The sequence below is a fragment of the Gigantopelta aegis genome, chromosome 14 (assembly GCF_016097555.1).
Source record: "Gigantopelta aegis isolate Gae_Host chromosome 14, Gae_host_genome, whole genome shotgun sequence".
Taxonomy (NCBI): domain Eukaryota; kingdom Metazoa; phylum Mollusca; class Gastropoda; order Neomphalida; family Peltospiridae; genus Gigantopelta; species Gigantopelta aegis.
In genome coordinates this window covers 45,508,878-45,580,966 of record NC_054712.1, presented here as the reverse complement: position 1 = coordinate 45,580,966, position 72,089 = coordinate 45,508,878, and the positions used below count along the sequence as shown (strand labels likewise).

Here is a 72,089-nt window from a genome sequence, read left to right as displayed (position 1 = left end):
ATTGAGGAATCTTTGAGTCAGTGAAAACATTTAAGTCACTGAGAAAACTAATTTGAAAGTATAATGTATATGTGATGGTATTTTGACATTGTAAGGTCATGATCTCAAGGCACCCCAACGCAGATATAGCCATATTGCTCTGGAAACAATAATAATAATAATAATAATAATAATTAAAAAAAGAAAAAAAAAGAGTAAAAGTAAATGAAAAAATGTAAATTGCTGATAAAACATTGGAAAAATCTCAGGTATGGTAATTAAGAAATCTTAAATCATTGAGAAATATGAAATCAGTAAAGAAAACTGTAAGCTGTAGGACACCCAGAAAGCTGGCAGAGAAATTGATCAAGATCATCATGTAAATATTTGTTGTGATTTCAGGAGCTGGAGAGTGAGCGAGTGAAGTTGTTGGAGGAAGTGACGGCCAACAACAGGAAGATGAAGGAACTGGAAGATAACCTGCTGTTCAGACTGACCAGCACACAGGTTAGTACAACACACAGTTTATATCGGATACATCACATCACTGAATCATGTCACATTAGAACATATGGTTCATATGCGATATATCACACTAGAACACCTGGTTCATATAGGATATATCACACAGCTGACTGATATTTTACATTAGATAGCACGGTTCATATAGGATATATCACACTAGAGCAAATGGTTCATACATGATATATCAGACGACTAGCTGATATGTCACACCAGAACACATGGTTCATATAGGATATATCACACTAGAACACCTGGTTCATATAGGATATATCACACAGCTGACTGATATTTTACATTAGATAGCACGGTTCATATAGGATATATCACACTAGAGCAAATGGTTCATACATGATATATCAGACCACTAGCTGATATGTCACACCAGAACACATGGTTCATATAGGATATATCACACTAGAACACCTGGTTCATATAGGATATATCACACAGCTGACTGATATTTTACATTAGATAGCACGGTTCATATAGGATATATCACACTAGAGCAAATGGTTCATACATGATATATCAGACCACTAGCTGATATGCCACACCAGAACACATGGTTCATATAGGATATAACACTCTAGAACACATGGTTCATATATGTTATATCAGACCACTAGCTGATATGTCACATTAGAACACATGGTTCATATAGGATATAACACTCTAGAACACATGGTTCATATATGTTATTTGAGACCACTAGCTGATATGTCACGTTAGAACACATGGTTCATATAGGATATATCACACTAGAACACATGGTTCATATAGGATATATCACACAGCTGACTGATATTTTACATTAGATAGCACGGTTCATATAGGATATATCACACTAGAGCAAATGGTTCATATAGGATATATCAGACCACTAGCTGATATGCCACATCAGAACACATGGTTCATATAGAATATAACACTCTAGAACACATGGTTCATATATGTTATATCAGACCACTAGCTGATATGTCACGTTAGAACACATGGTTCATATAGGATATATCACATTAGAACACATGGTTCATACATGATATATAGGATATATAGGATACAGGATATATCAGACCACTAGCTGATATGTCACATTAGAAAGCATATAGAATATATCACACTAGAGCACATGGTTCATATAGGATATATCACACTAGAGAACATGGTTCATATAGGATATATCACACTAGAGAACATGGTTCATATAGGCTATAACACACTAGAGCACATGGTTCATATACAGTAGGATGTATCACACTAGAACACATGGTTCATATACAGTAGGATATATCACACAAGAGCACATGGTTCATATGTGATATATCACACTAGAGCACATGGTTCATATACAGTAGGATATATCACACTAGAGCACATGGTTCATATAAGATATATCACACCACTAGCAGATATGTCACATTAGAATACGGTTCATATATATAAGACCACTAGCTGATATGTCACCTCAGAACCCATGGTTCATATAGGATCTATTGCACTATCAGTTGATATGAATTGTATAAGAGAATAGAAATATTTGTATTGTGTTTTGAGATATTGACTTTTACTATATTATCTTATGACTAGTTTTGATTTGATTTAAAATTGATAATTATTAACTTAATATGTGTTTATTTTTTATCTGATTTTATTGTATTGTTTTAAGACCATTAAGATATTAAGATTCAAGCATGCTGTCCAGGGCACACACCTCAACTATCTGGGCTGTCTGTCCAGGTCAGTGGGTTAGTGGTAGTGAGAGAGAAGAGGGTGCAGTGGCCTTACACCTACCCATTGAGCCCTTAAGAACCCGCTCTGGGTTGGAGCCGGTACTGGGCTGCGAACCCTGTACCTACCAGCCTGTAGTCCGATGACTTAACCAATGCACCACTGAGGCCGATCATTACTTAATTTCTGCTGTGTGTTTTCAGGGATCACTGGTGGATGATGAAGATCTGATCAATGTTTTGAACATCACCAAGGCTACAGCGCAGGATGTGAGACAAAGCTTCAGATTGCCGGGGAGACCGAACTGAAGATAAACACGGCTCGGGAGGAGTTCCGACCAGTGGCGACGCGTGGCAGCATCCTGTACTTCCTGATCACCGAGATGAGTCTCGTGAACGTCATGTACCAAACATCGCTCAGACAGTTCCTCCAGATCTTTGACAGGTCCATGGCAAAGTGAGTTAGCTCTCTGATTGAAAACAGTTTAAAATCCATAGAAAAGTGAGTTACTCTCTGATTGAAAATATAGTTTAAAATCTTTGACAGGTCCATGGAAAAGTGAGTTACTCTTCTGATTGAAAATATAGTTTAAAATCTTTGACAGGACATAGAAAAGTGAGTTACTCTCTGATTGAAAATATAGTGTAAAATGTTCACTGTGAAGTGAGTTACCTTTCTAATTGACAAGGAATTCTTGTATATCGGAAGTTCTTGGTTATCTGTGTAGAATGTATGACACTGGTATTTATATAGATGTACAGAGGTTGTCGATCATTAATTGATCAAAATATTTTTGATATTATTGTTTGCTTTCATAGATCACAAAAGTCGCCAATCACCCAGAAACGTATTATGAACATCATTGAGTACATGACGTTTGAAATATTCAAGTACGCAGTGCGTGGCCTGTACGAAGCTGACAAGTTGACTTTCACCTTGTTGTTAGGACTGAAAATTGATCTCCAAGCTGGAAAAATCAGACACGAAGAGTTTTCCACTCTTATCAAAGGTATTTTAGCTGTTGATATTTTCCTCTTATTGTAGGTAAAACATGAGGACACGTCCATTCTGCTTCTTTCTTTATGTTAAAGGGACATTCCTGAGTTTACTGCATTGTAAGATGTTTCCGACTAATAAAATATTTCTATGATTAAACTTACATATTAAATATATTTTCTTGTTTAGAATATCAATGTCTGTATATTCAATATGTTTCTGGTCGTCTTAATATTTGTAAGAAGCCCAAACTGGATTGTGTTTTTAAATAATTTCGTATGTACAAAAAACAAACATTTTAGGAAATAAAATGAAATTTAACCTAGTACAAATATTAGAACGATTAGAAACATGTTTAATATACAGCCACTAATATTTTATGCAGAAAAATATATTTGATATGTAATTACAATCGCTAAAAAGTCTCTGTTAGTCGATAACATCTTAAAAATTGCAGCAAACTCATGAATGTCCCTTTAATAGACAGTTTTGTCCCTTTTTCCACATGTCTTCCAGAGATTTAGATTGTACCTAAGCTGATGCGATAAAGGGTGTGCCCAAACGAAGTACAAACTTGATCATCTCAAAACATTCGACTTCAAAATCAGTGAAATGTTAATCTGTAATTTCTGAATAAATACAACTCTTACCATCTACTTACTTACGTTACTGCACTAAAAAGATCTTGGTGTGCATAGAACAGACAAAAAGCCTGCATGGTGTGCCCAAATTAGTGTCTTCTTAGTGGCGTAGCGTGGGAAGGGCCACCGAGGTGGTTGCCCTGGGCGCAAAATTCTGGACTGGTGGAAGGGACTCGGGGCGTGCTAACAGTCCACTGGTTAGGGGGTGTAATGCTTGCCTTGCCCCGGTCACTGGCACCCCACGCTACGCCACTGTGTCTTCTACATGTTTTTAAACACTTTTCTAAGTATAATTATTATTAACCATACTCTGGAGAAGTACCTTATAAGAGAAACATTATAGACTTATCTCATTTAGTGGAAACCAAGATAATTAATTTAAATAAATATGTTAATATATGTTCTAGGCACACAAGAAGGGCTTAAGGGGAGGAAAATATTGTATTCTACTATTTCTCAACAGGTGGCGCATCTCTGGATCTGAACGTGGTGGCCCCGAAACCTCACAAGTGGATTGTCGACCTCACCTGGTTGAACCTCGTTGAGTTGAGCAGTCTGCATCAGTTCTCAGGCATTCTTGACCAGGTTCGTACTCAACCAGAGGCACAGCTGTCATATTTATAGGATATTAAACAAGCTTTTATTTCGTATCATGTTTATGTCCCGAGTGAAATAATTTTCAATTGTCATGAGTTTAATGATAGCGAGTTTATTATCCTATTTATTACCCATAATCGATCTTAATTTATATCACTCATCTCATTTCGTTGACGTTCCTGTAAGGTTGTAGTATGCCAATCGATGACGTCATCGTGTGACATCAAAAGTGTTACGTCCCACTTGGCATTCTAGTGGGACGTATCACTTTGATATGTACCAAGATATTTTTGACCATAGGGGCAATAAATTTGTGTATTGAAATCCTTGCACATCAGGTTTCAAAAACAGGAACCCCCCCCCAAAACCCCCACAAAAACAACATGACTGATGTTTTAAAGACCCCCCTCACAGCATATTAGCACATTTATCATGATTACTTTGACACCAGTTTTATATAAACTATGCCTTGCCCCTATCAGCCACCCCATATATTTACTGAACCACACCAAGTATATATACTGAATCACTTTAACCAATTTAGCTTCTATATAAAATAATTTCCTCAAACTAGACGAAATTTAATTTGGAATTCCCCAAAATATACTTTATTTAACAACGATTTAGATTCTTGAGCCTTTTCAATACGATTTCAATGTAGTATTCAGTAACAGCACTAGGTTTTTACTGAGTAATTTACTCAACAACCTGTATATTCATTAAAAAACAGTGTAGTTGGTCAACATCACTATTCACTAAGGAACAGTATAAATACTCAATACTGTATTCACTCAACAACACCATCTATTCACTCCACAACATTTTCAAGCTTTTGACCTGTGACACGGTTATCTTCCCCTCCCCCAAGTATCTCGTAAGAAGCAGTGGCGTCAGTGGTTTGACAAGGATGCTCCAGAGAAAGAGATCATCCCAGACAGCTACGACACTTAACATTGTATTCACTCCACCACAAGATTTAAACCTGTCTCACTGTTACCTTCCCCTCCCCCAGGTATCTCGTAACGAGAAGCAGTGGCGTCAGTGGTTTGACAAGGAGGCTCCGGAGGAGGAGATCATCCCAGATGGCTACAACAACTCGCTAGATGTGTTCCGCCGCCTGCTGCTCATCCGTAGCTGGTGCCCCGACCGCACACTGTCACAGGCCAAGCGGTACATCGCAGACACGCTCGGAGAAAAGTATGCGGAGGGCGTCATCCTTGACGTCGAGAAGATGTGGGAAGAGAGCACGAATAGAACGCCCATGGTCTGTCTCCTGTCCATGGGGTCAGACCCGACAAGCAGCATTGAGGGACTCGCCAAGAAGTTCAGATTAGGTAACTATAGACTCATTCTCTCTCTTGCTCTCTTTCTCTCTCTAACGCCTCCCCTCTCTCTCTCTCTCTCTCTCTCTCTCTCTCTCTCTCTCTCTCTCTCTCTCTCTCTCTCTCTCTCTCTCTCTCTCTCTCTCTCTCTCTCTCTCTCTAACTCTCTCTCTCTCTCTCTCTCTCTCCAATGAAATCTCTCCAGTGAAATCTCTCAAAACTGGACCCTCTGTAAACCAGAATTCCCTCAAAACTGGACGTTTTTCATCTGTGCAGAAGATAACCTCTCTATCAGGATAAATTGTAAAACCAGACATTTTATTTGATCTGAGGGTGTCCGGTTCAGAGGAGTCTCACTGTATATTCATGGACTTACTTTTCTTTGACACCTAAAAGCCGATGTGTAGTTTTGTGCTGGGGTGTCGATAAACATTCATACATTCATTCAACCAAAATGACCTCATATTAAGTACCAAATATCTAGCTGCGTGTTATTAATACTTCATTTCCTCTGCTGTACGCAGACTGTCACCAGATCTCGATGGGTCAAGGCCAGGAGGTGCATGCACGTCGCCTGCTGATCCAGGGAACGCAGAACGGCGGCTGGCTGCTACTACAGAACTGTCATCTCAGTCTGGACTACATCAACGAGATGATGAACAGCATCGTCGAGACGGACACCATCCATGATGAGTTCCGGATCTGGGTGACCACCGAGGTGCATCCCAAGTTCCCCATCAGTTTCCTACAGGTAATGTTAACTATAGAACTTACATCAATTTCCTATAGGTAATGTTAATTACACAACTTACATCAGTTTCCTACAGGTAATGTTGACTACTCGACTTACATCAGTTTCCTACAGGTAATGTTAACTACTCAACTTACATCAGTTTCCTACAGGTAATGTTAACTACATGACTTACATCAGTTTCCTACAGGTAATGTTAACTACACGACTTACGTCAGTTTCCTACAGGTAATGTTAACAAGACAACATCCACCAATTTCTGTACGTACATGTAATGTTAACTACAAAAGCATGCAATGGTAGACTTCCACCAGTTTCTATAGGTAATGACAATAGTGTTATCATAATACAACACTATGAACGTGCACATCTCTTGAGAAGCTGTTCATTGCAGAACTAACCTCCTTTCCTCAACAATACCAACGTTGGATTTTGCCACTCTGCTGGTGGCAGTGCTGCTGTCCTATCAGCACCACCGTTGAATCTTTTTCCTAATCTTGAGGGGCATCGAGACTGGATGGCACAGAGGTTGGACCGGCTGGGGGTGGGGGGGGTGTGTGTTCTGGGTGGGGGGTATTCCACCGGAAGTTAGGGGTAAGGCGCTTAGGCGTAGGCGGTTTCGGCCATAGGGAGTGCTAGGATTGTCCGGGGGCCTGCCTCCCTCCCCCCTCCTTTCCTTTGGTGGGTCACACCAATGTTCCCAATACGATGGATGCCCCTCCATATCCCAACCAATAAGTAACTTCCTGTGGCTGGGACCCAATCTTTCCTACCAACCTCATTTTCCCCCTCCTTAAGGGCTTAAGTAAATTTAATTTTAATGATTATTTTTAATTTAGATAGCACGTTCATATATTGTGACAAAATGTTTGAATAACCTTTTATTATATTTGAAATGCGCACATAAATTATTTAAAGTCCACTATTAATATTTAGGCCATAATAATCTAAATTGACCCGGTAATAATTTCTGTCCCGGGTCGGGCCCCTGGCTATCCATAGCTGGACCTGGGACATACATGCTCAAAACCTGCGTGGTATATGAGCATGGCAAAATATCTGCACCACTCATTGCAAAACTGAAAGCAAGAGACACAGCACTTTAATTGAGGAGTTCCATGTCATGGCCTTCACAAGAAACTCTTCCACTAGAAATCAGCTAGACTGAACTAAACATCACAAATATCTTTTAATTTCAGCCATCTAGGTCTTCTGGTCTGTATAGTAACTTTTGTATAGTAAATTATGTTTTAAAAATAAAATCTCCAAATATGTATGACCATGTCAGGGTTGAACTATCTTAAACCCATGGCCTTATAACCCAGATAGTATTATTTTTCAGTGGGTGAGGACACAGTCTTTAGTGGGGGAAGCAAAGGCCAGATATTTATATTTTTTTATATAAAGTAGAACACAAAAAAACCTTACATTTTTATCCTCTAGTGCGAGAGGCCTGTGCTCCCCCAGCCCCTGGTTCCTATGGGCCTATTTACAGATAAAAAATAAGTTTAAGAACATTAGCAAATAATAAAACATGTTATTGTTCCAGATCTCCATCAAGTTCACGATGGAGCCGCCACAGGGAATCAAGGCCGGCCTGAAGCGGACGTACACAAACATCACGCAGGACTTCCTCGACATTTCCAACATGCCGCAGTGGAAGCCGATGCTGTACGCGGTGTCCTTCCTCCACACCACCGTGCAGGAGCGCCGCAAGTTCGGCCCCCTCGGCTGGAACATCCCCTACGAGTACAACACCTCCGACTTCAACGCCAGCGTCCAGTACGTCCAGAATCACCTCGACGACATGGACATCAAGAAGGTAACCATGGCTGACGTCTGCTAGAAAAATAAAGGAAACGTGGATGGATGAATGGATGGATAATATTTGATATTTGGAAACATGTATGCAAAAGTGGACATAAAAAAAAAGCCTTGATGTTTTTTGGTAGGAATAGCCTGGGGTTAGTGGATGTCCCAGCCCCCCCTCCCCCCGCCCCTCTCTCTCTCTCTCTCTCTCTCTCTCTCTCTCTCTCTCTCTCTCTCTCTCTCTCTCTCTCTCTCTCTCTCCTCTCTCTCTCTCTCTCTCTCTCTCTCTCTCTCTCTCTCTCTCTCTCTCTCTCTCCCCCCTCCTTTCTCCCTTCTCCCAGGGCTCTCTCTCACACATACACACACTACTTGCCCTTTGACATATGAATGCTATTTTATGTATTTATAAACACATTGAAGTGTAAATAAATATCTGAGTAAAAGTTATAAACTTGAATCTCCTCAATATGTTTTCTGTTACAAAATAATCCAGTGGTCAAAAATGATTTAAAAAAAAGACCTCAATACTTGGTAAGTGTTTTTGTGCTGGGTTCATACAAATGTGTACTTTCAGGGTGTGAACTGGACGTGTATCCGCTACATGCTGGGTGAAATCCAGTACGGGGGAAGAGTGACGGACGATTTCGACAAGGTTCTCCTCAATACGTTCTGCCGTGTGTGGTTCAGTGAGAACATGTTCTCCTCAAACTTTGTCTTCTACAAGGGCTACGTGATCCCCAAGTGTAACAAGATCGGGGAATACATCGAGTACATCAATAACCTGCCCAACACAGACACACCCGAGGCTTTCGGTCTTCATCCCAATGCCGACATCACGTGAGTGAAGATGTTTTTCATGTCTTTAGTCCCGGTGTAATAGCCCAAATATACCCCCCACCAAACTATACCCAGGGTATAAACTGGACTAGCCCAGAATATACCCCGCGGTATAAAACAGGCTAGCCCAGAATATACCTCTCTAGTCTGTATTTCAATGTCCAGAGGTTTTTTTCCCATCATAATTTATATATTTTGGGCAAGAGAATATTGAAATATCTTCTAAAATGACTAATCTGTGATAGTTTTATTTTTATGAAAGCAATAGTTGCTTTTCTTTTAAAGTGTTTATTATTATTTATTTATTTTGTATACAAGTTACATGTAGTAATAAAAAATGAGGGTTAGGGTTAGGGGTATAAAATACATGTAGGTGCCTCATCCCATTGCAGATACTCAAGTAAGTGATGTTTGTTTAGGTCTTTAGTTCCAGTAAACTACTATCAAGAATAGCTCATCCCAGTGAAGATATTTGGTTTCATTTCTTGACTTTCACTTGGGCATGTCAAGGTTGGACATAACTTTTCACATTTAATGACACCTTTAGTTAACACATTTTATATATAAGGGAATTTGGTGTCTAAATGTGTGTGTGTGTGTGTGTGTGTGTGTGTGTGTGTGTGTGTGTGTGTGTGTGTGTGTGTATGTATGTGTGTATGTATATTTTTTTGGTTTTTGCAAATAACAGTTAATAACCTCAATCTAAAATCTAAATCTCAGGTGTTATTACTCTATCTTTATTATATCTTGTAAAAATACACCATCAAAGTAAACTTCACGCTAAGTTGTAGGTTTTCACAAGTGATGGCTCATTTATGATTACACTCCATCAACTTTTAGTTACCAGAGCAATACCGCTTCGACCATCCTCAACACGATTCTCAGCATCCAGCCGAAGGACAGCAGCAGCGGCGGCGGCGAGACGCGCGAGTCAATCGTGGCGCATCTCTGCGACGACATGCTCGACAAACTGCCGCCCGACTACGTGCCCTACGATGTGCAGCAGAGGCTCCAGAAGATGGGCATCCTGCAGCCGATGAACATCTTCCTGCGCCAGGAGATCGACCGCATGCAGCGCATCATCACCCTCGTGCGGCTCACGCTCCTCGACCTGAAGCTGGCCATCGACGGAACCATCATCATGAGTGAGAACCTCCGAGACGCGCTCGACTGCATGTTCGACGCCAGGGTGCCAGCAGCATGGCTCAAGGTGGGTAGGATGGGTTCATAGGGTTGTACATAGATAGAGGGAAGGGGGGAGTGGGTTGGATGTGGATGGATATGAAAGGAAAGGAAATTAATATTTTATTAGTCCCCTACTGGTCCAACCGGAGGGGACTATAGGTTTCATCTCCGTCCATATGTCCGTCCGTCCCTCCGTCAGTACTCTAAGGTGGGTAGGATGGGTTCGTAGGGTTGTACGTAGATAGAGGGAAGGGAGAAGTGGGTTGGATGTGGATGGATAGGAAAGGAAAGGAAAGGAATGTTTTATTGGTCCAACTGGAGGGGACTATAGGTTTCATCTCCGTCCATATGTCCGTCCGTCCCTCCGTCAGTACTCTAAGGTGGGTAGGATGGGTTCGTAGGGTTGTACGTAGATAGAGGGAAGGGAGAAGTGGGTTGGATGTGGATGGATAGGAAAGGAAAGGAAAGGAATGTTTTATTGGTCCAACCGGAGGGGACTATAGGTTTCATATCCATCCATATGTCCGTCCGTCCCTCCGTCAGTACTCTAAGGTGGGTAGGATGGGTTCGTAGGGTTGTACGTAGATAGAGGGAAGGGAGAAGGGGGTTGGATGTGGAAGGATATGAAAGGAAAGGAAAGGAATGTTTTATTAGTCCCCTACTGGTCCAACTGAAGGTGACTATAGGTTTCATCTCCGTCCATCTGTCCGTCCGCCTGTCCTTCTGTCAGTACTCTAAGGATGCTTGTTTCATGACACACTCGACACATTATAATTATGGTCATATGGCATCGGAGTGGATGGATATGAAGACTAATATATTGAGCTGACTTATAAATTGAGGTTATGTCAATTAATTGTAATTAAAGAGTTTGGTGATGACATACTCATTTAATATATTTTCACTTTTTGTTCATTTGAAGGAGGAAAATAAGAACAAATTATTGGATTATCTATTTGGAGAAGACCATATTTATATTTATATACAAAAGGATTGGGCACAAGTTATTCATGTACTTATTTTTTTATAAAATAAATGGTATTTAATGGCACTTGAAAAATAGCAGGTAGGCTGTAAGAACTTGGTTTTCCAACTGCAATGGTTTACATTAAGCATGTGATGTTTTACAGGTCTGCAGTCCATTTGTACATACTTTGTGAAATGATCTGTTAGACTTTAAAAAAAACCCAACACCCAAAAAAAACCCACCCCAAATTTATTACCCCAGTTCATTGCCATTGTGAAGGTTGGTGTGTCTTGAATCATTGTCTTGGTCTTGTACAGATACAGGTTTGGAATGTACATCATATCGAGTTTGTGTTTTTCAGATGTCGTGGGACTCGAGCACCCTCGGTTTCTGGTTCACGGAGCTGATCGACCGGAACAGCCAGTTCAACTCGTGGTGTTTCGAGGGCCGGCCAGACACATTCTGGATGACGGGATTCTTCAACCCACAGGGATTCCTCACCGCCATGAGACAGGTAAGTACAACAGCTCGACGCGACTAACACTACAGACCTCGTCGTTTAAGGGAGCCATCACTCTGGCTTCCCATCACACCCTTGAGATTAGTTTAAGGAGAGGTTTTTTTTAGCTCCCCTTATCAGATGGATTTTAAATAAATAGTACTACAAAAGGATTAAATATCAGTGCTGAGTATGGTATTATCTTAAATGGCTGTTTTTAATCTCGAATGTGAATGTTAATATAACTCGAATGTTAATTTGTTTATTTTAGGAGGTAACTCGAGCTCACAAAGGATGGGCTCTTGACACGGTCGTTCTTCACAACGAAGTGATAAAGATGTCGAAGGATGATGTGACTGTCGCTCCACAGGAGGGTGTCTACATCTATGGTCTGTACCTGGAGGGGGCGGGCTGGGACAGACGCCAGAGTAAACTGATCGAGCCGAAACCCAAGATCCTGTTCGAGCCGATGCCGATCATCCACATCTTTGCCATCAACAGCACGAGCGGCCACGACCCACGCCTGTACTACTGTCCCATCTACAAGAAGCCACGCAGGACAGACCTGACATACATCGCTGGGGTTGTCCTCAAGACCAACCAGGCTCCCGACCACTGGACGCTACGCGGAGTCGCGCTACTGTGTGACATCAAATAGACATGTTTTAACAGGGTTAGCAGTTAGTGTCAACAGATGATAATGTCAGCAGTTAATGTCAACAGTTTAACAGTGTCAGCAGTTAATGCTAACAGTTTAACAGTGTCAGCAATATTTGTCAACAGTTTAACAGTGTCAGCAGTTAATGTCAACAGTTTAACAGTGTCAGCAGTTAATGTCAACAGATAATAATGTCAACAGTTTAACAGTGAGCAGTTAATGTCAACAGTTTAACAGTGAGCAGTTAATGTCAACAGTTTAACAGTATCAGCAGTTAATGTCAACAGATAATAATGTCAACAGTTTATCAGTGTCAGCAGTTAATGTCAACAGATAATAATGTCAACAGTTTATCAGTGTCAGCAGTTAATGTCAACAGTTTAACAGTGTCAGCAGTTAATGTCAACAGTTTAACAGTGTGAGCAGTTAATGTCAACAGATAATAATGTCAACAGTTTAACAGTGAGCAGTTAATGTCAACAGTTTAACAGTGAGCAGTTAATGTCAACAGTTTATCAGTGTCAGCAGTTAATGTCAACAGATAATAATGTCAACAGTTTATCAGTGTCAGCAGTTAATGTCAATAGTTTCAGTGTTTGTAGTTTAACAATGTCAGCAATTAACAGTGTCAATAGATGATAAAGTGAACAGTTTTAACAATGTCAACAAATAATAATGTCAACTGAACTGCATTGTGATGAGAAAACCAGAAATGTTTCAACATGTGTGGCATTATGAAAGCATGTTCTGTGATAAAAACAGACTGTGATACTTCAATTAGAAAACAATCATATCATTAAGAATACTTGATGCAATCCGTTGCATTCCTCTATCAGAAACACATTGGTGAAAATTGTGTTGCTAATTCCAAATAATTTGTGCTTTGTAATGTTTTAGTATTTGTATTACTGTTTATTATATATTAGCAGATATTTATGTAGAAAGTTGAAATTAAGATAATAATTACAATGTTTTATTTAATTTATTTTAAAATTTAGTATATTTTTATAACAAAGATGTTTACAAGATAATCATGACAAAGATAAATTATTTTTGTGAATAGGAATAAGGAAGTCTTGACCAGTTGAGAATGATGTGTTAGTGATACAGTGGTTCAGCCAGGATTTTATATTGGTGGGGGCATACAAGCAAATGTTTCACCCTAGGAAGTCCTAAATTAGGTGGAAGAAAAACAAGATGTGGGAGTGGCAGAGTCTGGCCACATACTCTATTCAATTAAATAGCATATTTTGCATACAATTTATAGGAAATGGTTTGGTGTTTCAACAAATGTTGCAGTTAGGCGAAATATTCCATTATGAGGTATACAAATAGCTGGAAACCACTGTATCTCGTACATACACAATATTGCTTTCTGAACAAATCTTTATGTATTTTCTTGAAAACATAAACATTGTTTGAAGGAAAATTGTCCTGTAAACATCTTGCTTGTTCAGATATCATTAGCCTCGTTTCCATTCTGTAGATATATATTTGCTCTTATGTTATATTAATATCTGTGATCAACTAAATCCGTCCTTATTTATATGGGTGTCAGGGGTAGGACAGGGGTCAGCAGTGGGTATTTAGACCTGAAGTACACAAACAAAAGAAAAATTGTTTTAAAAAATCCACACGCCCTGAAAAACCACAGTGAAGTACATGTATTTTAATATCAAACGGGATGTATCAAGTTCATATTGAAGTATACAAATAGACTATTAAACATTGTATAAACATCTCAAATTTGTGTCTTGGCTATCCTGTTGTTGGTTTTTAGAATCCATACCTAACCCACTCCCTAGAAATGCTAATTATTAATGTAAAACGTTTTTGCATACTTTGTACATATTGGCATACTTTTGACAAGGAATTCAGACTGTAAAATGAATTAGTTATTGTCAGATAGTCTTTTCTGTTTACCATAGCAATAAATTATCATAGTCCATCTGTTTGTATAGCAACAAGTTTCATAGTCCATGGCTGAGTTTGGCCAGACCGAGCAGAAAAACATCTGCTAGACCGGTTTAATCTGCTTCACGGGAAAATCAAATGGCCACTTCAGTAACTAATTAAATAGTTCGCAAATGTTAGCTGGCTGTACTTGGGTCATATGTCTGTTTACAACAAATGATTGTCCTCCAGATATTCTTAACAACCACTCCATACAGTAAAATAAGTTTATTTATCCACAACAGAGAACAAATGATTTCAGTTTTAAAAGTAAACACTACATGTACTTCAAAGTCTTTACAATACTGTCTGTAAATCAAATTGATGCATCTTTTAATTGTGATATTTATAGCCTACGTAAGCAGTATTTTTTTTTTTATGTGATTATTTATCTCTAGCCTTACACGCATCTATGTTATCTAAATTTTACTAATAATCTTTAATATATGTATATACTAGATTAATTACTAGTATTTATACTGTATAGTTCTCTATTACTAGTATTTATACTGTATAGTTCTCTACCTTTTATTTTAAATTGTTTTCATTTATAAAATTTATTTTAAACATTGAAGTAATAAATTTTTTATTATATACTCTCATCTTTGGTGATTTCTTCTTGTTGTTGTTGTAAAAGAATATGTCTATTTATGTGATCACATTAAAAAAAAATCATGGGATACACGAGTGGGCGTTAGATACCATTTATCTCACAAGTTGTTTTAAAATGTATCTAAAAAGCGAAAGCGAGTTTGATATGTTTTTAAACGAGTTGTGCAATAAATGGTATCTAACGGACACGAATGTATTATTATATTTCATACATATTCTCAAAAACCAGGTTTTAAGCAAATTTTAACATCTTTTTCGACTAAAAGTTATTTACAACTGTTGCACTTGCAGCTGACTTACAGTTACAGACACATGATTGTCAGGTTAACTGTACATCACAGTGTAATCGATTTCCAGCATGCTGGGGGGGGGGGGGGGTTATTGGACGTATGGCATTGGTAACCTGGTCATCATCTAGGAGCAGCCAGTAGTATGTCTTGATATTGTTAACACACGTAAACAACTGTTATAACAAAATAATGCATGATGTTCTCACCAGCGGGTGTGTAAGAAAAAAATATTAATTTGATGATGATGATGATGATAACTAGTTTAACGTGCCCATATACCACTAGGGTTTCGAACATGCCCATCTAGAGTCCGACTCGTGGTTGATGATGATGATGATAACTAGTTTAACGTGCCCATATACCACTAGGGTTTCGAACAGGCCCATCCAGAGTCCGACCTCCGATAAGATCCACTAGGTGGCCCATCCAGAGTCCGACCTCCGATAAGATCGGTGGCCTGACTCGGGATGGGTGTGTGTGTGTGTGTGTGTGTGTGTGTGTGTGTTGAAAATGGGCAGAATTTTGAAAATAGCAATTAGTAAAAAAGTTAATAGAATAAATATAAAAAGAAAAAGGTTACAAGCCAAAAATAAAAAGAATTGACTGCTCAGCCAAATATTTATATAATTTGGAGCATTTTAGAAGGACAGTCCAAAATTAAATAAGAGAAAGAAGAGGATTGGACTATTTAATAATATTTAAAAAAAAAAAAAGTAATTTCGATAGAAAATTTTGAATGCAGATCTAAAGTTTAAAGTCTGATCGATATGTCCACGCAAGTGGCCTCGTTAAGGCCGTTGGGTGCACAGCTTAAAGGGACCAGATGGGTTGCATTAATTTGAACAAAGCCATTAACCCTCACAAAATCATATTTCTGCCTAAAGCAGAGTGAAAAGGAAATGTTGACCAAATCATAACTGTGGTATGTGCTGTTCTGTCTGTGGGGAAGTGCATGTAAAACATTCCTTACTGCTAAGGTTTCTCCTGATGACTACGAGTCATAAAATTTATCAAATTATTCATATCCAACAGCAGATGATTAATTAATTAGTGTTCTAGTGGTGTCATTAAACAAAACAAACTTTAACAAAGAAGGAAGTGTGTGCGTGTGTGCGTGTGTGTGTACATGTATATACTTTGTGTGTCTATATATATATATATATATATATATATATACTGACACAATGAAAACGCAAAAACTATTTTTCCTTTTAAATAACGACAAACTATTAATGAATTGATGGATAATGTAATATGACATTAATGACTGGTATTCATGAGATACTTTCACATGGAAACATGGCCAATTATCATCAGTAATCGAGTTGCATTTGTAATCGAAAAGTTCACCCCCCCCCCCCCCCCCCCCCCTTATCAAGGTCAGTATCTGGTGTGTCCACCATTGACCCGTGCATGCGTGAAGACGACGGGGAAAGGATTGACACAAACATCTCAAATAAGCCACAGGAATGTTCCTCCACTCCTGCAACGCCTGTGCAAGCTCGGCGACGTTACGCGGTGGTGGCTGACGGTGACGTACACGACGTCCTAACTCATCCCACATGTGTCCAATTGGGTTAAAATCCGGTGAAACGGCGGGCCAGTTCATAACGGTGATACCGGCTTGTTGCGGGAATGCCTGGTAATTCTTGCAGTATGTGGACGTGCATTGTCTTGTTGAAACAGAAGGGGACCTCCTGGTCTTCGATGACGGCGCAAAAGTGGCTATAACGCTGGGCTGTAAGAGCATCGTGGACAATGATGAGATCACTACTGAAATCACAGTTGATTGCCCCCCATACCATCAGACAACCGCCGCCAAACCGATCACGTTCCCTCACACATCCGTCAGCGTACCGTTCATAGAGTCTCCTCTACACACGTGCTCTTCCATCGGCAAAGGAGACAGAGAAACGGGACTCATCTGAGAAAACAATGCTCCGGTAAAAGGCTGGTGGATGATTACCATTCTGGAGAGCAAACTGTAGTCTCGCAGCACGATGTCGCGGTGTCATGATGTTGAGTCGACGGATGACCGTCATCGGATGGATATGCCTTCCATGAAGTTCTATCGTGTTGCTTGCTGCAATCGTCGCAGTACTGAACCGGTCACGGAGGTGGTGTCGTCGAATCTGCCGATCTTGGCGTGGGGTCGTAACGGGATGTTGTCCAGGTCGAGGTCGATCACGGACACTCCCGGTCTGTTGATGACGTTCAACAAGTCGTCCAATAGTTGATGGATGGACTCTGAAGGTCCTAGCAACTTTGCTTTGCGAAGTCCCCCCCCCCCCCCCCCCCCCTTGAACCATGGCCAACGCTCGCTCCCTTTGTTCTCCGAGTCGTGACATTCTTAATGTGACGAGGAATATAACACCGTTACGTGTCTTTTATGTGTCCACATACTGGCATTTCACGTGCATTGCATGCAGCATGATTGAGCATGTAGTGAACGCATTTCACACCAGTTTGTGTGTTTCTGCTATTGTATGTGTAACGAGAACAAGTACCTCTCATGGCTTCCTCTCATAAATTGTTATTTTAAGTCCAATAAATATATTTTTCATTAATCACAATATTGAAAAATATCTGTTTTGCGTTTTCATTGTGTGTCAGTATATATATATATACTACTCAAAAGAATTTAAGGGTTAAAAATTTATAACTAAATAAGTTTCAGAGTGTATTAGATTGATGATGTAAACTACACCAAATTTTTTATTTATTGTTCCATATTTACAAAAACCCACAAATAAACGTCACTGTATACAAGAAAGTCACATGACATGCTGTCAAAGTTGAAGGTTGTCAAACATGGATTTTACACATTAGAACATTCGTTTAATAGTGTGTGAATCCACCCCTGGCGCGAATACACTCGACACATCGTTGCCTCATGCTGTTGATCAGACGTCTGAAGAACTCTTGGGGAATGGCCTGCCACTCTACAATAAGAAGTTGACCCAGATCATGAAGGTTGGCCGGAGGGGCATGGTTATCCCGAACTCTCCTGCCTAATTCGTCCCAGGCGTGCTCTATTGGGGCCAAGTCAGGCGAATATGCTGGCCAATCCATCCTGGCGATACCTTGTTGTCTGAGAAAGTCCGTTACCACCCTGGCGCGGTGGGATCTGGCATTGTCATCCTGCAGAACTGCCCCGCCGCCAATCTGCTGAAGGCCTGGGAGAACCAACGGCCGGATAATCTCATTCAGATAGCGGATTCCATTCAGTTTTCCATCCACCACATAGAGGGGGATCCTGTGGTGGATAGAGATGCCGCCCCACACCATGACGCTGCCACCACCGAACCGGTGACGTTGTCTAACGTTAACGTCAGCGAAGCGCTCCCCAGGACGTCTGTAGACACGAACCCGACCGTCGTTGAACTGGAGACTAAACCTGGACTCATCAGTGAACATCACTCGACCCCACTGAACACGTTGCCACCGCAGATGAAGCGTGCACCAGTGACGTCTGGCCGTTCTGTGACGTGGTAGGAGTGGTGGTCGAACAGCCTGGCGACGGCAGCGTAGATTATTGGCTCTCAGACGATTGATCAGACACTCGAGTTCCAGCCGCAGTCCGCAGATTGTCACGTAATAGGCGTGCAGTGGTTGTGCGTTGACGTAGAGCCATATTGGTGATGTAGCGGTCCTCTCTATTTGTAGTGCTTCGGGGTCTTCCCGAACGTGGACGATTTCGAACAGAATTCGTTGCTTGGTACCGTTGCCACAGTTTGCCAACGACACTCTGACTGACACCAAGTCTCAGAGCAACATTTCTTTGCTATTGCCATCCTGAAGCCAAGCGATAGCCCTTCCTCGATCTTCGATAGTCAGTTGAAGTCGTACCATTGTCGAATTTGGAGTGTGCACCGTACACGAACGCAAGCTCCAATTATACGGAAATTCAGCATTGGGAACATGGAATACACGTGCAAAGCGTGCAAATGAAACGCTTTGTGAAAAAGCAAGTTATGGGCACTTAGCAGACCTTTCGCTTTCGCCCTAATTTACGTGCAAATGTAAGCATGTTTTCGCCATTAGAACTTGTCGACAGTGTCAATGACAGTGGATTTTAATTAATTTATGGGTTGCTTAGACCCACTTTCGTCAAAATGGAACAACCATGCGTGACCATGCTAGTAATATATTGACATTCAGAAAATAATGTCGAAAATATCGTCTGACCCTTAAATTCTTTTGAGTAGTATATAATAATATCGATAATATCGTATATATATATATATATATATATTATATTTTATAGTATATATTAATATATATATATATATATATATATATATATATATATATATATATATATGTATATATATATATATATATATATATGTATATATATATATATATATATATATATATATATATATATATATATATATATATATAATATAATATAATATCGTGGAGAGTGACAATCATCCTATGGGCAGTAATTTATGGTACAAGTCACAATAATGTAAAAAAAACCCTCAAAAAACAACAATCACATTTGGGCAATCTGACAGAGATACGATTTTAATACGTCAGTCCGAGTACAACTGACTGTCTATCTTTCAAAAGGGCAGAGTGAATCCAGACTACTTAAAGCATATTGATGATTAGCCCGAGTACTCTGATTGTAGAGGGCTAGACGGACATTTGGACAGATATTTAGCCCTACAGGGCCGTCTAAATGTCCGTCTAGCCTTCTACAGTCGGAGTACTCGGGCTAACTGATGATCTTATATCATTCAATAATAGCAATATTACGGATTACTTTCATTGATTTACCCCAGGGATGTGAGAGCTACGATTAAACGCGTAAATGCGCTTTTCCATTTCGTCTAAAAAAAAACCACCCCTCCAACAACATGATGTTCAATACTGTTGAACACACAAGGTTCATTTGCATGTTTTCACTGTTTCAAGTTTATGATATGTGCCTTATATTATAAGTTATAACCAGTTTAGATTTGTTAGCATTGAATGCAACTTTTGGCAGTTCTAGGGGTTGCAAAGAACAATTTTCTCCGGCCGCAGTAAGCTTTTTTTGTTCCAACCCCTCTGACATCCCTGTTTACCCACAAGAGTTAGAAATAAAACAAACATCTTTAGAAAGGTGATAAATTTTATCAGTTCCATATCCAATCACACAGTAATATCAAACAGCACCTGGATTACAGTCAATCTAGCAATAATGTAATATAATGGTAACAATAATCCATATACAAGTAACAATATGTCATTACAGAAGATGAACGAGAATAATATCAAACAGGATCAAAAAAAAGTAATTTAAAAACTAGAGCACATTGATTTTTAACATCGGCTATTGGACGTCAAACATATGGTCATTCTGACACTGTCCCGCTGTCGCCACATAGGCTACTCTTCTTTACGACAGGCATCTTTTATTTGCGCTTCCCACAGGCAGGATAGCACAAACCATGGCCTTTGTTGAACCAGTTATGGATCACTGGTCGGTGCAAGTGGTTTACACCTACCCATTGAGCCTTGTCATTAGGGTTTGAAGGTATCTGGATTAAAAATCCCAACTGGGATCCGAACGTAGTAATACCAGCCTGTACGTGGACGACACCGAGGCCGGTCTTACATGGATCAGTGCACGGAGATTAATTCAAAGCGACGCGACACTGGTCTCCAAACTAAGCTGTATGACAAAAGGGATGACTTCAGTTTTCCAATAGTCAATTTTCCCTTTATGTCGAGCAATATACATTGTGCTCCAGCTTGTAACATACCTTAGGGCATGCTCATGGCCGGATTTAGACCGGGGTGGTGGTGGTGGTGGTGGTGGGGGGGGGGGGGGGGGGTGCAGGGCATTTCAGATTCGGGAACCCCTCAACATAGAAATTAAATTACATGACAAGTAAAAAAGTGAACTAATTTTATTATTATTACATATTTTTTTATAAAGGAAGTCCTTAGTCTGGGGGGCCCCTCTGGCGGAAGGGGGGGGGGGGGGGGGGCCTTAGCGGGCAATTAGCCCATGTGAATCCGGCACTGGGCATGCTCGTTGTATGCAGATTTCAAACGCCATATCATTCTGGCACAATTGTTCCATCAAGGTTAATTATGACCCAATGACTCCTAAGGGCATTTAGAAACGTTTTATGGTTGACATTTGGAGGCTGTATCTAATAAATACGATACATCACTGACAACAATTTATGTTTGATGCTATTCCATATTTTAAACTTGTGCCCACAAAACTCGATCTTGTACATTTATTATTTTTTCATAGTTTTACATGAAGGGACAGACGACAGAGCTCTGTGGTGGTAGTACTAATGACCGGTGCCACCGATGGGGCAGGATATGCTCATCCTTTCGCGCACACCTGATATAATCACTGTTATAACAGTGATTCATGGGTGCATGTAATCACAGCTGTACTTATTATAATGAGCTCTGTCCGGTGCTAGTTTTAATTTAGTAAACTAGTCTGAGAGTGGCAGTCTTCTTTTTGGCGGTGCAGGAGGGATGAAATCTCTAGTAAAGGACCTCCTCACCAAATGCCTATTCAACTCTGCGTTGTGCAGAGATATGGCCCTGACCATGTATTACGTTTTTGTCGTTCAGAGGAATCCGGGTAGTTTCGCCCTTATTCCTATTCGACCCCGAGTCGTTTCGCCCTTATTCCCGTTCGCCCCCGAATCAACTAGTCACGTAAACAAATTTATTCATAATTCACAATCGACATGTAGGTATTCCCTACATAAACATGAGGGCGAAACGACCGGTATGGGGGCGAAACGACGCGGGGCGATCGGGAATAAGGACGAAACGACTCAGGGTCGAATAGGAATAAAGGCCAAAAATGAGCTGGAAAAAGATGGTGCTCACGAGTAGAGGTGGGAATTTAAGTAAGTGTGTCCGCTCGTGTTTGTTTTTTCGTCGTTGCAAAATGAGTTTTTGCCAACTAGTGTCTGTGAATAATATGCACGACCCGATCCCCTTGCCAGACAAAGAGTCCGTTTTTATCGGAAGAACTCCTGAGACGAAGATCGTTGACAAGAGGTGTTCACGTGTCCAGTGTGAGTGGTCTTAAAAAACATTCAAATAGTTGAAATACGAACCAGCATTGTCATGAATGTGATTAGGACTAGAGCCGCACTTTCATATGGGTTGAGATTTAATTCTGTGACAATGTCAGTCAAAATTAATTGTACCAAATGTCAATGTAACTATATGTTAGACCCCAAACAGCCCTACACCACAGTGCTATTGCCCAGTGAAAATTAAAGGGTGGGGCGCTGTACAATGCCAAAGCCGAACCTGCATAGTCACCTGCTTGATGACAATTAGTTCATCAAGATTAACCCGGAAGAAGGAAGGAAATGTTTTATTTAATGATGCACTCAACATATTTTATTTGCGGTTATATGGCGTTGGACATATGGTTATGGACCACACAGATATTGAGAGAGGAAAACCTGCTGTCGCCACTTCATGGGCTACTCTTTTTCAATTAGCAGCAAGGGATCTTTTATATGCACCATCCCACAGACAGGATAGTACCATCCCACAGACAGGATAGTACATACCACAGCCTTTGTTAACCAGTTGTGGAGCACTGGCTGGAACGAGAAATAGCCCAATGAGTCCACCTACGGTGATGAATCCTGATTAACCCCAAATGCAGGCTTGTGCTTGCACTTGCATTCAAGGTTAATGAATGATGAACTAGGTGACAATTAGTCCAAATCGGAGGTAGAAAATGTGTGTATTTTTAGATACGCCTAGGACTAGGTTACAGTATATTGTTACATGTGTTAGTAAAAAAAAATGTGGTACGATGTACAAGCTGACTAATCTTTTATATACAGTATGACATTCTTTTTTGTGAACTAATCTAAGTTTTGATATTATTTTAATAAAGACTTCAAGATATTTGAAAAAGAATAAACATTTTTGAAAGTTATGTGTGATGACATTTTTCTGTTCTTTTCTATCTTCTTCAAATGAATCGATTGCATTGATATCCCAAGCTGATAAAAATAGTTTTGTTTTTGTAAAGGCAGTGTATACATTATTTAGCACCGAAGGTAAACAATTTTAATGATGGAATATTACAATCTTTTATGTTATTTACTGTGAATGAAGCCAAAACAAGGATGCAAAGTGGGACTGTGACTCTCTATGAATCCAGAGCTGCTTGGGATTTGGCTTAGTGGTAGAACACTAATCTAAGTTTTTGATACTCTGATTTCCTTCATAATGGCAGGGTTTCTGCCAGAAGAGTATGGCACCATACCCAAAGTTTTTTTTCAGATTTTTTTTAGGTTAATCTTTGGACAAAATTAATTACTCTTATCATTACTATATGATTTTCTTAACCCTAACCCTAAATTTAACCCATTTTCTTTCTGGGAGGTCCCCCATACCCCCTGTTTGTGGTTGCATTCAATTCCATAGCGCCATACCCAAAAGTTTCTTTCTGGGTGTATACTACCAAATCAAATCCCATAGACGACAATAGTAACATTATGGCTAAAACTCCTACCTGAGCGTATCAATCAACATAAATTAATACTACCACCTCTCACACTTAAAGAATCAGAAAAATAGGATTCTATGACTACCCTAGTTTTGCACAAAATTCGAGTACTTTTTTTTACAGGTACCCCATACATGTTTCAAGCACAAGGCTACTTAACACACTGGTACTAGATGAAATAAAATTGCATTTTTTTTTTACCCAGATGAAACTATTATTTTTTACAACCAACACACTCACATTTATAACCAATCACAGGACTTGTGGCGTTCACTTCTCTATCAAGAGTTGGGTGCACCTCGAACTTTGACCCAGCCGGAAGTTATTTGGTCTAGTACTACCTTCTGGCAGAAACACTGAGTTATGGGTATATCAAAGGCTAAAGTATGTGCTGTCTTTTCTATGGGAAAGTGCTGTTAATGGAAGAATGTCAGAATTACCCGATGTTTGACATCCAGTAGTCATTTAATAAATCAATATGCTCTAGTGGTATCATTAAACAAAACAAACTTAACAGTTGACCAAGTGTTGAAATAACTATTTGACAGACACAAGTTTCAAATGTGCTGAGGTGTTGATAAACAAACATTCCTTTTCTTCCCTCCCCTCCCCCATATGATCTTTTTATTGGAGAGGGCCTCGTAAGTTGGATAACTTGTTTCCAATCCTTTATGCAATAAAATATGTTATCAATCAGTTATAGAACAGTCCCTATTTTTATTAGATGGAAGAAAGGAAGGAAATGGTTTATTTAATGACGCACCAACACATTTCATTTATGGTTATATGGCGTTGCACATATGGTTAAGAACCACACAGATATTGAGGGAGGAAACCTGCTGTCGCCACTTCATGGGCTACTCCTTTCGATTAGCAGCAAGGGATCTTTTATATGTACCATCCCATAGACAGGGTAGCACATACCATAGCCTTTGATGTACCAGTTGTGGTGCACTGGCTGAAGCGAGTTATTAGATGGTAAATCAGTATTATTTAAACCAATCAGATATTCCTTTTCATGTTTTTCAGTGGAGATCAAGGCTAACTGGAAGAGAAAGGAGGTCATGGTGACCCAGTTAGGCGGCAACCCGTCCGCGATTGACACGAGCGAACTCGTCAAAGACAAACCGACCAAACTGAAGCAGAGCTCCACACTCTACGTTCTGGTCGGTCTGTATCCTCACATCGTGAAATTCTCCAAAGAAAAATACCAACCTCCGAAAACCGAAGAATCACCTGTTAAGGAAGCCAACACTGGGACTGATCCTAAACCAGCAGAGAAAGATCAGATGAAAAATGAAAATGGTAAAATGTCGCGAATCGCGGTTTCGAAGAATGACAGAAAAAGAATGTCTTCTGAAAAGGTAGATGAAGAGTGTAAGAAACGGAAGCTTGAACACAATGATTCCGATCTGGAAAGTGTGAGATCTGTTGAAGGAAAGCTGAAGATGCTGAAAGATTCGGCGAAGAAGACGAAACTTGATGGATGGTTAAACTCTCCACATAAAGAAGATCGGAAAGTCGAGATAGTGAAACCTGAGTTGTCTCCCCATAGTATGACCACACAAGAGTCGTCATGGCAACAACACGAGAAGTTGTTTATTTATACATCAAAAGATGTTCAGGCTAGAGAAAAGGTGTTTATTGTTTTATATTGTCAGTGGCGGATAAAAACATAACTGTCGCAAAATTTAAGATCCGCCACTGATTGTTACAAATGCAGATGAAGATCTGTCCAAATATTAACTACTAAAAGTGTATTATTTTGTTTTGCATAATCATACTATACATATAAAAAAGAGAGAAAAATATGCTGATTAGATTACCACTCTTGCACTACCTTGAGACTAGTTCAAGGAGAGTAAATTTTAGCTCCCCTTAGCATATATATGATATTAGTATGGTAATATTTTAAATGGCTCCCCATAATCCACCTTAGGGACCAGTTGTTCACTCCCCTCAATGTTTTTCACATTAAAGGGACATTCCTGAGTTTGCTGCATTGTAAGATGTTTCCGACTAACAAAATATTTCTACAATTAAACTTGCATATTAAACATATTTACTGGTTTAGAATATCAGTGTCTGTATATTCAATGTGTTTCGGGTCATCTTAATATTTGTAAGAAGCCCAAACTGGATAAAATAAAATTTAACCTAGTACAAATATCAGAACGCCCAGAAACACGTTTATATATACAACCACAAATATTTTATGCAGTAAAATATATTTGATATGTAATTACAATCGTTAAAAAAAATCTTTGTTAGTGGCGCAAACTCAGGAATGTCCCTTTACAATCTGATGTATGCACACAAGATGGTTTAAATAGTTATATCAGTGGTTTAAATATTTTTACATTATACTATTTTCAAAATAAATTATGACAGACAGACAAATTTTTTCAAATTTATCACAAAGTGACATCTTTTATAATTAGTATACACTTCTTCAGATTGCAGGTTTTGATATTGATGGTACAATCATCACGACTCAGTCTGGACGGGTTTTTCCCACTCACATTGGAGACTGGAGGTTAGTGAAAAGTACATGTAACTATTTTATATGTAGTTTCTCATGCAACTTTTTTCTTTTTTTTTCTTGTATAATTAGCAATCATTTTCTGGTGTAATTATTTTTTTTCTTCCATGTAACTAATATGATACAATTGTAACTATTTATATTAACATTTAACTACATGTAGTATTCAGTTTCTTACGTGTAAACTTGTAACTAGTAATTTTTAGTTTCTTTGTAACTAGATGCATTTCCAATTTCTCATTTAACTGTATGTAGTATATCTGTTTAGTTCATACATTAAATAACTGGCTTTTAGAGTGGCTACGTTTGTTTGTGTAACTATTATTTATTTTCTCATGTAACTACAGAGAACATTTTGTTTTCAAAATCCTGATTAGCGATATATCTAGTCAATTGCAAATTGATTAGCAACTACTGTTTCATGTTTTAGAATTGTGTAGTGATGCAGGCATGGAAATAAGCATTGTGTCTGGTAACCCATTTACAGGTTACCACAACATATAGCCTGGTAACTTACATGGATATGAAAGTTAGAATTGAATTCCTGTTACTACTACTTTTAACGCCCTTACATGTGTGCCAGATGATTATTGTAGTATACATGTTGAAATTCTTGTTGAGAACAAAACACTGTTCTCGACTTTTCTGACATGTGGTAACGTCCCAGTAACCTGAACGACCGTTCTTGACTTACTTCGATGCCTGTGATGTCTGAAACTTGCTTAGCGAATCGCGACACAACACTGAACTAAATGCTCCTTGAACTAGTTTTTAGTTTTTGTGATATAATTAGTTTCTTTACCTTCTTATGCAGCTAGTATGTGTGTGTGTGATAATGTTTGTTTTTAGGATTTATTTATTTTTATAAGTTGTAGTTTAAAAAAAAGAAGATGTTTGTTCTTTAGATATTTGTTTTTAGGTGGACTTATTTTTAAGATGTGTTTATTTTTAGGGTATGTTTGTTTTAAGACTTTTTTGTTTTAAAGATGTGTTTGTTTTAATATACGTTTGTTCGATTTTCAGAATACTGTATTCAGAAATGTATGGAAAACTGAAGAAGCTTCATGCTTCTGGTTACAAGATAGTGTTTTTCACAAATCAGGTCAGTCAGTCTTCAACATAGTTGGCAACCACAGAATATTTTAATGTAATTATCCATATGGTTCAACATAACCGAGTTAATAATAATCATACGAAGCACACGTGTAATAACAAGAGTAATGACGTAATATTAGGAAGCGACGTCATAACATGACATTGCTTCTCAAGTCCTAGCTCAGACTGTGCATTTGAAATATGACGTCATTTCGTAGTCTCCTAGTTGTGGCTGAAGCATTTTGAGTTAGGTCTTATTATTCATAAAGAAAACAACAATAATAATATGGATAATAAAGAAATTATTACACTCACGTGTGAGTTGTACTGATTTTACGAAACTCGTGTCAGGATTCATGTATTACCTTCGCTCTCGCTATACCAAATTCCTGACACTTGTTTCGTAAAATCGGTACGACACACATGCTCGTATAATAATCTCTCTCTCTCTCTATATATATAGCCCAGTTTTACACCTAAGAATGTAAAAGATAAAGTTTGAAGTCTTATTTCTCATGTTATATGGCGGGATTTAGCTCAGTCAGTTAAGTGCTCACCTGAGGTGCTTGCATCGCAGGATCGAACCACCTCCGTGGATTCATTCAGCTGATTGTTTTTTCTCTCATTTCATCCAGTGCACCATAACTGGTCAAAGGCCATGATGTGCTTTCCTGTCTGGGAAAATGCATATAAAAGATCTCTTGCTACTAATGGAAAAATGTAGCAGGTTTCCTCTCTAAGACTCTGTCAGAGTTACCAAATGTTTGATATCCAATAGCCGATGTGCTCATGTGGTGTCATTAAACAAAACAAACTTTTTAACGTATGTTCTTATCATTTCATTGTCATTTATATTTTTTTTTGGATCTGTATTTAAATTTAGTTTTTTAATATTGAATATGTCAATTGAAGGGAATTAAAAACAATATTCATGTGTATACATAAATGCTAATCTAAACATAATTATTGTTACTGTATGTATATATTTGTGGGTTTTCCTTTTATACATTTATATATAATTTATGTATGTTGATAAAATCAAAGCACACACATACAACACACAATTGTGATGTTGAAACATAAATGCGTAAACATTCTTCCTGCATTCATATTTTCTTCCTGCTAATCACAAAGTTTTTATTTATTTTTTATTATTATTTATTTTTTCTTAATCTCTCAGCTTGGAGTTTCTAGAGGGAAGATAAAGATCGAAGACTTGAAGGAAAAGCTCATCAATGTTGTGTCAAAGTGTGCAGTACCTGTGCAGGTATTCATTGTTATCAACTGGTCAGTCGTTCGTTTTATCTGGTACAGTGGGTAGGGTAGCATCTGAGTCCTCAGATGAATGAAAGGAAATGTTTTGTTTAACGACGCACTCAACACATTTTATTTATAGTTATATGGTGTCAGACATGTGGTTAAGGAACACACAAATATCGAGAGGAAACCCGATGTGGCTATTTCATGGGCTACTCTTTTTCGATTAGCAGCAAGGCATCTTTTATATGCACCATCCCACAGACAGGATAGCACATACAACGGCCTTTGATATACCAGTTGTGGTGCACTGGCTTGAACGAGAAATAGCCCAATGGGCCCCACTGACAGGGATTGATCCCAGACTGACCGCACAGCAAGCGAGAGTTGTACCACTGAGCTACATCCCGCCCCTCAGGTGAATGAAGTCTTGGAGTACTATATTTGACACGAAGAGACAGTTGTTCATTCCACCCATACCCCCACTGAGCCATAAAGGATTAATGTGTTAAGTGGCATTCTTATTATGTGATTTGTTGTGAGAAATAGGACATTTTTCTAATTGGGATGAGTAAGACAAAAAAAAAAGTAAAAAGAAAAAAAACCCACATACACTTTTGTCCTTGTCCCACCGTAACTCCAGCCAGTGCACCACAACTGGTACATCAAAGACTATGGTATGTGCTGTCCTATCTTATGAGATGGTGCATATAAAAGATCCTTTGTTGTTAATCGAAAAGAGTAGTCCATGAAGTGGCGACAGCTGGTTTCCTCTCTCAATATCTGTGTGGTTCTTAACCATATGTCCGACATCATATAACCGTGAATAAAGTGTGTTGAGTGTGTCGTTAAATAAAACATTTCCTTTCCTTTTCTTTCATCCCACCATCCCCCATGACACACGAAGTGACAGGTACAAACCGTGCTAAAATATCCATGATAATAATGCAATTTACAACATTTATAAATATATTATTTGTTACTTATGCATTATTATTCATTGTTTATTTATGTTTGAATACCGCTCTAACTGTCGTTGTTTGTGATCATAAATATATTATATGATTATAAACCACGGCATGACATTTAGTTATTTCTAATGAAACACCATTGTCAAACAAATAACGATCGTATTTGGGTATTTCCGTTGCTGCTCGCTTAATATGGAAACAAAGACATCATTTCTCTACGAATTGATTCGGAATATCTCGACAGATCAGTGGAATAACACAGAGTGTAATTAAACTAATGCACTAAGTTCAGCCAACGAATCTTTTCGCTAACGTTCATGAACTATTTGATTATTTCCGATGTGGCCATTTGGTTTACTGTGATGTGAAATGCACAGTCTGATTAAAATTAGTTTTACTGGTTTATTAACCAGTGGAGCTGATTTTAATCAGATTGTGAAATGCATAAACCTGTCTAGCAAACTTCTATCTGCTCAGTATCGCTGAACTCTGCCCAGATGTTCCGATGACAAACATTTCACTTGATTCTGACGTGCTCGAAAGTGTTATTAGTTAATTTGTTTGAGGATGAGAGCGGTATCCAATCGTAAATAAACAATGAATAATAATGTGTAAGTCACAAAGAATATGTTTATAAATGGCTTTAACTTTAAACTGCTGTAAACAACATTATTTCTTATGGGCATTTTAGTACGTTTTATTTTAGATCTAAGTATAACCGACCTGTCACTTCGTGTGTCAACAAGCAAGTCGACTTCACTAGATGTGATTTTTCATGTTACATTTTGTATTATCGATAAATAATAAAATGCTTGGTTTAATTTTTTTTTAAAAATAATATTACATTATCATGGAATGTATGGGAAGGGCGTGGAGGCAAACCAGGTAAGGCACCGCAGCATTTTCTCTGCTGTCGATGTCGTAATATAGATTTATGTATATAATTTTGAACATGTAACTGTTTAAATCTTGCCGTATGTGTGTATGTAATTGACTTCACATGGTGCATTGTTAGTTTCAGATTTTGATGTATATGTGTATGTAATTGACTTCACATGGTGTATTGTTAGTTTCAGATTTTGATGTATATGTGTATGTAATTGACTTCACATGGTGTATGGTTAGTTTCAGATTTTGCTGTATATGTGTATGTAATTGACTTCACATGGTGTATTGTTAGTTTCAGATTTTGATGTATATGTGTATGTAATTGACTTCACATGGTGTATGGTTAGTTTCAGAGTTTGATGTATATGTGTATGTAATTGACTTCACATGGTGTATGGTTATGTTTCAGATTTTGGTTTCCACCGGATCAGGTCTGTTTCGGAAGCCATGTTCTGGAATGTGGCAGCACTTTTGTAAGAAGGTTTGTCATTGACATTGTTAACACTGGTGTTACAATACTGTTACCCGTAAGTCCTTACACTGAGACAGTCTATTAATAGTTATTGGAAATGCAGCAATGCTCCGATCTGATTCAAGAAAATCAGTACATTTTTCACATATGAATCATACAAAAAAATATAAAGTAAGATTGAAACACGAGTTAACCCTTTCTGTTTTGAGGCTGATGACCCAAACATAGTGAGATTGGTAGACCTCTCATGGTCAGGACAGAGTTATGGTTAGGTGTTTATAAAAACTCATATTCTGGTCAAAGCAGGATTGGCTTATTAAATATATATTTTTTATCCAACAGTTTCTATATACATCGGCAAGATATGATTACTAGATAAATCTCTATATTTTCGGTCACTGACCAAAAATATAGGTCACATGACATAAGCCCATCTCGACTCGAGTATTTTAGAGTAGATTTTCAATAAATATACTCTTTAAATCATTTATTGAAGTACAGTAAATACAAATAACTTTTAGTTTTACGATAACAATACAAAAGTTATATATTTATTTATGAATTAAATGTGACAGAACGTAGTTAACGTCTTACAAATAATGACTTAATTTGACAATACTCGAGATGTAGCCTACCTGTATATACTTGAATCCAAGTTGGTAAAAAATTTAGGAACTGTGTATTTATGCATACGGTTCATCATTTTGAATAACTGATTAGGAAAGCAATTGTTGTATATTTACTGTATATTTATTTGCATATTGTTTACTTATGCAGGTTTTTTTCTCAATTTTCAGCTGAATAACTCGGTGAAAGTGAACATGAAGGAAAGTTTTTACTGTGGAGGTTAGAGTTGAACTTTTTTGTCAATCAGAGCACGGTGAATGAATGAGTAACAAAATAAAGGGGATGTTGATGCTGACAGTTTTGCAGTTTTATTTACATGATGCAGGGCTTCTAGATTATGATAGACCCATTCTCATGGCGAGTGATATTCAGTGTTGAGCAAGTAAATAACTACTATAACTAGCCGGACGTTTAGTGGAAAAGAAATCCATGTCAAATGCTGCATTTAAATCTTATTTTTTAAACATAACTATCCTGCTCTGTTCCACCAAAATATAAAAGTTTTTAAGGTCTACATTGTATCTCCCTCTTTAGGTCACATATTGATTATTACTATTAGTTAATTTGTATTTACTTAAAGTAGGGCTAGTGAATTTTTAATTGTGGCTAGTAAATCTTTTAAATCACTAATCCCATAGCTAGTGGATTTTTATAAAAGTTTTAGAAGCTATGTAATTATAGTGTAACCTTAATAAATGCAGGGCTTGTAGAATTGTCATAAAATCCATTAGCCATGGGATCAATGATCAAACAAAATTACTAGCCACAATTAAAAATTCACTAGCCCTACTTTACTTTAAATTAATACACTTTTACTAGTAGAAATAATTGGATATGTCACCTAAAGAGGGATATGGACTTTAAAAACATTACGGCTGGGGGGGTGGCATGATATTCATATTTACAAAAAAATAAGACTTAAATGCAGCATTTGACAACTTGGTTTTCACTAGCTGTCAGGCATGACAATACTAGTTATTTACTAGCCCAACACAGAATATCACCATAATCTAGAAGCCCAGTAAATTTGTTGTATGGTCTGTAGGTTACCAGGGCCCTGTTCCACGAACCGACCTCAGTGCTAATATCTCCTTAAATACATATGGTAGTTATAGAAATTATTATACGAGCTTGTGTGTCGTACTGATTTTACAAAACGAGTGTCGGGATTTTTTAGTACAACTCGCACACGAGTATAATAATTTCTTTATTATCCATATTATTATTGTTGTTTTATGAATAACAAAACCAGACTCAAAATGTTTCAGCCACAACTACAGGTAGAAGGAGACGACGAAATGACGTCATATTCCAAATGCACAGTCTGAGCTAGGACTGGAGAAGCAACGTCATGTTATGACGTTGCTTCCCAAAATTACGTTGTTACACTTGTTATTACATGTGTGCTTCGTATGATTATTATTAACTCGGTTATGTTGAACCATGTGGATAATAAATGCAGTTAAGGAGATCTTGACGCTAAGATTGCTTAATGAAATGGGGCCCAGTCTATACATTGTGGTAACATGAATTAACAGACACTATATTTTACAGAGCCTATATTTTATTAGAGAAATATTCCTTTCCAATAGTAACATATTTAGAAATTAATGTGCTGGGTTATATTAATTAAACATTCCTTTCCTTTCTTATAGCCACATATTAAAACAATGTGCTTGGGTGTTGACATTCCTTTGATTTCTCTCTCATTACAGATGCGGCGGGAAGACCTCAGAACTGGTGTCCGGGACGGAAGAAAGATTTCTCATGCAGTGACAGATTGGTGGGTACTTACCGTGTTTGTTAAATCGTATTTTAAACTGGTACTAATTTGGCAAATTGCTTTTAAATTTATTTAGTTTTTTAGTTTTTTTTATTGAATCTTTTTATTTAATATACTAGCTGATAGTAATACAGTCAAATCCGCTTATTTGGATGTGCCTCGTGCAACAAAATTATGTTCAAATAAGCGGCATATTCAATAAACCGAAGTACAATTTCGACATACGATATACCCAATTAAGACCTCTTGTTGATTTATGCAAACCATAATTACGATTCTCCCAATTTGGGCCTCATGACATGTGGAATTTTCGTCAGAAACCGGTAAGTATTTTGTGTTAATAAAATACTGATTCCAAGTTCCATATTGTGACTCTGTTATCATTATCAAGTTTGTCTATAAACTTGATAAATACAAGAGGCAGCAGTTAATGCCATTTGTACGCCTAGAAGTAGAAGTGACTAAACATCTAATGACCCAGATAAAACGATCGGAAGCTCAATTAGACTGGCCACAGTCAAATAATTAAAAGGCCGTTATTAACTTCTTGATAATTAAAAGGCCGTTATTAACTTCTTGATAATTAAACGGCCGTTATTAACTTCTTTGTACATTTGTAAATCAAATGCAACAAGACCCCACCCCCACCACCAAATATAATCTTGAATAAGTAGTCATTTCCATGTTCTGTATTTTACCAGGACATCTATCTAACTATTATCTGTGTGCATTTGTAACTGATTTGACAGGTAAACTAGACTGGCCAAAGTCAAATAAGTGAAAGGCCGTTATTCAATGTAACAGAAGGAAAAACACAAACACAAACGCTAATATTGGGCCCGATATTGCAATGTTTTTTTGTCTGGCGACGGAAAACCATTCTGATAAGGCCTTCTCCACATTGGCTGCTTTTCCCGTTCTCTGTCTTTTTCATTCTGGGTTAGTATTGGCGAGATACTGGGCACATATCTCGTCGTATTTCTAAGCCAAAGATAAATCGTTTCGTTTCGGTTTATTTGCCATGTTGACATTGTGAAGAAGAAAAAATTCTTGTCAGTATTTATAGCCAAAAGATGATTAATCCAACTTGCTAAGAAAATCTCCTACAGCTTACCGTTTGTCGGCATTTAACAATTTAAACAGTAATCACCATAATCGGTCACCCCAAATGGGGCCTCACATTGTGAGCTGCAGAGGAAAAATCACGTGATCAAAAGATCCCGCTAAAAATAACACTAGTAGCAAACAGCTTTTGTTTGTTACTGTCACGGACAATTCATAGAGAAAAATATCTGACAAGTGTTTATTTATGGATTAAACATACACTGCTTCAAACGTGGCCGACATGAGATTAAGGGATTCAAATATCCGAAATATACAATAATCCGAAATCCAATTAAGTGGATTTGACTGTATTAATAAAATATTTGTTATTTGTCAAAATGTTGATAGTAAATGTACATTACTAAATAAAAGCAAATTCACAGGACTCAAACTAACTGGTTTCAAAATAGTATCTCAATCCAAACAACTGGTCATACCAATCTGGTTTGGGTTGCTGCTCTTTCTACAGTACTGTGCCTTATTCAATTTATTATTTAGTTAAGCTAAAATTCTTCAACACAAAATATGTCTGAATAGCGTTTTGTTAAATATATTATCGTCCTCACCGGGGCGCACTGTGTTGCCTCATTCTGACGGGACCCACTCTGTAGCCCGCCATGTTACCCACCGTCCGCCCCGTGTCGGTGTCAATGGTTCTGTTAGCATTGTCCCTCGTCACGTACAGACTTTGAAGAATGCGGCCAGCCATCCAGTTCCAGAGATCATCAGTGTTGTTTATCTGAAGTAGTCAACACAGAATCTAGTAATGATGATCTAACTCTTGTCATGCCATGTCATGTGGTTTAGGCTTTCAGGACTTTGAAGTCCTTATGGTTTGATGCGAGAAATTGTTCATGCTAGCATGTGTTCACACAAAATGATTTGATTTTCATGTGGCTGAAAGACTGCTCACATCATCACATGCTGATATAAGTAATTTATTTTACTCAAAATTACTGTACATATGACACTGAAAGCAATTGCTCTGCTTCATAATTTTAGGAGAGTAGTATTTTTAAGCCATAAAGACTGGCTTTGTGTGTGTGTGTGTGTGTGTGGCTTTGTGTGTATGTGTGTGTGTGGCTTTGTGTGTATGTGTGTGTGTGTGTTTGTATGTTTGTTACTGTCACGGACAATTCATAGAGAAAAATATCTGACAAGTGTTTATTTATGGATTAAACATACACTGCTTCAAACGTGGCCGACATGAGATTAAGGGATGCCTGCTTACGAAACGCACATGGCCGCCATCAAGGTGGGAATGACCGACTTTGATCCTTGATTGTCCTGCATTGTCTCGGCCATTGGGTCACATTTGAGATGAATCTCAGAGTTCATGGATTAATTACGATGTAATTAGGAAATGTATTGATTAATAACGAGTCACCCGAAATAATTTAAGAAACAAGAAAGCAAGTTTGTTGTAAGTCTTTTCTCTTTTTTTAACAATGAAATTAAATAAAATTAAAAGTATTCATTTCTGCATGTACGATAGTATGGTATTACGTACGATTATAAATTTTACAAAAACACATCAAGTAACACAAACTTTCCTGTTTTACATGCAATTGCCATTTGGCAAGGATAATTTTATATTCAAATATCCGAAAACACTTTAAATAACACATCCAATTAACCGTTGGATTTTGTATTGTCATAATGGCAAATGGTTCCGTGCAGGACAAACATATTCAAATATCCGAAATATACAATAATCCGACATCCAATTAAGTGGATTTGACTGTATATGAATAAATGTTAACAACTTGTTTTTGTATATTCAGTCTAAACTGTTGAATGAATTGACCACATACATCAAAGGCATATATAGGATCCCTTGCTACATGTACTAAAGAGAAAATGTAGCAGGTTTCCTCTCTAAGACTATGTCAGAAATTACCAAATGTTTGACATCCAATAACGTATGATTAATAAATCAATATGCTTTAGTGGTGTCGTTAAACAAAACAAACTTTGACCACACATATTTATTATATAACTTGTGCAAAAGGGGTAAATAAAATACCATATTGGCTACCATATTTTACTCAAAGATCAAGGTCATTGTTTTGAAATCAGACACTCATTTCCCTGGATTTGAGTCCAAATCATTGACAGCACTGACCTAAAACATCTGCGACTGGAATGCCATGCAAAAATTATTCTAGGATTTGCTTTTTGGTAGTGCTGTTCAAAGATCAGTCATTGTTTTCCAAAAAATTGAAAAATGTTTTTGATTTATTTTGTTTTTAATGAATCTCTTGCCATGAGATCACCTTCAAATCACTAGTTCGGTCTAGCTCACTGCTGTTAAAAATTGAAAATTGTTTTCTATTTCTGTTTAATTAAATGATAAATTTTCACATGAACTCTCACATTAGTTTTTCTGTGGGTTTTTTTTTCAGTTTGCACTGAATATTGGCCTGAAGTTCTACACTCCGGAAGAATTGATCAAGGACCAGAAGCCTTCAGCATACAACATGCCTGAGTTTGACCCTGTCAGTAGAATCCATGTTCTTTATAGCATAGTGGGTGGGACGCCGCCCAGTTGTAAAGCGCTCGCTTGATGTGTGGTCGGTCTAGGATCGATCCCCGTCAGTGGGCCCATCGGGCTATTTCTCATTCCAGCCAATTCACCACAACTGGTATATCAAAGGCCGTAGTATGTGCTATCCTGTCTGTGGGATGGTCCATATAAAACATCCCCTATGGCCCATAAAATGGTGACAGCGGGTTTCCTCTCTCAATATCTGTGTGGTCCTCAACTATATGTCCGACGCCATATAACTGTAAATTAAATGTGTTGAGTGCGTAGTCAAATAAAACATTTCCTTCCTTCCTTCTTTGTAGCTCCATTTATCCTGCAATACGTATTGTCAGGATATCATGACTAGATAAATTTCTATATTTTTGGTCATTGATAAAAAATATAGTTTTTGAGAGGAAACTACTTTTACACTAGTTATGATCAGCAAAGGAATATTGTATTGTTGAAAGATACTTGTTTTACTTTCCAGTTGGTTTTTTTAAAGACAATTTTTATTTTAAAAATAAATAAATTATTGTTATTTAAAAACTATTTTGTTTTGGTGTATAGAAATTGGAGGCAACCAGGAATTTGCCATTCTAATCATTGCATGATAAAGCTGATATCTTAAGACAGTAACCAGTTATTCTCCATACATTCTGTTAGTGAAATGCACGTTTCTTAATACTCCATAAATAATGCTCAGCTTGATTCTGTTAGTGAAATGCATGTTTCTTAATACTCCATACATAATGCTAAGTTTGATTCTGTTGGTGAAATGCATGTTTCTTAATACTCCATACATATTGCTCAGCTTGATTCTGTTAGTGAAATGCACATTTCTTAATACTCCATAAATAATGCTCAGCTTGATTCTGTTAGTGAAATGCATGTTTCTTAATACTCCATACATAATGCTCAGCTTGATTCTGTTAGTGAAATCCACGTTTCTTAATACTCCATACATAATGCTCAGCTTGATTCTGTTAGTGAAATCCACGTTTCTTAATACTCCATAAATAATGCTAAGTTTGATTCTGTTAGTGAAATCCACGTTTCTTAATACTCCATACATAATGCTCAGCTTGATTCTGTTGGTGAAATCCACATTTCTAAGTTTGATTGTCTGTAAAATCCTCTTTTTAAAACAAAAACTGTCCTTAATGTTATGCTGTTACAATGAAACCCCTCTAAACCGGACACCCTTGTGACCAAAACAAATATCTGGTTTTAAGAGGGACCCGGTTTAGGGAGGTTAAGTTATGTCCAGGGGCCTAATTCACTAAACTCTCGCAACTTTGCGATCTCGCAGTGCAATGCTAAAAGACTTGCAAAGAGGATGATTTGTTGTCTAGCAGAGCCTAAGAGACCTTTGTGAATTAGACCCCTGGTTTTTAAAAAGGGATTCTGCATAACGTCCGGCTTTGCAGAGTGTCCAGTCTTGAGAGGTTTCACTGTATTAAAATGTTTCCGACGAAGCCTTTTTAAGATAAAATTACTTATGAAATAAACTTGATTATTTAGGTATCAATTTGTTTTTATGTGCAGTGTCTTTCTGGGTGTCCTAAAGTTTGCACCCGTTCAAACTTCATTTTCTTTTGTAATGGATATGTTTTCATACACACTCAATTATGGGAGAAAGCCAGTTTGGGTTGCTACAAAATGAAGGAAGGACATGTTTTATTTAACGACACACTCGACACATTTTATTTACGGTTATATGGTGTTGGACATATGGTTAACAACCACACAGATATTGAGAGAGAAATCCTGCTGTTGCCACTTCATGGGCTACTCTTTTCGATTAGCAGCAAGGGATCTTTTATGTGCACCATCCCACAGACAGGATAACACATACCACAGCCTTTGATGTACCAGTCGTGGTGCACTGGCTGGAGTGACAAATAGCCCAATTGGCCCACCGACGGGGGTTGATCCAAGACCGACTGTGCATCAAGGGAACACTTTACCACTGGGCTACTTCCCACCCTACTACAAATTGAAGGACCAGAAACTTGGGAACAAATAGATATTGATAATCTAAAAAAATGTTTTTTTATTTACTACATGTATGTACTTTTAGTTGCCAAAGAGGCTCTTGAGTTGGAAACATCTTACAATGACAGCAAATTCAGACCTGTTTCTTCTTGTTTGTTTGACACACAATAGCCGGGGCTCCTAGATTATGGTAGCCCCACTCCCAAGGCTAGTGATATTCAACGTTGGGCTAGTAAATAACTACTATCACCATGCCTGACGGTTAGTGAAAAAAAGTGGTCAAATATTGAATATCTTGCCCCATCCCCAACCCCCCACCCCCAAACCCCAATCTTAGTGTTTTTAAGGTCTTTCTCCCTCTATAGGGTGTATACTATCAAATCAAATCCCATAGACGACAATAGTAACATGTGTGGCTAAAACTACCTGCAACGTATCAACTGACATAAACGCCATGGATATAAATACTACCACCCCTTACACTTAAAGTGAATCAGAAAAAAAATGGGGGTCAAGCTGCTCGTTTCTGAGATAACGGGTAGCGTCTATGACTACCCTAGTTTCGCACAAAATTCGAGTACTTTTTTTTACAGGTACCCCATACATGTTTCAAGCACAAGGCTACTTGACACATTGGTACTAGATGAAATAAAATTGCAATTTGTTTTTACCCAGATGAAACTATTATTTTTCACAACCAACACTCTCACATTTATAACCAATCACAGGACTTGTGGTGTTCACTTCTCTATCAAAAGTTGGGTGCACCTCGAACTTTGACCCAGCCGGAAGTTATTTGGTTTAGTACTACCCTTAGGTGACATAATGATCTGATTGTTACTTTTAAAATTGTATTAACTTAAAGTAGGGCTAGTGAATTTGTAATCGTGGCTAGTAAATGTTTTAAATCACTGATCCCGTGGCTAGTAGATTTTGTAAAAATTCGAGACACCCTGCAATAGCTGATGCATAGTTTTAAGCTGATGCATAGTTTTAAGCTGGGGTTTTGTTTAAACATTAATTCATTCTTTAACATTCCACATAACATGCCTCAGTTTAATCTGGTAGTTTCTTTGTTAACGTTGTGTGTTAATGTTCTGTTTACGGGCGATGTGTTTTTGTTCTTGTAGAGAAAACTGAGTGCTGAGACCAATCTTGTGGAGTCCCCTCGTGGAGCGCAGATCGTCTCTCCATCACAGGAAGTGAGTGGTTCACAGTTCTTGTTAGACTGGTACCAAGTGTAGTAACATGTAACAACCCAGTCTGGGCCATGCTTATAAAACTTAATGAAATCCATGTTTCTTGGTACTCCATACCTGTTAATCTGTTAGTGAAAACCATGTTTCTTAATATTCCATACGACATGCCTCACTTTGAAATTGTCGATAAAATCAATGTTTCTTAATACTCCATAGATAACTGAATCAAGACTTCATCTCTAATGATGTCACATACATACACTTTGTATGATGTTGGCATTGCATTAGTCTATTAATTTATTAGAGATTTGAGTCTAAACTCTAAAAAATTTATAAGCACCAGGCCTGCTACACTCTAGTCCAGTGGCATGTTCTGGAGGCTGAACACTCTTGAACAATTTGACTGGTACCACGGTCTTCTATCATATCACAAATACCAGCCTCGGTGGCATCGTGGCAGGCCATCGGTCTACAGGCTGGTAGGTACTGGGTTCGGATCCCAGTCGAGGCATGGAATTTTTAATCCAGATACCGACTCCAAACCCTGAATGAGTGCACCGCAAGGCTCAATGGGTAGGTGTAAACCACTTGCACCGACCAGTGATCCATAACTGGTTCAACAAAGGCCATGGTTTGTGCTATCCTGCCTGTGGGAAGCGCAAATAAAAGATCCCTTGTTGCCTGTCGTAAAAGAGTAGCCTATGTGGCGACAGCGGGTTTCCTCTAAAAAAAATCTGTGTGGTCCTTAACCATATGTCTGACACCATATAACCGTAAATAAAATGTGTTGAGTGCGTCGTTAAATAAAACACTTCTTTCTTTCTTTCTTTCTATCATATCACATACACATAATGTTAGGCACAAAAACCAGTCTACCTAGCGACCATGGTTGCTCACCCTGAACACACCACTGGTAAAAATAGTGGACTGACCCACTGAAGGCTAAAGGTTGACAAGCTGTGCCTGACTGGTACACTGGAGTGTATGAATTGGAAACTACTGTGATATATTTCTCTCTGATTTACCATGAATCCCTGTAATTGAAGAATCTTAGATACATATATATTGCTAACTTATAACAGTTTTCTGGAGTGTTGTTAAGAAAAAATTCTTTCCAGGTAATATATTCAGACTCCTGAAAAAATGTAATAAAGAGCCATGGAAAATGAACCAAACTGGTGCTTAAAAGTCCTGGAAAATGAAAATATTTTAAGTGTATGAACCCTGTTATTAAAGGTCCAGGTTTATGGCACATTATTAATACACAGTATATACAAAAAATAAAGAAACATCACAGTATTAAAAATAAAAAAACAAAAATACCATCCCAATTATTAATAGTCAGGTGTGAAAGGCTGTGCACAATAAAACTTTTATAGTATGCCGGATAGCGCATCACAGGGTCATGTGACTTAGCTCCTGGAGTCAAAGGTGTTTTGACAAGCGATGGGGAAAAACATGATTTTTTATTGCGAATATATTAAAAACGGGTAAATTGTTTGGAATTTGTTTTGTTGATACTTCATATATATTGTAAAAGGTTACGTAGATACCAAACAGTGGTGAATTATGTTTTTGATAAGCCTGGACCTTTAACTATAATGTTTAAATAAAAATAACAATTTTATATCTTAAATAAGCATATCACCCATAATTAGTGGAAACTCCACTAATAATAATTTTCTTTCTCCTTTGTAGATTGTCGTTTTTGCAGGCTACCCAGCATGTAAGTATATACAGAGGTGTTGTATCCTATCATTTTGCAGGCTACCCAGCATGTAAGTATACACAGAGGTGTTGTATCCTATCATTTTGCAGGCTACCCAGCATGTAAGTATACACAGAGGTGTTGTATCCTATCATTTTGACTTGTTTTCTCTGATTAACACAAGACCCGAACTTAACAACGGTGCTGATGGCAATTGCTGTAACTGAGAGGTCGGAGCTCTACTGATGGCAGTTTATTGTCAATGGATTAAACATTATTGCCATCAGTTGAAGGGATAAATTTTGGTTTTTAGTTTTGTGTTCATTTGTTACAAAAGTTACTGGTTTAAAATTGCTGTGTACAGTCTCAAAACTGATGTACATGTATGTGTGCATTTTGTGTCTGGTGTAAAAAAACAAAAAAACTTTCAAACTTTCTGTAGGTTTTAAATTCTCCTTTTTGAGCCCTGTAATATATATAAGAGGAGTTTTTTGGGGCAAATTGTCTTTCTTGTGGTAGAGATACTATTATTCTGAATGGCTCATAATATGCACATTAGAATTAGTGTACATGTAGTTGAAAGAAAGAAAGAACTGTTTTATTTAATGATGCACTCAACACATTGTATTTACGGTTATATGGCGTCAGACATATGGTTAAGGACCACAGAGATATTGAGAGAGGAAACCCGCTGTCGCCAGTTCATGGGCTACTCTTTTCGATTAGCAGCAAGGGATCTTTTATATGCACCATCCCACAGACAAGGTAGTACATACAATGGCCTTTGATATACCAGTTGTGGTACACTGGCTGGAACGAGAAATAGCCCAATGGGCCCGCTGATGAGGATCGATCCCACACTGACCGCGCATCGAGCGAGCGCTGTACCATTGGGCTACGTCCTGCCCCATGTAGTTGAAAGGCTTACACTGAGCACCTCAACCAATAAGAGATTGTGAAACCTAGAGTGGGTTCTCCGTGACATTGGCACTTCCAAATGAGGCAGCTAACTGGTATTTATTACTCCGCAAGGCTCAATGGGTAGGTGTAAACCACTTGCACGACCAGTGATCATAACTGGTTCAACAAAGGCCATGGATTGTGCTATCCTGCCTGTGAGAAGCGCAAATAAAAGACCCCTTGCTGCCTGTTGTAAAAGAGTAGCCTATGTGGTGACAGTATAAGTTGTAGAAGCATCACGTGGGGTATATGGCTTTTTATGTACCCTCTGTGTGTTCTTTTACCCCGAGCCGAAAGCGAGGGGGTAAAAGAACACAGAGAGGGTACATAAAAAGCCATATACCCCGAGAGATGCTTCTACAATGAATTTATCTTGCCGACATGTTAAACCATATAGCCAAATAATCAAAATAACGCGAGACAATAATTGTTAACAATTTATTAATGGAGCCGTACCACGCGGACGCGAACAAAACCACTTGCCAGTGACGAAAAATAGTTCCATCGATAAACGAGTTTTTAACTTCAAATGTTTTATACGAAATTGTCTGAAACAGATATTAATAAATAAAAAAAATAAAAAAACTTTTTTTATATCAGAAATGTATGTAGTAAAAAAATATATATATTAAAAATAAAAAACAAAAAAACAACTGTTGCTAATCGCGCATTAATACAATAACACCACGACCGTAATTAGGTGGCCGAGTTCAACATTGCAGCTTTTAAAAGTATTGAAATAGTGTATTTTATAGTAAAAATAAAATTAATTATGTATACTTGATTGATTATCAATGTTATTTATAATCTAATTATTGCTTTAGCATTAACTGGGGCGGCTGGAAACTGTTGGAAATTACAGACGGGGTATAAGAGAATTTGGCTCCGCCCACAGGGGGATAAGGGATTTGTCCAACGGCAAACAACCAATGAGATTAAAGAATTTTACATGAAGGCGAGATAACAGGTTTTTCTAAAAAAACAGTGTCAAAATGACCATATGTTTGACGTCCAATAGCCGATGATAAGATAAAAAATCAATGTGCTTTAGTGGCGTTGTTAAATAAAACAAACTTTTTTGGTATTTATTATTTTCTTTCCATACTATAACGTGATCTCTAACCCATGATACTTTACTACCCCATTTTATTGGACTGGAACAAACAAAAATGCAAAGAAGAAAGAAGGAAGAGGATATCATGAGACCAGAAGAAGATACAATAGGTATTCTGGAAGATTCTAGTCTAGGGTGTTCAGACCAGTCCACTGAAATAGGGGAAAAGTGCCATAGGTCAGGTTAAATATTCCGGAAAAGGGAAAATAATCCAAGTTTTTTTCTATATATTCCTGTAACAAAATGTGTTCTAGAGTCGTGTTGGTTGGGATTCCCATTCCTTTCCCTAAAATATATACTGAGTATTTCTTAAATTTTATTGTTTGCATGCGTGTATGTGTTAACCCTAACTCTGTTTAGGTTATGTTATAATTAATTACATTCACTAGTTTGATTTTAGTGTTGTGTCTTTGATATGTTTGCTTCATAGTCATGATTTTTTCTTTCTTGTTTTCAGCAGGAAAATCATTCTTTGCCAGGACGTACATGGCACCAAAAGGCTATGTTGTTGTGAACAGGGTAATTATTATGAAGCAGTGTTTCTGTTAGGTATTTCTGTGCGTGGTGACTATGTATGCAAGGATACTTTATGCCTAATTGTCTAAAACACAAACCTAGTGTTCTTCTTAATCAAATATTATGAACAATCAGAACTGGTGTTTTCCTTAAATGTTATCTTTGCAATAATTTGTTTTGAATTAGAGCTATACAGTTTAAATGCATTTGACTGCATGTATACATTGTATTCCCAATAACGAGAAAAAAGTGTTATTCTTACTTCTGCTTTCATGTAAGCATTGAAATTGTCTTACAAAACATCTTCGATAAAAAAAACACCTATGCATTGAAATTGTCTTACAAAATTTCTATGATAAAACATTCCATACTTAATTTTAAAACAAGTTATCTTTGTGAACAGAACCTACATGTATGTAAGTAATGTTATTTTTGTGAACAACCCCTGATTTATTAACAGTGAACCCCAAAATATGAGTAATGTTATCTTTGTGAACAACCCCTGATTGATTAACAGTGAACCCCAAAATATCAGTAATGTTATCTTTGTGAACAACCCCTGATTGATTAACAGTGAACCCCAAAATATCAGTAATGTTTATCTTTGTGAACAACCCCTGATTTATTAACAGTGAACCCCAAAATATAAGTAATGTTATCTTTGTGAACAACCCCTGATTTATTAACAGTGAACCCCAAAATATAAGTAATGTTATCTTTGTGAACAACCCCTGATTTATTAACAGTGAACCCAAAATATGAGTAATGTTATCTTTGTGAACAACCCCTGATTGATTAACAGTGAACCCCAAAATATCAGTAATGTTTATCTTTGTGAACAACCCCTGATTGATTAACAGTGAACCCCAAAATATAAGTAATGTTTATCTTTGTGAACAACCCCTGATTTATTAACAGTGAACCCCAAAATATAAGTAATGTTTATCTTTGTGAAGAACCCCTGATTTATTAACAGTGAACCCCAAAATATAAGTAGGCCCCCTAATGTTTATCTTTGTGAAGAACCCCTGATTTATTAACCGTGAACCCCAAAATATAAGTAATGTTTATCTTTGTGAAGAACCCCTGATTTATTAACAGTGAACCCCAAAATATAAGTAATGTTTATCTTTGTGGAGAGGGGGGCGGGATTTAGCTCAGTTTGTTGAATGCTCGCTTGAGGTGTTTGCATCACAGAATCGAACCACCTCGGTGGATTCATTCAATTGATTGGGGTTTTTCACATTCCAACCAGTGCACCACAACTGGTCAAAGGCCGTGGTTTGTGCTTTCCTGTCTGTGGGAAAGTGGATATAAAAAAAATGCCTTGCTACATTAGGAAAAGTTTAGCAGGTTTCCTCTGATGACTACATGTCATAATTAACAAATGTTTGACATCCAATAGCCGATGATTGTTTAATCAATGTGTTCTAGTGGTGTCGTTAAACAATACAAACGTCTCTCCTTTGTGAACAGACCCATAACTTAATAAGACTAAACCCCAAAATGTAAGTAATGTTTGAACAAAGCTGAAATGCATTCAGCCAATCCGAGTAGAAAAACATTTTCTAGTTTCTGCACTTCACATCAAACTAAATGGCCACAGTGGGAATCGATTAAATCTATTTGAATGCTGGCATCACTCGCTTTCACTGAATGCAGGACAAATGTTTGTTATTTTGGTAAGCACCATACAGTGAACATATCAACAAGTTGACGTTAAACTAATGTTTGTTAATCTGCAGGATACACTGGGCACCTGGCAGAAGTGTGTTAGCGAGTGTAATCGAGCCATCAAGGAGGGAAAGAGTGTCGTGGTCGACAACACAAACCCAGACAAAGAGTCAAGACAGAGGTAATGTGATATTCTACTTTGCTGATTCATATGCAGAATATAATGTGAGTCGGTAGAATTCGTAGTTGATCACATTTTTATTCGTTTCTGTTTCAGTGTGTTTAAAGGCATCTTTTTGATAAAGGTAGTTATATTTTAATGATGAATTTATGTTTTTGAACTTCTTTATTGTCCCCTGTCTGTGTTTGCTTTGAATCCTTCAGTGGATGGTTTTTGTATTTGGTAAAGTATGCACTACATTGCAGTGCACACTACAACCTAACCTGTGATGCCAGAGCAAACAAAGTCAAGGTCATTTATGACTTCACGATGTGTGAAGTGTCTCTAATTGTAGAGGTCTCCCCATTACTGGGGCAAGCAGACAGCAGTCGTCCAAACAGTATTAATGATTATTCTAAGAAGCTTATTTTATGCTTGCTACATCATATGTTGGGGTTACTTATGAATTCTTGTCATGGGTTAGGTTTACTTATGGGTGATTAACTTGCATTAACTATAGATTGTTTGACTATATTTTAGGTATGTTACTTGTGCAGTGAAATCTGGAGTGCCCTGTCGGTGTTTTGTTTTCAATATGTCTAAAGATCACATCCGACACAATGAGAGGGTAAGATTTCCACATATTACTACTGTTAATGTTACACAATAGAAAGAAAGAAAGAAATGTTTTATTTAACGACACAGTCAACACATTTTATTTACGGTTATATGGCGTCAGACATATGGTTAAGGACCACACAGAGCTTGAGAGGAAACCCGCTGTCGCCACTACATGGGCTACTCTTTCCGATTAGCAGCAAGGGATCTTTTATTTGCGCTTCCCACAGGCAGGATAGCACAAACCATGGCCTTTTATGAACCAGTTATGGAGTCGGTATCTGGATTAAAAATCCCATGCCTCGACTGGGATATGAACCCAATACCTACCAGCCTGTAGACCGATAGCCTAACCACGACGCCACCGAGGCTGATTGTTACACAATAGTTATTATATCTCCTAGATTGAATTATCAATCTTGGCAAATCTAGATTACTTCAATGTCAGGGAAATAAATGCTGACCTTAGATAAGTATAAAGTCCACTACTAAAAAAATTCTCCACAAACTACTGAATTATTAAGCCTTAATTGCCTTAAATCAACTTGGTAATTATGACATGTAGTCTTAGAGAGGAAACCTGCTTATTTTTCCATTTTTATATGCACCATCCCACAGACAGGATAGTACATACCATGGCCTTTGATATACCAGGCGTGGTGCACTGGCTGGAATGAGAAATAGCCCAGTTAATAAATGAGGCCCAATGGCAAGCATCGATCGTAGACAGACCATGCATCAGGCAAGTGCTTCACCACTGGGCTACGACCTGCTCTACATTGTATAGTACTTCAAAATGCATTTTATGTCAAACAGCAAGTTTGTACTTCAGGAATTAGGGTAATTGGTTTTAATGTTAGATTATCTCTCCATTTAGTTTAAACAATATTTTATTCCATTTACCGGTGGAATTGGTCGACAGGCTACAAGCCTATATTAGGACCTTTCCCTACATTTGTTTTACAAACAAACTGTGACAAGATGACAAAGTACAAGTAATAACTAACAATAATAAAACATAATAGTAGATGATTGACATAAAAGAGCTGCAGAAAGGAAAGCTACGTACTCTCCATTTGTAGTCCACATCGTCTTAGTAGCCTGTACTTATCTTCTGTTTGAGTTACAAATGGTCTTTTTGACCTGTTTAATGATGATAGTTAATTAAAGAGCAATTTATTGTCTTTGCTTTCAGTTCCGCGAGATAACGGACAAGACGCACAAACCAGTGAACGATATGATAATAAACTCATTCAAGTAAGATTCTACATCTGAGTCTTGTACATATCATTACACATTTTTAAACACTTATTTTCACACCTCAAAAGATTTCGTATCCAGCACCTTTTTTTTTAACTAGTCTTGTCAATCAGCAGAAGTGTACTGATTACTTTCTTGCTCCATACTTAAATAACACAAGAAGTTCAGTCGACCTTAGATCTTTTAAAAGAAGATCCATAAAAACCACACGATCATTCATAGATGGCAAATAAATACCTTTCTTTAAAGAGCCTTAACCTTCTAATATTTTGTTTGGCTAACTGAAGCCTGAATTTGGCTGCAGATTTTAGGACAGTTTGTCAAATTGCTAATAATTAAACCCTACACGTTCTGTCAAGTGTCTTGCATGGCAATATGTGATCAGGTTGGGGTTTTGTTGGCTGTTGTTTTCTTTGAAAAATGTGCTATTTTAGCAAGAATTATTGCCATATTTTGGAACTTGCAAATAACTAGAAATCATTGCTTTTTGTTGCTGCAGATCGAAGTTTACGGAACCCAAGATGGAAGAAGGATTTAAGGAAGTTGTAAAAATTAACTTTGTTCCCAAGTTTGAGTCATCTGTCCACGAAAAGCTATACAGACAATTCTTACTGGAGAAATAAAGAGAACACACACATGGCATCTATGCACCACAAGAACAACACAAGGATTAATTAATAAGAGATAGACACTATATCCATGGAAACTGCTGACATTAAATAAACTCTTTTCTATGGAAACTGATTAGACGGAGTACACACTGTTTCTGTGGAAACTAAATATACTGGTTCTATGGAAACTGCTAAGATCAAGTAGAGACTGTTTCCGTACAAACCGCAGACTAAATAGACTATGAAGCCTGCTAAGAAAGAGTAGACACTGTATCTGTGGAAACTAAGACCGAGTAGACTGTTTCTATGGAAACTGCCAAGACTCAATAAACATGTTTCTATGAAATATTATATACACTGTTTCTGTGAAAACTGCTGAATGCGAATACACACTGTTTCTATGAAAATTGTTGAGTGTACATAATCTTGTTTCCTCCGACATTCTAAAAAGCTGTAATACTTTAAAAACATTTTAATAATCCCAGAACAACATTAACCTTGGGGAGCAGCTTAAATATATATTTCATAGTCATTCATAGTTCTGAAAAAAGTAAGAATGGGGAAAACAATTCTTAAAAAGGCAATTTGAATTTGTCGAAGTGAGCAAGATGTATAGCGGGTTTTGGAGGCATGCTCTCTAGAAAAGTTTGAAATAAAGATGCTCAGAGATGTGATTTCAGTGCAGTTTAGTGACAGAAAACATTTTACAGATAAACGTATTTTGTAGATTTCTATTTTGACCATGGTAACTGTACAGCAGTAGTTTACAACAAATATTTGACACACACCACTAATTACGATTTTTGTTTATAAGATCTTTTTTATTTGATTATGCCAGAATATTTTAATGTATTCTTTGAATTATCATTTTAGAATAGTTGTGGTCTGTAATGTCATAAACGTATGAAACGAAGGGGTGGAGCCTGCAAATCTCTGAATATAGGCAAAAACTATTCGGGCAAAATGAACTGGCCTGAAATGTTTTCAATGTGTATTTTCATCATTCCACTCGCAATATTAATTGTAATCTATATAAAAATGCATAGTGATTCATTTGCAACCACATATAGCTGTTTGCTAGTAATGCTAATGAATAAAGGTTGTCAATGCTATCCAGATTCAGGCATTTTCGTTTAATTTGTGCAGAAATCAGCTTGCCTCCGTACGGAATTGGGAGCCCATACACCTAAGTATGTTTATTGCAAAAATTGGCAGGCAAATATATATATCTGTTGTAGAGTAAAGTACTGTTATAACAAACTGGAAGGGACCATGATAGTTAGTTCGTTGTATCAGTAAGTTGTACACATTTGCATAAGTTGGTTATTAATGTATAGGGAGATGAAATGGGACTTTATGATCAGTTCGTTCTATGCAGGAGTTCGTTCTAAGCATGTTTGTTATACGGCCATTATTTTTTTATTTTTAGGTTTATGAACAAGAACTTGTGTTCGCAAAGGTAGGAGGAAGGGAAAAAACCCCAAAAAACAAACCTGTTTCGGGTGTATCAGTAGGGGTATTTTTTTTTTAGTATGGCTACTTTGATAGATGTGGATTCTTTGTAACAAAATAAGATTGACAAGGCATCTCTGTGCACAACTGCGCGGTGCATAGAAATCTTGAGTGAAATAGCGAATCGGAACGAAAGAGAGCGACCGAAGACGAATTAACAATTCGTATTTACAACGGTATATTTATTGACGAAATAAGTGTTATTTCTCACTGTTACCTTACGAAATGCGCCACAATAGACTAGAATGGTAACTTCTTTTTTTTTAGAGCTATTTGTGGAAGTCGGCATCAAAAAAAGAAGAAAAAAAAAGGGTGAAAAATACAACTTTAATTTTGTTTTTTTTTGAGCAAAATTTACGTCGGCGGGTTCGTAAACCGAATAATAAAAAATACTGGCGTAAGTGTACTTTACTATATAATTAAGTCACTATATATTTTCTTACGAGCTTTCAAAAAGGTTTAGTGAAGTTTTACTAGGTAAGACTAAATCTTTTATGAACAGTTTTGACAGAATTTTGTAGATGGGTTTGACTGTAAATGCAGGCTGTTCAGTGATCCCATTTTTACTACTGTTTCCTACTTTTTGTTCCTTGTCCTATTTTGGTGTTTCAGTGGACGTTGAATTGACGTGTGACGTCATGCTGCACGGTCCCAGATCCAAGCATCCCTTTGACTCGCCATCTGTAATTTTCACTGAGGCATGGCATGACGAAATTGCATCAAACAATTCACTAATGGTGTTTTTCTGACTTCTGATGGCTGCACACAGTGGCAATGATTTGCGACTGAATGTCTGGCCTTTTATGGTGTACACTGGACAGCATATCTCCCGAATATTCCATGTTTCTTGCACAAAACATGCAATCGCTGCAAGAACTGCTTGGTTGCATTTCTTTGAGCAGTTTCATGCACAATTTCTCTGGTTTACATCCATTAATCCATTCACAAATTTATTACTCCAAACAAACCATGTCACAATAACTTTTGCCTTTAAGTATATATCTCCCAGTTTGTGAAACCAGACAATCTCAACATATTAAATGTACACCCTGAAAGTCATTGTGAGATGTTCTCGGTAATACCACTTTTTCGATTTGACACATTCGTTTCCTCAGTATGAGCTTTAATGTTGCTATGTACTGTTTCAGTCCTACTTTTCTATATTTTCATTCCTACTTTTGTCCTACTTTTTCTTAAGGGTGTGCTGGACAGCCTGTAGGTAATACTAAACCAAATAACTTCTGGCTGGGTCAAAGTTCAAAGTGCACCCAACTTTTGATAGAGAAGTGAACACCACAAGTCCTGTGATTGGTGATAAATGTGAGTGTTGGTTGTCAAAAATAATAGTTTCATCTGGTTAAAAAAAAAAATACAATTTTATATCTAGTACTACTGTGTCAAGTAGACTTGTGCTTGAAACATTTATGGGGTACCTGTAAAAAAAAGTACTAACATTTTTTTCCCGATTCACTTTAAGTGTGAGGGGTGGTAGTATTTATATCTGTGGTGTTTATGTCAATTGTTACGCTGCAAGTAGGAGTTTTAGCCACATATGTTACTATTGTCGTCTATGGGATTTGATTTGGTAGTACACACCCTGTAAATGTTTTATAGCTTTGTTGATCATGCATTGGATTTGGAGTCTGATTATGTTGACACGTTTGACAACATGTATAAATCTTTTATAGATAGGACTGACTGCAAATACTATTACAGCAGAAACGAATAAACAGCAGCTGTTTCAAGCAAATTAATCAACTGCTTTAGGTTCTTTGTTTGATTGCAATAAAAGAATATACAGCAGTCACTTTCAGTCGGCTTACTGTGGCTGGTAAAACAGTTAAATAGCGATGCAGATATATTGTAAGCATTTATGCCGAGAGGAAGCAGGTGTAACTGAAGTAAAAATATCGAATGTAGGGGAATATTTTGCACGATTTTTCCAGGGAGAAGGTGCAACACTAGAAAAGTGCACGTACAGTATTCCAGGGTAGTTAATAAGCACTATGTCACGGCTCTGTTTCTCGACCATATATTATATTTCATTTATAAGCTAAAACAGACATTTCCATCAAATTTGAAGTTTTGGAGAAGGTGATGCGACCCTTCCTTAGATCTGCACCTAAACGTGACACTTCGTCTAGTGCTCTGATATCCAGTTACTCTCACAGGAATCGTGACTTTTTTCAGCTCAAGCTAGTAATGCAGCTAGAAAAATCTGCATTGTGGTGTCTGGCGTGGTTGTTGTGTGCAATGACCTCTGTCTCTACGTTCCCGGTCCAAGACGATTACGAACGCCTCCTTTCGTCCATTCTATCAAACTATTCCGTGATTACCCCAGCCTTCACCTCTTCTTACGGCGACAACAAGATCTTCATCAAATGTTTTCCCGTCGCCGTTCTGGGCATCGACGACGTCAAACAGATCCTGTCCGTCCAGCTGTTTTTCCAAGAAACTTGGATCGACTCCCGCCTCTCATGGGACCCCGACGAATTTGGAGGAATCGCCGACATCCAGCTTCCGGTCGATCGGGTATGGCTACCGAAGATTTTGATCACGAACTCTGCTGGCGACACGACCATGGACACGTCCATTCCTGTTCACATCTTGTCCTCGGGGTTCGTTTCGCGAGGTGTGTACGGCGTGTCCAGCACCACGTGCTCGCTGCAGATGTCCAGATACCCGTTCGACACCCAGAGGTGTAAGATGTCCATCTCGGGCACGCTCGGCTCCGACTACAAGTACCACATGACCTCCACCGAGTTCACTCTGGGCAACTACTTCAAGATCAGAAGCGAGTGGTCTCTGGAACAAGTGGAGCGTTACGTCACCAACGTTCCTCTTAACAACAACAACAATAACAGTAACGACAGCAGCAGCACGTCCACAGGCTACTACCACAACGTGGCTGAGTACGTGTTCGTGTTGAGACGGAAGGGTTGCTTCTACATTGTGACAACCATCTTTCCCATGTTCCTCCTGTCTTTGCTGACCCCGCTCGCGTTCATCATCCCCCAAAACTCGGACGCGAAGTTCGGCTACGTGATCTGCATCATGGTGTCGTACGCGGTGTTTCTCGAGTTCATCACCAAGTCGATGCCGAGGACGTCGTCGTCCGTCTCCAACCTCGAGCTGTACCTCAGTCTGACGCTGTGCCACTGTGTCTTCGCCATAGTGACGCTCGTGTTTCTGGTGAACCACCGCGTCACGCATCACACGGAGAGGACTCTGACGAGCGTCCATACCGTCACAATGCGTAAGGAGGAAGACTCCTGCGACAAGTTCGCCTTCAGGACTCTTTCAGAATTGTATTTCAGACTGAAGAGATCAGCGAGATGTTGGAATTATGTCGCTCTTGTCGTTTTTATCCTCTCTTCACTGTTGGCACCTTCTGTGTTTTTGATATAACACAATATACGGACCTTAAATAAATAGATGTACTGTTACGAGCTATGCAGTGCAATAAAACGATGTATCTCTAGAATTATAGTTCGAGTTGTGCAATACAAATAACCTTATGGTCACTGAACACGTTACAGCCAGGTACGTTACTATAAAGGTTTATATAACGTTACTATCGATGAGTGAGTATCAAAATTAATAGAAATAATAACAATATAATCATAGTTTCAAATGGAATTTATATGTTCATATCTCATGGTTTGTTATTGTTTATTCAATTGCTGTTTAGATTTAATGGCTTTGTCTTGCCGTTATAAATGTGTCGCTTAATAGTAACTCCACACTGGTAATAGCGTATATGTTCCATTGTGCCGACGTATCCGTTTCAGCAGTATTAGTTATTCAACTTCAAACGTAATATTTCTATTAAAACTACATATTATTTGTATAGTCATTCTGTTATAAAGCCACCACGTTCTCTCCAGTATCCATGCAAAGTGGAACTATTTTGAGACGGGACGTAGACAGTGGCAGTGTGAAATAACGGAGAGATGAGGGCATACTCACGAATTGCAGTCCAGAGCCCGGTGACATAAAACACTCTTAACACTTACGTCAGACGTACACCATACATAATGTGTGGCGTACGTCTAACGTAAGTGTTACGAGTGCTTCGTGTTACCGAGCTCAGAACATTAACAAAAGAAAGGCAACTACCTAAGATGACCGCCTTCTGTTCAAGTGGGTGATTGTTAAAATAGTTTGTGTTGTTTAACGACACCACCATTATCGGCTATTGCATGTCAAATTTATGGTCATTTTGACATTATCATAGAGAGGAAACCCGTTGCATTTTCCCATTAGTAGCAAGGGATCTTTTATATGCACCATCCCACAGACAGGATAGCACATATCACGGCCTTTGATATACCAGTCATGGTGCACTGTCTGGAACGAGAAATAGCCCAATGGGCCCACCGATGGGGATCGATCCTAGACCTGGCGCGCTGGATCAGGCGTGCGCTTTACCACTGGACTACGTCCCGCCCCAAGTGAGTGATTGAGAATGGGAGATTAATCAAATAGCATGTCTCCTTCATCTAAGATGACTACGATGTAGACACGGTGTTTCTGGGAACACTTGCTTGTACAATTAACCTTGTTCAGGTGACAATGGGGAAAAAATCACAATTTGTGATACTTCTGTTATTGCGAAAACTGAGAGAGAGTGAGAGAGAGTGAGAGTGAGAGTGAGAGTGAGAGAGAGAGAGAGAGAGAGAGAGAGAGAGAGAGAGAGAGAGAGAGAGAGAGAGAGAGAGAGAGAGAGAGAGAGTGAGAGTGAGAGGAGTGAGTGGAGTGTGAGTCTCATTCCTGTAGTTTGTGGCTGCCTACTGCAACAATAGATGGTGTGTTTGTAGGATTCTGAAAGTGATTCTAGAGGACTGGGATAGGGGCTGATGATCAGATACGTTACTTTATATTTACTTTCAAAGCCAGGGTCCAAAATCCGTTCTATAATTTAAAGGGACATACCCTAGTTTCAACCCTTGAAAATTAACGCGAATTTTAGTTAATCTACAAACCTGTAACACACTTGGATAAAGTTACAGTTGAGTGAAACATGAGACAATGACTTTGAAATGATGAATTACCCTCTAAAACTCGACTAAAACTCCGTAACTGTTACTTCTCAGACGCACGTGCGTTTTTAAAAATATGAGAAATGCATTTTGTGATATTAAAAGCACCAGGATGACCAAAAACACTTCGAATGTACGGAAAATGATCATATAAACCATAAAATCTAAGTAAAGTATGATTTCAGTTATCAAAAACGTCTCTAATAGTAAAAAATATGCCTTAGTGTTTAAAAACTAGGGTATGTCCCTTTAAAGGTCCTTGACAAGTGAACGGGATAAGTTTGCATTTTTTTGTATATTCTGAAATATATATTGTTTGACCAAATATATGTGTGTGTGGGGTGGTGGTGGTGGTGCTTGGGCGCCTCCTGAATGCGCGCCTGATTAAATAATCCAGCACATGCAGGCTGGAATGTGTATTTAAGTAATATCAAACAATATTCTAATATTAAACAATAGTGTAACGACAACCTATTTTAAGCAACAGTCAATTACTGGATGCTCCTGGTAGTGAAATATTTAAAATTCATGTCACTTGAAATTATGAAATAGTTAAAGACTTGCTCGTATCATTGCTAACATCCAGACTACAGATTACCGAAGCTAACTTAGCGCTACGATATCGTAAAACGGTCACTACGACACTCGCCATAGCCTGCGAAGGTTTTACGATATCGTAGCCCTAAGATAGACTTCAAAATATGGGTACTGTATGTCAGAAATAGGAAGTGGTCAGTATGCATTTATTGACTTTCCGTCGTTAGACCCATTGGGCTATTCCTCGTTTCAGCCAGTGCTCCACAACTGGTGTAACAAAGGTCATGATATGTACTATCCTGTCTGTAGGATGGTGCATATAAAAGATTCCTTCCTGCTGATCGAAAAGAGTAGCCCATGAAGTGGCGACAGCGGCTTTCCTCTCTCTATATCTGTGTAGTCCTTAACTATGTCTGACGCCATATAACCATAAATAAAATGTGTTGAGTGCGTCTTTAAATAAAACATTTTTTCTTTCATTTTATTGATTTGACTAATTGCACAAGACATTTATTTTAACTAAATTAGTGCTTCTGGTAAATGTATGTGTCAACATTTGCAGCCCCTTACATTATTTAGAAAAGGGAGCTTGTAACGTATCTTGTGTTTCATCAATACAGTGCCAGTATTTCATATGTAGATAAGTTTGTATCTTCAACCGTTGAGAAGCAAAACTCCGGCATGTTTTCCCTGAAATAATTGGCTTTAATATAATAATAGCATTGTTGGAAGCTTAATTAAAATTTATTTTTCACCAGTATTTGAATGTTGGGTGTGCTGATTTAGTGAAGGTGGATTAAAGCAGGGGTTGTGACCACTAGGGAATCCACGAGTCCAAAATATTGGGGTACTCGAGGGTCAAACTCGACCCGTACCCAATAAAGATGATAATGAGACTAAGGAATAAAGTAAAATAGCATTATGCATCTTAATTCTAGCACTGAATATGGATGCCAAATCATGCCATTGTATTGCATTCCACACGTTCAACTTTTGTCTTCCCTCCATGTCTCATAGCATATGGCAAAGTGACGCAAAAATGTAATTAAATGAAAGTGCTCTTCCTTGCACGGGTACTCAAGTCCTGTGAACGGATTTGAGTATGTGTGATAGTAAGGAATGTTTGTATTTTATAATGTAACCGACGACAAGCATATGGCAAAGTGACGCAAAAATGTAATTAAATTAGAGCGCTCTTCCTTGCACACAGGACTCGAGTCTTGCTAAACTCGCGCCTAGTGACCACATTGCAAGTGCAACTCATATTGTAATTAATGCTTTTATAAGTTGAAGAAATATTTCCACGCCGTAACACGTGATTTAATGATCTTATTCATTCATTTAATCTTATTTTCATGATTATATCCATTTAAGGTTCAAGCATGATGTCCTGGACTATCTGGGTTGTCTGTCTAGGACAGTGGGTTAGTGGTTAGTGAGGGAGAAGTCGATGTAGTGGCCTTACACCTACACACTGAGTCGTTAAAACTCACTTTGGGTGGGAACCGGTGTCACATATAATTTGCATTCCCCTGGATTTGCACTCCCCAGTCAACATTTTACATAGAATAAGCACTCCACTTTACATATTATACGCCTCGGTGGCGTCGTGGTAGGCCATCGGTCTACAGGCTGGTAGGTACTGGGTTCGGATCCCAGTCGAGGCATGGGATTTTTAATCCAGATACCGACTCCAAACCCTGGGTGAGTGCTCCGCAAGGCTCAATGGGTAGGTGTAAAGCACTTGCGCCGACCAGTGATCCATAACTGGTTCAACAAAGGCCATGGTTTGTGCTATCCTGCCTGTGGGAAGCGCAAATAAAAGATGCCTTGCTGCTAATCGGAAGAGTAGCCCATGTAGTGGCGACAGCGGGTTTCCTCTCAAAATCTGTGTGGTCCTTAACCATATGTCTGACGCCATATAACCGTAAAAATAAAATGTGTTGAGTGCGTCGTTAAATAAAACATTTTTTTTTTTTTTTTTCCAGTCTATATTATATGTATAATATTCACTCCCTCTGAATAATATGAACTTCCCCCAGTCTTACATTATACGTAGTCTATAATAAAAATGTTATCCACTCACATAATTATATTTTTCGAATGTTTTTCATGTTTGTATGGCCAGTACATTTTATAAAAGGTTAATGATCTTACACAGCTAAATATTTCAAACATTTTTTTTGTATTGTGTCGAGACGGTGTTGACTGTAATGAAACTAATAAAATCTCCAGACTTTTATCTCGTTGGTTTCCGTACCCATAATGACTAATATACTTGATGTTTAGCATCTATATTTTAGAATAACTGATATATATATACGTAGGTATAGTCGCGTTTAGATTCTGAACTTACCAGTTTCACTGCGTTGACAGTGGTTGGTTTGAGAACACGTTTCTTATTGAGAGATGCAGTGCACAACAGTGAGATGTTTTTGTCTGATAGCTGTGGTCCTGTGTTGTTTTAGCGCCACGCTGAGGTATGTACAAGTTTGTTTAGTTCATAGATTATCAAATAGCGGGGACTGAAATAAATTTAACTTTATTTCACTTTGATTGGGCTATTTCTCTTCCCAGCCAGTGCACTACGACTCGTATATCATAGGCCATGGTATGTGCTATCCTGTCTGTAGGATGGTGCATATAAAATATCCCTTGCTACTAATGGACAAATATAGTGGGTTTCCTCTAAGACTATATGTCAAAATTACTAAACGTTTGATATCCAATAGCCGATGGTTAATAAATCAATGCACTCTAGTGGTGTTAAACAAAACAAATTTTAACAAACGTTTTTGCTGTATTAACACTGGTGTAGGCATATTTTTATATTGGGGGGTGGGAGAGGGGCATGAGTCATATTATGTGGCAATAGGAAAATATAGAAAGTGGTGAAGAAAAAAAAAAAGGTGTGCTTGGGGGTGAGGGAGGTTTGTCCCCATGGCCCTCTGTTAGTGTGTATTAATAACGTAAAATGTACATTACAGCAAAATCCAATACCAGGTGACCGACCCAGTGTCTTCGTCTAACTTTATAGTACATGCTATGATTTTGATACTGCTGCTAGGATCGATCCCCGTCGGTGGGCCCATTGGGCTATTTCTCGTTCCAGCCAGTGCACCACGACTGGCATATCAAAGGCCGTCGTATGTGTTATCATGTCTGTAGGAAAGTGCATATAAACGATCCCTTACTACTAATGGAAAAATGTGGCGGGTTTCCTCTCTAAGACTATATGTCAGAATTACCAAATGTTTCACATCCAATAGCAGATGATTAATAAACCAATGTGCTCTAGTTGTGTCGTTAAACAAAACAAACTTTTTTATGATGCCGTTTCCTTTGTAAATATATTTTAGAAATAAAATACACCCTGCTGAATCGTGAGGATGTGTGACAATTGAGAACATTTGGAAAAAGTACTATTTTAGCAAGAAACTTATTTTAAAACACAAATATCACAAAATCGGGTAAACTAACTTTTAAACATAAATAAAAGACGAATTTTATAAGAAACTAAGTTTATAAACATAATAAATACAGCACGATCTTGTAAGAAACTAAGTTTTAAACATAATAAATACAACATGATCCTATAAGAAACCAAGCTTATAGACATAACAGAACTTTAGAAGAAACTAAGTTTGAAACATAAATACAACAAAATCTTGTATGAAACTAAGTTTTAAACACCAATAGAACAAAATTGTGTAAGAAAATAAGTTCAAGACATAAATACCACACAACCTTATAGGAAAGTAAGTATTAAATAGAGATATCACAAAATATTGTAAGAAACTAAGTGTTGTATATAAATACCACACAATCTTACAAGAAACTAAGTTTTAAACATAAATACAACATAATATTGTAAGAAACTATGTTTTATAAATAAAAATCTTGTAAGAAACTAAGTTTTAAACATAAATACAACATAATATTGTAAGAAACTATGTTTTATAAATAAAAATCTTGTAAGAAACTAAGTTTTATACATAACAATCTTGTAAGAAACTAAGTTTTATATATACATCACGAAAGAAGCTAAGTTTTAAACATAAATACTACACAATCTTGTAAGAAACTAAGTTTTATAAAATTAATAAAGTCTTATAAGAAACCGAGTTTTAAACATAAATACAACACAATCTTGTAAGAAACTAAGTTTTATATAAAAAAAAGTTATTGCCCCAGATCAATGTGACAATGTCAATGATGGGGTGCCTTGAATCATTGACTTACAATGTGTTTGTAACATACATATCCATACATTATACGCAATGTATACATACATAAACTGATTTTCAGATATACACATACATTTTTAGTGATTTAAATGTACCAAATTATCTTGTTATTTGTGCCGCAGTAAGTTTTGACCTGAGGAGAAAAGAAAGAAAGAAAGAAATAAGAATAAATAAATGAATAAATGAAAAAGTGGAATTTGTTTTCTTTGGTTTTATGTTTTTGTTTTGTTTGTTTGATGGAGTAGAAATACTGATAAGAAAAATGACTACAGTTAGCAGACAGACATTTTACTGAGTTTGTGTATCTTGTTTTCCTTTTTTTTCCAATAAAAAAGGTCAAGCCACTTGTCCCAGCAGTCATTAAATTGTTCATACTCGCAATTTTTAAAATAAATGTATTTCTCTATTTCAAATTTCCTTTTTAAAATAGCTTTTATAGCATTAACACATAAATTACTTTTAAACATTTTCATTGTGTAAATATAATATTTAATATTAATTGTTAACCAGTTTACAGTTTTAACCAAATCAGTATCTATCATCCAAAGATAACTACATTTTTATTAAGTGTAGTGTGAACTCCTATTTTGTCAAATATCCAATTTTCTACAGCTATCCAAAGCTGTCGTACTTTGGCACAGTCATAAAACAAATGTTACGTTTTTATTAAGTGAAGTGTGAACTCCTATTTTGTCAAATATCCCATTTTCTACAGCTATCCAAAGCTATCGTACTTTGGCACAGTCATAAAACAAATGTTACGTTTTTATTAAGTGAAGTGTGAACTCCTATTTTGTCAAATATCCCATTTTCTACAGCTATCCAAAGCTATCGTACTTTGGCACAGTCATAAAACAAATGTTACGTTTTTATTAAGTGAAGTTTGAACTCCTATTTTGTCAAATATTCCATTTTCTACAGCTATCCAAAGCTGTCGTACTTTGGCACAGTCATAAAACAAATGTTACGTTTTTATTAAGTGAAGTGTGAACTCCTATTTTGTCAAATATCCCATTTTCTACAGCTATCCAAAGCTATCGTACTTTGGCACAGTCATAAAACAAATGTTACGTTTTTATTAAGTGAAGTGTGAACTCCTATTTTGTCAAATATCCCATTTTCTACAGCTAACCAAAGCTATCGTACTTTGGCACAGTCATAAAACAAATGTTACGTTTTTATTAAGTGAAGTTTGAACTCCTATTTTGTCAAATATTCCATTTTCTACAGCTATCCAAAGCTGTCGTACTTTGGCACAGTCATAAAACAGATGTTGCAAAGTTTCACGCAAGTTATTACAAACAATACATTTATCTGAATCTACGTAGTTTATCATATGTTAAAAGTATTTGTACCAATAATTCTGTGTAACTGTCTGTACTAAAACCATATCAAAGTGGTGTCTTTTAAACATGTAAAAGGTAAAACATAATATTTTTCCCATGTAAAGCGGTCAAATGTTAGACCCTTGTTTGCATATTTTGTTTGTGCCGTTTGAAGTGTAATTTATTGTTCAAAATGTTGTATATAACCTTACTTACCGTGTTTGTATTTAACAAGAGTTTTAATTTAAACTGTAGAACTGGTCTTTTAACAGCAATAAATGAATTATTTATAATATTTAATGTTTTTAAAAAGATTTTACAACATTCATTAGCGATGCATAATATAAAAAAATTGTTTTATGTTATATCTTTGGGTGAAAGTTTCAAATTCAAAAAGGTTTCCTTGTTCATCAAGTAAGTCGTTAATACAAATAATTCCTTTGTTAATAAAACTCCTATATAAAAATGGTTTATTATTTTTTAATATCTTCGTATTATACCAAATATTCAGTCCCTGGATATCTTCTGTGTTTTGTAACGTTTGGTTTTGTTGAACTAGTACCCAGCTGTATAAGGCATCTCTCCAAAACACATTTGTTATATATTCTTTTTTCATTGCAATAAAATAATCTCCATAATTAGTGAGATCTTTAGGGTTTAAACCAGTAGTGGATTCAAGTTTTATAAACATTAATATAGCCTTATAATAAACCAAGTTTTAAACATAAACAAAACATGATTTTGCAAGAAACCAAGTTTTAAACATAAATACTACACAATCTTGTAAGAAACTAAGTTTTATAAAATTAATATAGTCTTATAAGAAACCAAGTTGTAAACATAAATACAACACAATCTTGTAAGAAACCAAGTTGTAAACATAAATACAACACAATCTTGTAAGAAACCAAGTTGTAAACATAAATACAACACAATCTTATAAGAAACCAAGTTGTAAACATAAATACAACACAATCTTGTAAGAAACCAAGTTTTAAACATAAATACTACACAATCTTGTAAGAAATTAAATTTTATAAAAATTAATATAATCTTATAAGAAACCACGTTTAAAACATTTTTAAAAAATCCCTACACAATCGTGAAAGAAACTAAGTTTTCTAAAAATTAATGTAGCCTTACAAGTAACCAAGTTTTAAGCATAAATAAAACATAATCTTCCAAGAAACTAAGTTTCAAACATAAATACTACACAATCTTGTAAGAAACTAAGTTTTATAAAATTAATATAATCTTATAAGAAACTAAGTTTTAAACATAAATATAACAAAGTCTTGTAAGAAACTAAGTATTAAATACAAATACTACACAATCTTCAAAGAAACTATCTTTTAAACTTACACATAAATACACCCTCCCCGACCACATCTTATATTGGCCTATCAGCCCACAACACGACCCATAGACCGTGTGGGTGCCCTCCAGTGTGTACAGCCCACAACACGACCCATAGACCGTGTGGGTGTCGTGTGAGTTCCCTCCAGTGTGTACAGCCCAAAACACGACCCATAGACCGTGTGGGTGCCCTCCAGTGTGTACAGCCCACAACACGACCCATAGACCGTGTGGGTGCCCTCCAGTGTGTACAGCCCACAACACGACCCATAGACCGTGTGGGTGCCCTCCAGTGTGTACAGCCCACAAATATAATATGGTTTTTATTCCCCAGTAAAATAGTTTCGCATTAATTAAGTTCTGTCATTAAACTTCGAAGTATTGGATACATGTTTATTATTAAATTGTACTCATTTAGATGGGACCATCGACATTATTTATCTTATTGTCGCACGCCATTCTTTAATATCATTTGGCTTTAACAGGGACGGTAGAGTGGGTGGGGGGATCTACCCACCACTCCAATAATTCCGAATCAAAAGTAGTATTGGTAGTAAATCTTAAGGCATAGATGAATTTTACTTGTAGAATGCAGAAAATTGCGTTTCAGGACATCCAGTTTTTAAACATTTAAGGGGAAGCATACTCCCGAACCCCTTAGAAACTTTGCTTTGAGCTCGATCTTAGTCATCCCCCCACCCCCCCAATGTGTACTTGCTTCTGACGTGTCTTCTGTTTAACTGTTATCTATGTCATACAAAAATATTAAGTCTCCGTTTTATAACCGACGAGTAGTCTGCTATTTCACAGGTTTGTGTTACAAAATATTAAGATAAATTGTCGATAGATACACATTTTGTATGAAGGGCGCTAATAATAACCGTTGATATAACTTTGTGTTTTTCTTTATGTTATGTCTTGCAGCTGTGATGATGGCTTCAGGTATGCCAAATTGATCAGAAATGTCTCATTTGATGATGTCACAATCACCAACAACGTCATATACTCTCTGAGTGATGTCAGAACGAAACTGACATGTGCACTGGAGTGTCAACAGAACCGTTACTGTGTCTCGTTTTCCTACAATGGTGATCGCACGTGCCGTCTGCTTTCTGTCAAGTTTGCGAACAGCGCCAATCATGTCCCTTCGTTAGGATGGCGTTACTACTATCCCGACCCAGGTGACCATATTACAATTGTTTGTTGAATTGCACCACCGACTATAGATGGTAATAATTATGTATCTTAATGCTTGTATGCAATACATTTGAATTAGGAAGAAGCAATGCTTTATTTAAGGACAAACTCAGTATTTTTATTAGGGTCTACAGTTATATAGCGTCGGACATATGGTTAAGGGGGGGTGGGGTGGGGTGGGGGGAGGGCATACAGATGAGAGAGGACTGCAACTGTATAGCGCACGGCAGCACTGTGAGCAAAACCTGTCTGCAGTGTCCGTAAACAAATGAGTGTTTGAATGCACACGTGGATCACACCATTATTGTAGCCAATTAGTGGCAACCCTTTTTTTTCCTTCATTATATTCTGTTAAGAGTCAGAACTGATTTGACGGTTAGGTTATGCAGTTCTCAAGTGTGGGTGTGTGTGTGTGTGTGTGCGTGCCTGTGTGTGTGTGCCTGTGTGTGTGTGTGTGTGAGGCTGTATGTGTGTGTGTGCCTGTGTGTGTGTGAGGCTGTATGTGTGTGTGCCTGTGTGTGTTTGTGTGTGTGTCTGTGTGTGTGCATGCGTGTGTGTGTTTGTGTGTGTGTGCATCTCTCTCTCTCTCTCTCTCTCTCTCTCTCTCTCTCTCTCTCTCTCTCTGTGTGTGTGTGTGTGTGTGTGTGTGTGTGTGTGTGTGTGTGTGGCATAATACGAGTGTAAAACAGGGTTAGTCCCTGCATTCAGAACTGAATGCCATTTCAGGTAGTAAGTTGTCTGTACACTAATGCTAATTATACTGTATTCTTAGAGTTGCTTCCGTTTGTATATCCCTCGCAGAACCGATTTAAACCGGTCAACTGTTCTGCTGTACACCCACGTCTCTAAAAGTCAATGCACAATATTAGATTAGCAAAATTCAGCCAGAGGACTAACCATTGACGAATTCAAATCGTTTGAATTCTTTGTTAATTAATAAAAGTGAATATAAACTATAATACTACAACAACACGTCATAATTAGGAACTATCATGGTGAAAGAACGCTTGTAACCTGAAAGTAAACTGTGAAGTGAAACCTAATCACTTATTTTTTCTAATTTAGTTGCTACATAGGATAAGGTATGAAAGCTCAGCTATGTAAAATCAATAGTGGTGGAATACGTGCGTAGATACTATTTTAAGCAAACGTTTGTTTGTTTTGTTTAACGACACTACTAGAGCACATTGATTTATTAATCATCGGCTATTGGATGTCAAACATTTGGTAATTTTGACATGTAGTCATAGAGAGGAAACCCGCTACTTTTCTCCATTAGTAACAAGGGATCTTTTACATGCCCCATCCCACAGAAAGGATAACACATACTAAGGCCTTTGATGTACCAGTCGTGGTGCACTGGCGTGAATGTGGAATAGCCCAATTATTGGTTTCTCGATGAGGATGATATTATTAATGATGATGATGATAGTAGGAGTAATTAGAACGAGAGAGAGAGAGAGAGAGAGAGAGAGAGAGAGAGAGAGAGAGAGAGAGAGAGAGAGAGAGAGAGAGAAAGAGAGCGATATATATATATATACATACATGTATAAATACATATATATATTAAGCGACAAAAGAAACACGAGGTGCGACATTATCATCAAATATGCCCAATTTTAGACAGATATTTCTCAGATGATATTTTATTACAGAAACATAATCCGATGTGAATACGAACGTGTCTGTGGATGAACTTTATTGTTTCAATTAGCAAACGTTGTTATCCGGCCAGGATTAATTAAAAATCGCTTATGAATGGGTCCGAAAAGTTAGTAATGGGTGTGGCCACCGTTGTTGTTGATCACTGCGGCACATCGTCGTTCCATAGATAGAAACAGGTTCCGTATGAAGGCTCTAGGGATGTTGTCATACTCATAAATGACGGCATCACAAAGTTCCTGCAACGTTACTTGCAGCACATGACGGCGGTGTATCCTACGTTCAATTTTGTCCCAGAGGTGCTCAGTTGGGTTTAAATCAGGACTCAACGCAGGCTAATCGATGGTATAGATGCTATTCTGTGCTATCGTGTGTGAGTCGCGCAGTGCGAGCCCTCGCGTTTTTCTTGCTGGAACATCAACTGACGTCGACCCGCCATGAATGTAACAACTACAGGCTGCAGGACTTCATTGATGTAACATCTCGCTGTAACGCCTCTACCACGACCTGCACCGTTATTTTGGAAGATGACTTGTGGGATACGACGTACCCAACTAATGGCACCCCACAACATGATGGACCACTACATGGTCGATCTGCGACAACGTTTGTTTGCTGATGACGCCTGAGAGGTAGTACTAAACCAAATAACTTCTGGCTGGGTCAAAGTTCGAGGTACACCGAACTTTTGATAGAGAAGTGAACACCACAAGTCCTGTGATTGGTTATAAATGTGAGTGTGTTGGTTGTAAAAAATAATAGTTTGATCTGGGTAAAAAAAAAAGTGCAATTTTATTTCATCTAGTACCAATGTGTCAAGTAGCCTTGTGCTTGAAACATGTATGGGGTACCTGTAAAAAAAAGTACTCGAATTTTGTGCGAAACTAGGGTAGTTATAGACGCTACCCGTTATCTCAGAAACAAGCAGCTTGACCCCCATTTTTTTTCTGATTCACTTTAAGTGTAAGGGGTGGTAGTATTTATATCCGTGGCGTTTATGTCGGTTGATACGTTGCAGGTAGGAGTTTTAGCCACATATGTTACTATTGTCGTCTATGGGATTTGATTTGGTAGTATACACCCTATGAGAAGCCTGTTGATGGTAGATTGGTGTACTCCAAGGTGCTTTGCAACTCTTGGCATGCTCCATCCTGCTTCAACGCACCCCAATGCTCTACTCCTATCATCTGTACTTAGGCGCGGCATTTAAATAAAGTGATTATGTGAGCATTTACACAAATAAATCCAACTGCTCTAGCTTCTATTGGCACCAGGTTACAAGAAAAAAAAAATTCTTTACTGCATGAAAAGCATGCAATGCACGAGTCACGTGTAAAATGTGTTTGAATATGAAACTGTTGCGCTGTTTTTTAACATAACCCAACAAATACTTATTTTGTAGCTATGATTATAATTTCCGCTAAGGACAACATGTACACGATATTTGAAGAGAGAGAGAGAGAGAGAGAGAGAGAGAGAGAGAGAGAGAGAGAGAGAGAGAGAGAGAGAGAGAGAGAGAGAGAGAATCAGAGAGAATCAGAGCGAGCGAGCGAGCGAGCGAGAGAGAGAGACGGGGATCTCGCTGCCGTTACATATCATACTCTTGCCCACAAATAAAACGAAAGAAAGAAATGTTTTATTTAACGACACACTCAACACATATGGTTAAGGACCACACAAATTTGGAGAGGAAACCCGCTGTCACCACTACATGGGCTACTCTTTCCGATTAGCAGCAAGGAATCATTTATTTGCGCTCCCCACAGCCAGGATAACACAAACCATGGCCTTTGTTGAACCAGTTATGGATCACTGGTCGGTGCAAATGGTTTACACCTACACATTGAGCCTTGCGGAGCATTCACTCAGGGTTTGGAGTCGGTATCTGGATTAAAAATCCCATGCCTCGACTGGGATCCGAACCCAGTACCTACCAGCCTGTATACCTATGACCTAACCACGACGCCACCGAGGCCGGTGCCCACAAATAAAGTAAAACGGGATGTTTTTATATGCACGTTCCTATAGACAATACATTACAGTGTGTACAGAATACAAATAGTGATCAGAACTATATTTACAGGTTACTGTCCAGTCGTAGATGGGTATGTGCTGATTGACAGGCTGAACATATGTTTTAAGGCGTCAACGAACAAACAATCTTTTGACAAGGCACGTGACATCTGTAGCCAATCATGTGCCAGACTGATTGTCCTGGACACGGAGGAGAAAAATACAGCTGTCAATAGCTACATTAATGCAACAACAGGTAATGTCCATCTTTGGTGGAAAAAAAAGCAACAATTTGTAATGTTTGGTTTTGACTGGCGGTAGAAAACAAATAGGTGACATTTGTGTTAGATTGAAAGCAAAGAGGAAGCGCTTGCTTTAGACTGACGCAGAAAATAGACCTATAGACCGTCCCACAGCGAACGCTTTTTTTCATAATATGAAATTTACTAACAGTTTTTTTGTTGTTGAGCCGATTGTTGTCTACATTGCACACAAAAATAGTATGTTTTTTGTTATTTCCAAAATACCTTTACTTTTCTTGTTATGTCAAACCAAACTGAAGTTATTTACCAAAAACAGTTTTATAGACTATAAACAGACTATAGATAAGCAAGCTTATACAAGCTTAGATTTGGCAATAAAAAGCGACTATTGACTGGCGGTAGGTAGCAAACATTGACTAGCGTAGAAAGCAAACATTGACTGGCTGTAAAAAGCAAACACTGACTGGCGGTAAAAAGCAAGCACTGACTGGTGGTAAAAAGCACACACTAACTGGCGGTAGGGAAATCCCCTATGGTGCGATGGGTCGCAGGTTCGACTGTTCTCTATGAACATGTGTCTCCAAGCATCTTTTATTTCAATATGTCCCGGGCAGCATGCCCTCGAACCCCCTACAGATCTCGTTCACTCTGGAAGCTCTGTCCATTTGTCTTCATCCGTGTTAAACGTGCCGTTTTTAACATTTTGTGGCACCCCTTTACAAAATTGTGGATCTGTCCCTGAGACGTTTACTACCAGAATGTTTTTAATTTTCTAGTGATCTAAACTATTCTTGTAGCCCAGTGATACAGCGCTGACCTGATACTCGGTCAGTTTAGGATCTATCCTCTTTGGTGGGCCTTATTATACTATTTCTTATTCTAGCCAATGCAATATGACTGGTATATCATAGGCCGTGGTATGTGCTATCCTGTCTGTGGGATGGGGGCATATAAAAGATCCCTGGCTACTAATGGAAAAATATAGTAGGCTTCCTCTCTAATTGTGTCGTTAAACAAAACAAACTTAATTTTTTGTATTTTAGGTCGAGGTCACTACTACATTGGCCTCACAGACATGGTCACCGAGGGAGTGTTCGTGTGGCAGGACGGACACACAGTCGGGTTCACGAAGTGGGGTGGTAAGGAGCCGAACGACGCCGTTGATGGTGAGGACTGCGTGGTGCTGAAACCGTGGACGGCGAGGTGGAACGACGTCTCCTGCATGATGCAGTATAGGTACATCTGTGAAAAACATCCATGGTGAACACGACATTGACATTCGTCGACTCAACGCCCTACATGTGCTGGTTGTTTAAGTTTTATTTTTTAAATGAAGACTACAACAGACTCCAATCCTGACAGCTGAGCACGTGTATCCTGGCAGAACATGAATACACAGTCATCCTGTGTTATTGACAAAGCATTAATGAAGTGTGAAGAGAAAACAGTTCGCCAATACAGAGAAACAATCAAACAAAAACCCAAGTTACGATTTGCTACAGTATTACTGAATCAGGGAAATGTTCTACATACCTGCTTTTTAAAGAGAAAATAGAATTTGAAAGTTACTTTAATATACTTAACAGGAAAAATTATACCACTTTTCTCCGATTTCGTATATCTAATCATGTCTTACCAATTGAAAAGGGCAGGTGGTCTAATGTTCCAAAAGAAGATAGAACATGTACATTATGTAATATAGGTGATATCGGAGATGAGTTTCATTATATTTTTATTTGTGATAAATTTAACAAGGCACGAAAAGGATTACTAAAGCCATACTATGTTATTAGACCAAATGTAATTAAATTTAGAGAACTGTTTAACTGTAAACGTGTCAGCATCCTTAAAAAGCTTTGTGAACTTATTAATATTATAAATAACCACTTTACCTCCTGAAAACCCATTTTATATAGTTTAATCTTACTTATCTGTTTGTTATAAACACTTGTCACTTAACGTATGCGTGTATATGTATATATAAAGTATATATTGTACTCCTCAGATGCCACCGGATGGTGGCTTTGAGTGAAATAAAGTTCTGTTCTGTTCTGTTCTGCTACTCGAATTAAAGAGACTGCTATCCTTTATGCGGAACTGTTTATTAGCAGGAAGGAAGGAAAATGTTTTATTTAACGACGCACTCAACACATGTTATTTACGGTTATATGGCGTCAGACATATAGTTAAGGACAACACAGATATTGAGAGAGGAAACCCGCTGTAGCCAAATCATGGGCCACTTTTAGCAAATAATCGGACAAAATCAGTTAATTTCCACAGGAAGAGTAAAGGCATTGTACTCCATATGAATAGCAGTAAAACTTCATGAATAAATCAAATGTATGAAGCCAAATACAGACAGAAAATACAAATTGTCATTTTACACTTTTTTAAAATTCAGCTTTAACTAAAATAATGTGCAAAGAGTACATAGAAAAATAATGTGAAGTACATCAACGTCATCAGCATTATCATCATCATGCACTACCATCGTGATTGCCACCACCATTCTGTTCAGTGGTATGCGACCATACATTTGGCATTTGACTGCTGGACCGACGTCAGAAAACCGTAAATAAAATGTGCTGAGCGTCGTTAAATAAAACATTTCCTTCCTTCCTTCCTTTCCTGACTGCTGGTAAACCAGTGGTAGAAAACCTGCATTATCTAAACAAAAAGCCATGATGTGTGTTTGTGTTGGATGCTCTCTATTAGGTGCAAAGAAACATGATTCGTTTTTGAAGTGCGAGGAACATTAGGTGACGACGACCTATACATTGGCTATAGTCAAGCCAGCTTCTCAGCTGCAGGACACTATACAAGCTTTGATTTGAGGCTTTCCATTTGATGTTCTACCATCTGTCAACAGTTGGGTACCTCTTAGACAGGTCGGGAACAGCCCTTAATGCCTTTATGTCAGCCATATACTAAAATCAGACAAACGTCTGCTGCTATGTACTGGATTTTATATATGATTAGTATGTCTGTTCTGTGTATTCTGGGGTAATGGGGGTGTTTTTAGTGCAGTAATGTTAATAATAATTGATAGAGTTGCACATAAATTCAGAAATGCATTTCAAGTTAGTTTAATCTAATCATTGTGATGTAAAATGTTTTGTAGCAGTACTGATATTCATTCCAACACTGAATATGATACTAATGGTGACAATTCTAATAATGCACAACTAAACCGTTTGACTTTAACATATAGGATTTGGTTACTGTTCATGTCAGTTACTTTGAATAATTTATGAACAGTATGTTGGCTGAAACATAACACTAACAGTAACATGTCAGATTTTAACTTTTACTTGTATTTAGCGTTATAAATTAGATTGTTCATGAATTTTTACATACTGTTCATATCGAGAACAATATAATTAGTATTTCTATGGCAAATAACCATTGGCCACAACATTGGCTAAATGGGTCCACAAATTGATGAGATTGTTATACTGTGGTGAGATCTGGAACACAATATAGTACTGTGAAAAATTTAGAGGCTTATTAAACTACAGCCTACGGTCTTGGTCATAATAACTGTTCTGCCGTTCAGTATTTGCTATGAAAGAAGGATTCGAGGTAATTTCTCTACAGAAAGTGGCAGTTTTGGTCATAATAACTGTTCTGCCGTTCAGTATTTGCTAAGAAAGAAGGATTCGAGGTAATTTCTCTACAGAAAGTGGCAGTTTTGGTCATAATAACTGTTCTGCCGTTCAGTATTTGCTAAGAAAGAAGGATTCGAGGTAATTTCTCTACAGAAAGTGGCAGTTTTGGTCATAATAACTGTTCTGCCGTTCAGTATTTGCTAAGAAAGAAGGATTCGAGGTAATTTCTCTACAGAAAGTGGCAGTTTTGGTCATAATAACTGTTCTGCCGTTCAGTATTTGCTACGAAAGAAGGATTCGAGGTAATTTCTCTACAGAAAGTGGCAGTTTTGGTCATAATAACTGTTCTGCCGTTCAGTATTTGCTACGA

The 72,089-nt window shown here is 37.7% G+C and overlaps 4 protein-coding genes across 5 annotated transcripts in view; all 4 read left to right on the top strand.

Moving 5' to 3' along the window:
• Window positions 1–15,126, top strand: part of LOC121388054 (dynein heavy chain 5, axonemal-like) — a 114,209-nt gene extending 99,083 nt beyond the window's left edge. Inside the window, 12 exon segments of the mRNA XM_041519258.1 lie at window positions 382–486; window positions 2,436–2,502; window positions 2,505–2,688; window positions 3,051–3,241; window positions 4,333–4,454; window positions 5,479–5,800; window positions 6,313–6,539; window positions 8,089–8,361; window positions 8,923–9,185; window positions 10,026–10,395; window positions 11,699–11,851; window positions 12,108–15,126. Coding sequence (XP_041375192.1) covers window positions 382–486; window positions 2,436–2,502; window positions 2,505–2,688; window positions 3,051–3,241; window positions 4,333–4,454; window positions 5,479–5,800; window positions 6,313–6,539; window positions 8,089–8,361; window positions 8,923–9,185; window positions 10,026–10,395; window positions 11,699–11,851; window positions 12,108–12,494 — 2,664 coding nt within the window. The 3' untranslated portion in view covers window positions 12,495–15,126.
• A 7,040-nt stretch (window positions 15,127–22,166) lies between these two features.
• On the top strand, window positions 22,167–50,072 carry LOC121388709 (uncharacterized protein F21D5.5-like). Of its 2 annotated transcripts, none has more exons than XM_041520175.1 (16): window positions 22,167–22,236; window positions 24,900–25,507; window positions 26,327–26,406; window positions 27,436–27,514; window positions 28,688–28,774; window positions 31,033–31,104; window positions 31,893–31,941; window positions 33,438–33,505; window positions 37,015–37,107; window positions 40,265–40,336; window positions 42,032–42,059; window positions 44,573–44,634; window positions 46,377–46,486; window positions 47,006–47,093; window positions 48,279–48,340; window positions 48,843–50,072. In XM_041520175.1, the coding sequence occupies exons 1-16, from the start codon at window positions 22,191–22,193 to the stop codon at window positions 48,964–48,966; spliced, it is 1,728 nt and encodes a 575-aa protein (XP_041376109.1). In that variant the 5' UTR covers window positions 22,167–22,190; the 3' UTR covers window positions 48,967–50,072. The 2 variants fall into 2 exon arrangements, with proteins under 2 accessions (XP_041376109.1, XP_041376108.1); XM_041520174.1 differs by having other exon boundaries at window positions 22,180–22,407.
• A 1,890-nt stretch (window positions 50,073–51,962) lies between these two features.
• LOC121389025 (neuronal acetylcholine receptor subunit alpha-2-like) lies at window positions 51,963–53,950 on the top strand. The gene has a single exon (XM_041520619.1). It carries the CDS (start codon window positions 52,564–52,566, stop codon window positions 53,872–53,874), a length of 1,311 nt encoding a protein of 436 aa, XP_041376553.1. The 5' UTR covers window positions 51,963–52,563; the 3' UTR covers window positions 53,875–53,950.
• A 4,504-nt stretch (window positions 53,951–58,454) lies between these two features.
• LOC121389302 (alpha-N-acetylgalactosamine-specific lectin-like) lies at window positions 58,455–69,372 on the top strand. Its single transcript, XM_041520898.1, has 4 exons — window positions 58,455–58,525; window positions 63,898–64,154; window positions 67,916–68,101; window positions 69,152–69,372. The coding sequence occupies exons 1-4, from the start codon at window positions 58,455–58,457 to the stop codon at window positions 69,370–69,372; spliced, it is 735 nt and encodes a 244-aa protein (XP_041376832.1).
• Window positions 69,373–72,089: the final 2,717 nt, after the last annotated feature.

What these genes read in the sequence shown, in the direction of transcription:
- LOC121388709 (XM_041520174.1), top strand. Translation starts at nt 22,191, where the DNA reads ATGAGCTGGAAAAAGATGGTGCTCACGAGTAGAGGTGGGAATTTAAGT. An exon ending in ATGTTCAGGCTAGAGAAAAG is followed by an intron (nt 25,508 to 26,326) that starts GTGTTTATTGTT and finishes ACACTTCTTCAG; the next exon opens with ATTGCAGGTTTTGATATTGA. An exon ending in GACAAAGAGTCAAGACAGAG is followed by an intron (nt 46,487 to 47,005) that starts GTAATGTGATAT and finishes ACTATATTTTAG; the next exon opens with GTATGTTACTTGTGCAGTGA.
- LOC121389025 (XM_041520619.1), top strand. Translation starts at nt 52,564, where the DNA reads ATGCGACCCTTCCTTAGATCTGCACCTAAACGTGACACTTCGTCTAGT.
- LOC121389302 (XM_041520898.1), top strand. Translation starts at nt 58,455, where the DNA reads ATGCAGTGCACAACAGTGAGATGTTTTTGTCTGATAGCTGTGGTCCTG. An exon ending in TGTTTTAGCGCCACGCTGAG is followed by an intron (nt 58,526 to 63,897) that starts GTATGTACAAGT and finishes TATGTCTTGCAG; the next exon opens with CTGTGATGATGGCTTCAGGT. An exon ending in CTACATTAATGCAACAACAG is followed by an intron (nt 68,102 to 69,151) that starts GTAATGTCCATC and finishes TTTGTATTTTAG; the next exon opens with GTCGAGGTCACTACTACATT.